This window comes from Silene latifolia, chromosome 1 (genome assembly GCF_048544455.1).
Source record: "Silene latifolia isolate original U9 population chromosome 1, ASM4854445v1, whole genome shotgun sequence".
In the NCBI taxonomy this organism is placed as follows: Eukaryota; Viridiplantae; Streptophyta; class Magnoliopsida; order Caryophyllales; family Caryophyllaceae; genus Silene; species Silene latifolia.
In genome coordinates, this window is record NC_133526.1 from 27,554,117 (window position 1) to 27,624,972 (window position 70,856).

The following is a 70,856-nucleotide window of genomic DNA, read 5'->3' on the forward strand; positions in this document are numbered from 1 at the left end:
GGAGGAGTATGCATACTTGATGCCAAGCTCTTCTAACCGTTCATTATCGTGTCACTCCAAAATTCTCGGCCGTGGTCGAATACCATGACTTGGGGCAATCCGAAACGGGTTATAACATTTTCCCAGATTACCTTTCTGACGGCCGCTGTGGTTTTCGCCGGTACTGCTACAGCTTCAACCCATTTGGTGAAGTAATCAACGGCGACGATCAAGAACTTCCTTCCTCCGGAGGCCGTTGGAAATGGTCCTAGCATGTCCATCCCCCACCGTGCGAAAGGGAGGGGGAGAGCACCGGTTGCGAGTCTCGGGAAGGAGCGTGTATCACCGGGGCATGCATCTGGCAGTTCGTGCACTTCTTGGTCTTTGTTCTGGAGTCCTGAAGCATGGTGGGCCAGAAGTAGCCGGCTCGTAGAGCTTTGTGGGCTAGTGTTCTTGCCCCCATGTGGTGTCCGCATATGCCCTCGTGAATCTCTGTCAGTATTAGTTCTGCGTCGGTTGGACCGACACATTTCAAGAGTGGTCTTATTACGGACCTTCTGTACAGTTCTCCTTCGAACACCAAGTACCTGGCGGCGATCCTTTTTATCTTGGCCGAGAGATTGCGGTCCTCCGGCAATTCACTTGTAACTTTGTATTTCATTATCGGAGTCATCCACGTTGTCTCGGTCTCTACGTTGCCCACCATGCCGACGCCCTCGGTGATACTCTTCGTATTCCTGATATCTACCAAAGACACGGTTCGGTGATGTTCTTGATGGTTGGTGGCAAGTTTGGAGAGAGCGTCGGCCCGGTTGTTCTCGGATCCGGGATGCACTGAATTTTGAAGAACTTTAATTTTGCTGTGTCGGCTTTTACCCTTTCCAGGTATCTTACCATCCCATCGTCTCGCGCCTCGAACTCTCCTCTGATTTGGTTAGTAACCAACAGTGAATCTGTCTTCAACACAATGTGTTCGGCTCCGCGGCCCGGCTAGTTCGACCCCAGTTATCACCGCTTCGTACTCGGATTCGTTGTTTGAGGCCGGGAAGGTGTATTTCAAAGCGTACTCAAACTCGTCCCCGTTTGGGTTGATGATAAGGATGTCGGCGCCTGCGCTGTTTGTTGTGGAGGACCCGTCGGTGAATACCTCCCATACACCGGGGTGTATCTCCTCTTGATATGTGCACTCGGCCAGGAAATTCTGCAATTGCTTGCCCCTTTATCGAGGGCCTTGGTTTGTATTCAATGCCGAAGCCGGATAGCTCTACCGCCCACTTGATGAGTCTGCCGGATTGCTCGAATTTTTCCAGTGCTTTCTCCAATGGCTGGTCGGTTAGGACCTTCACGGGATGGGCATCGAAGTAGGGTTTTAACTTCCTTGCGGCGATGACGACAGCAAAGGCTGCCTTTTCAATAAGCGGGTAGTTTCTTTCTCGGCGGGCAACAATGTGTGGTGACAAAGTAGATTGGGTGTTCTTTGCTTGTCTTCTTCCCGATGATTACGGACCGACCGTGGCCGAGGTAACTGCTATGTACAAGTATAGCGTCTCCCCCAATATCGGCCTGGACGAGTTGGGAGGGTCGAAGATGAGCTTTTAGTTGCTTGAAGGCCGTGCTCGCTCCTCCCCCCCGAAGTCTTTATTTCCTTTCAACAATTTGAAGAAAGGGGTGCTCTTTGTCGGTTGACCGAGAGATGAAACGGGCGAGAGCCGCCATTCTCCCGGTCAAAGATCATAACCTCTTTTCGATTCCTTGCTCCGGCAGTCTAGGATTGCCCGACTTTGGTGGATTGGCATCAATGCCTCCGCACCGACGAGTACACCGAGGAATTTACTCGCCTTGGACACCGGTTGCACTTCATTGGATTGAGCTTCATCTTGTATTTCCTTAGTGAACAAAATGTCTCGTGTAAGTCGGCCAGTGCTCATTGTCGACTTGCTTTTCACAATAGCATCGTCGACGTAAGCCTCAATGTTTCGCCCTTTTTGGCTCTGGAACACTTTGTCTACCAGTCTTGTATATGTTGCTCCGGCGTTCTTCAAACCAAACGGCATCATTTTGTACATGTATGTGCCGTTCGCGGTGATGAACGCGCATTTAGGCATGTCCTCCTCAGCCATGAATACCTGATGATACCCTGAGAAGGCGTCCAGCAGGCTCAGCATGGTGTAGCCCGCCGTGGCGTCGATTAAGCTGTCTATCCGAGGCAAAGGGTAACAATCTTTGGGGCATGCTTTGTTAAGGTTGGTAAAATCTACGCACATTCTCCATGCCCCCGACGATTTCTTCACCATCACAACATTGGCTAACCACTCAGGATAAGTACAAGGCATAATAAAGCCCGCCGCAAGTAATTTATCTACCTCGGCCTTGATGGCCTCATCTTTCTCGGCTGAGGAGTTTCTCATTCGTTGCTTGACAGGGCGAGCGGTGGGGAGTACGCTTAGCTTGTGAATAATTACCTCTCGGCTCACGCCTGGCATCTCGGCCGCTGAGTAGGCGAAGACGTCTTTGTTCTTCCTTAGCAGGTCTAGGAGAGCGGCCCTGAATTTTGGTTCCAGGTTGACACCGATAGTTACGGTGCGGCCTGGGTCAATCTCTACCTCCTCGGTCTCCGCTCCTTCAACCATACCGACGGTGGTATCCATGCGCTCGCCCTTCTGTTGCAAGGATGGGCTCTTCCCCTTCTCTGATTTCTTCGCCACTTCGAAGGATTGCGCGTTGCACCCTCTGGCGGATACTTGAATGTCGACTACCTCATCATTCTCGTCCTTCGAGACGAGCTTATGCGCCTCCCCCCGGTCTGAGATATACATCAACGTCAGAGCTCGAATGGACATTACTGCGTCGGCCTTGCTCAGAGTGACTCGTCCTATGAGGACGTTGTAGGCGGATGTACCGTCAATGACCACGAACTCCGACATGACGTTCCTGGCAGCACCCCGCTCCCCAAACACTACTGGCAGCCTGATTGACCCCAGGGGTACCAGGCCGGCCCCCGAAAAGCTGTACAACGGGCCGGCGCAGGGGGTCAAGTCTTCAACCTTCAGACCGAGACTGAGAAAGCATTCTCCGTACATAATGTTCGTGTAGGCCCCTGTGTCAATTAGGCACCTCTTCACCAAGTGGTTGGCTATGTCTAGGTGGACTGTGAGTGGATCGCTGTGAGGAGCGACGACTCCCTCGTAGTCCTTCTTCCCGATGGTCATGTCGGGGATGTTGGAAGCGGGGGTTGCTGTGTTGGGCACGAAGTTGATGGCCTGATATAGCTCATTCAGGTGCCGTTTGTACCCGCGAGTGGATTCACCGCTCTCATTGCCCCCGATGACAACATTGATTACTCCTTTCCGTTCTAAGACGGATTTCTTATTTGATCCACCGGCGTCCGTTTTTTGGCTTCCGGCAATGTATTTGCCTAGGCTCCCCTTCCGGATTAGTTCCTCAATGGCATTCTTTAGATGTCGGCAATCGTTCGTTAAGTGGCCGGTGTAGCCGTGGTACTCGCAATACTGGCTTGTGTCACCGTCGCCCCTCGGCTTAGGGGGCCTTTCCCACTTCTGACCTTCGCTTCTGCTCAGGGAGAAAACCTCTGCGGCGGATACGACCAGGGGGGTGTGATCATTGTACTGCTTTCGGTAGTATGGTGCCGAACTCCCCCCGGCACCCGTCGAGTTCTGTTTCCTGGCGGGCTTGTCGGACCGTGACCTATTGTTGTCACGGTGTCCTTCATCCGGGCTGTCCTCCCGGTGGCTCCTCTTCTCTCGAGTGCCCGCCTCGCCGTGTGGTCTACCCAGGTTTTGTGGTAGTCTTCTACCTTGATGGCCTGATCGGCCATCCTCCTAGCGGCATCTAGGCCCAAACCCCCGTGCTTGATGAGTTCGTCCTTTAAGTTTCCCTTTGGGAGGCCCTTCATCAGTGCGAAAGCCGCCAGTTCGGGGTTGATCACCCGAATCTGCTGAACCTTGCCGTCGAACCTCTTCGCATAGCTTCGTAGAGACTCGCCCTCCTCCTGTTTGATAGTTAGGAGGTCCGATGTCTCCACGGCCTTCCTTTTGTTGCAAGAGTACTGGGCTAAGAAGGCGTCCTTTAGGTCGGCGAAACAGTATATCGAACCCTCGGGAGCCCCTTATACCACCCCGAGCCATCCTATGCGAGTTGTCGGAAGACTCGGCACTGCCTCGTCGGGCTGCTCCCATACCGACATGTAAGACTCGAAGGCCTCGGCGTGGTCGGTTGGGTCGCTATCTCCTTTGTACGTGAACGCCGCAACTTCACTTAGTTGGTACGGCGGTGTCAAGGACATAATCACTGAGTGGCTGCTTGACCACGTGTCGAATGACACGCGGCGACCGACTCCTCGCATTCCTAGTCCGGCTTCGCTCCTCATAGCGGGAAGGACTCCTTCTCCGACTTGGGCTTCTTCTCCGACTCTCCCGAGTCGGGCTTCTCTGTTCCTCCGGGTGTGCCGCGTCGGTGTCGGTCTTTGGCGACGCTGTCCTCTCCCGAGTGCGAGAAGGACTTATGTTTACCACGACCACCTTGGGCTCCTCCGGCGTCTTGATAGGGTCGGCTTCTCCCAGCGCTCCGTTCAAGTTTCTCGGAGTCACGTTTTGGGCCCCGGTCTCCTGGGACGGTTTCCGCCGCTCTTGTCGGCGTGACAAGGTGAGCCGGCGCACTCCCACCAGGGTCCAGGAGCGTCTTCGCTTTTTGCTACGTCAACCACCGGTCCCATGATGGTGACCTGGTTGGCGGGCGACGGCGTGTCCGGTATTGTCGGCATTCCGAATTCCGGTTGGATTACTCCGCCGGTGGAGGGCTGCACGACTCCAGAATGGTGAAATGTATCATCTTGGTGTGGCTCGGTTTCGTCATTAACGAACACCTCTTGTTGTTTTGACATCTTCTTAGCTTTTTGGGTGGGTTTTTTTTTGTGTTTTTGTTTTTGTTGTTTGGGAATGAATGTGACTAGCTTCTGGTGTCTTTCCCCACAGACGGCGCCAATTGTTCCGGGTGTAATTCCAGAGCAGATATTTGTTACCACTCGTAGCTCGCAGAATGATGTCCTTGCTTGAATTCTCCTTACGGTCTCCTGAAATGATGAACAAACTGAGGGCTCGGCTTTGGCCGAGCGTGCTCACTCCGACGCTCAAGTCAGTAAACTTAGAGAGAAGTTGTTATAACTTGGCTAAGAGTATAATGTAGAGAGATAAGGAAGATATTACCAGATGAATAGTGGTTATTAGGTCAATTTGTGGATCCTTTCCTCAATGAAGGTTGAGGAGTATTTATAGGCTTTCACCTTTTGTCACGTAGTGGCCAAGTGGCCAAGTGGTAGCAAGTGGAAAGACCGTTCTACCCTCGGCCGATGGACCTATGGCGTCGCCGAGGGTCTTGGATATGAGTACGCGGATATGTGCCCCGGGCCGGCCGGTTGCCATGCCGAGACCCAGTGTGACAGTCGATGAGATGCATCGGCTAGGCCGTCTAAGTCGTTGACTTTCTTTGTGGATACCTTTAACCTTGCTCAATATGTTGACTTGATTGTCAATGGTGCGAATATGCCCCATCAATAATAATAATAATAATAATAATAATAATAATAATAATAATAATAATAATAATAATAATAATAATAATAATAATAATAATAATAATAATAATAATAATAATAATAATAATAATAATAATAATAATAATAATAATAATAATAATAATAATAATAATAATAATAATAATAATAATAATAATAATAATAATAATAATAATAATAATAATAATAATAATAATAATAATAATAATAATAATAATAATAATAATAATAATAATAATAATAATAATAATAATAATAATAATAATAATAATAATAATAATAATAATAATAATAATAATAATAATAATAATAATAATAATAATAATAGCTCGGTTGGTTAGAGCATGTGGCTGTTAACCACAAGGTCGGAGGTTCAAGCCCTCCTTCTAGCGTTTTCAGATATTTATTTCACGACGGTTGCTCTTTTGCCTCGTAGTCTGTTTTTTCTTTGACACCTCGCCGGATCGCTCTATGGCGGTCTCGGCGGGTTCTCACTCCTCCGATTGGTTGCGTGCGGTTCCTATCTCGGGGTTGGGGCGGACTATGAACGGGAGGACTTACCGTAGTGTCTTTGGGGTATCGTCTGGGTGTTCCGTTTTCTCGGTATCTAGGCCCCGTCCCGCTTGCTCTCGGGTTTGTCTTTGGGATGTTTTTGGGGACCACGCTGTTTCTTGTCTTTTGTACTTGTGGGCGTTAAACATCGGCATAACCTTGTCCGGACACTCTCTTCGACATCCGCTACGTATCCGGTATTTACGGGGAAGGAGGTTGATATCGGTTTGGTTGATGGGCATGGTGGCTCTCTTCGTCCTGCGGATTTATTGCTTTATTCTTGGGACGGGGGCGTGATGTGTGCGTCGACCGACGGGTTCTTCACCTTTGACTCGACCGGTTGGCGGATTTTGTGCCGGGCCGGGTTGTCGCCGATCTTGCTCGGCGAAAAGTGTGCTAAGTATGGGGATTTGTGCGCGGTAGCAGGTTATGGTTTCCTACCTTTCTCTTTCTCTTCACTTGGGGAGTTGAGTTCGGATCTTTGTTGCCTTGCTCAAGCGGATCCGAAATTCTCGGTATCTCGGGATCTTTGGGGCTCGGGTAGCCGCTTACATTTTTACTAGACTTAGCTTTACTATTGCTAAGGGTGTGGGAGTCCAGATTGTCTCTCGGCTCCCCACCAATTTCATGTAAACCTTTTATTTTTATTATAATGAAAGTCTGCGCATTTATAATAATAATAATAATAATAATAATAATAATAATAATAATAATAATAATAATAATAATAATAATAATAATAATAATAATAATAATAATAATAATAATAATAATAATAATAATAATAATAATAATAATAATAATAATAATAATAATAATAATAATAATAATAATAATAATAATAATAATAATAATAATAATAATAATAATAATAATAATAATAATAATAATAATAATAATAATAATAATAATAATAATAATAATAATAATAATAATAATAATAATAATAATAATAATAATAATAATAATAATAATAATAATAATAATAATAATAATAATAATAATAATAATAATAATAATAATAATAATAATAATAATAATAATAATAATAATAATAATAATAATAATAATAATAATAATAATAATAATAATAATAATAATAATAATAATAATAATAATAATAATAATAATAATAATAATAATAATAATAATAATAATAATAATAATAATAATAATAATAATAATAATAATAATAATAATAATAATAATAATAATAATAATAATAATAATAATAATAATAATAATAATAATAATAATAATAATAATAATAATAATAATAATAATAATAATAATAATAATAATAATAATAATAATAATAATAATAATAATAATAATAATAATAATAATAATAATAATAATAATAATAATAATAATAATAATAATAATAATAATAATAATAATAATAATAATAATAATAATAATAATAATAATAATAATAATAATAATAATAATAATAATAATAATAATAATAATAATAATAATAATAATAATAGTAGTAGTATATGAAGTTAGAGATAAGGTGAGTGAGTAGGTGTAGTAGGGATCGGATTGGTCCGAATAAATTAGCCTCATATTTGAAAATGTGACGGTCTTATGCTACACGGATTAAGGTTTCGAGTCTATATTAACTTAAGACGGAAACTAATATTATTACTGTCACTATTATTATTGTCCGACCAAAAATACGTATACATTCATTCTTATATAAATTATCCCTCAAGAATATATTTTAATAATACGTATTTTTATAAAAATGAGCTTTTATGTAATACGTTCATGAAAATCGTGTTTGACATAAAATTAATTAAATTGAATAATTCAAAAATATAAAATAAAGTAATTAAATGGTTTAATAAATTTTAAATGTCAAAATGGGAAATTCGCGGGTGTTACAGCCATTGCTGACGGTAAGCTCAAGTACTTAACTGAGCCAATACCGGTAAACCTAGGCCCCAATGCGGGAGTTAACGAGTCACTTGCTCATAGTGATTTCGTCATGGAAGCGGGTGCGATAAAGAACGTACTCATCTTTGCAATGGAAACCAATTTGCAGAGACGCTTCATTGCCCAGGGTGCAAACAAGATTTTCACCACGCTCACTAACGAATTCTCAAAAGCACCGAGGATCGTTACTTATGAGCATACTTGTCGCTTCTTTGATGCGAAACTCCAAAAGGGCCAACCGGTTAGCCCACACATTCTCAACATGATTGAGAATGTCGAGAAATTGGAGGCACTTGATTGCAAAGTCAGTGAGAGCATTGTCATTGACCGAATGCTTCATTCTCTTCACGATGGTTTTGCCCTTTTCAGGGCGAACTACTACATGAATGACTTAAAGAAGAGTCCTCATGAGCTACACTCACTTCTCGTACAGACCGAGAAGGATATGAAATTGAGTGGGAGCATGAAGCAGGATGTTCTCACGATTTCCAACAAGGGTAAAGGTAAGGGCAAAGCTCCAGGCGACCTAACTGTAGGTAAGCCAAAATTCAAGAACCCAGGAAACGGTAAGAGTGGGCCTGGTGAGACTAGTGGCTCACAGGGCAAGGTAAAGAGCAAGGGCGGTGACATTGAGTGCCACCATTGTCACAAGACTGGACATTGGAGGAGGAACTGTCTCGTGTACCGTGAGGACATTAAAGCAGGCCGCGTCGTTCCTGTTGGTATGTCATCTTATATTCATATGATTGAGATTAACCATGCAAGTTTCGGAACTTGGGTACTTGATACTGGTTGTGGTTCTCATCTGTGTAATCATTTGCAGGGCCTAAGAAACATCACACCTCTCGGAAAGGGTGATGTGGACCTGCGAGTCGGGAATAGAGCTAGAGTTGATGCTGTCTCGAAGGGAACATATGTAATCCAACTCCCTAGTGGTTTTGAGTTATTTTTAAATAATTGTTACTATGTACCCAGTTTGTCTAAGAACATTATTTCAGTTTCCGTACTTGATAAAGACGGATTTTCATTTTTAATAAAGGATAATAGCTGTATTTTCTCTTTCAATTAAATGATTTATGGCAAAGCAGTTTCCATGAATGGAATTTACGTCTTAGATCAAACCACGGAAGTATTACACGTGAATAATAAGAAATTAAAGGTTGGTGACAAAGATCAAACCTATCTATGGCATTGTCGAATGGGACACATAAATGAGAAACGCGTAAAGAAACTCGTCGATAATGGGACTATTCCCGCATTCGAATTTTCTACATATGGCACGTGTGAATCATGTCTCATCGGAAAAATGACTCGAATTTCCTTCAAAGGTGTTGGAATGCGCGCTAATGACCTATTAGGACCCATGCATACTGATGTTTGTGGACCTATGTCAATTACCGCTAGAGATGGTTATAGATATTTTATCACTTTCACGGACGATTTGAGTAGATACGGATATGTCTAATTAATGAAGCATAAAAGTGAGTCTTTTGAGAAATTCAAGGAATACCAGAACAGGGTTGAGAACCAACTGGGTAGAAAGGTTAAAGCACTCCGTTCAAATCGGGGTGGCGAATATCTTTCAAATGAGTTTGATCAACACCTTAAAGACTGTGGAATCGTTTTGCAGTTAACTCCACCTGGAATACCTCAATTAAATGGTGTGTCCGAATGGAGAAATCGAACCTTACTTGATATGGTTCGATCCATGATGAGTCACACGGTAGTGCCTGATTCATTATGGGGTTTTGCTCTTTTGTCAGCTGCTCTTATACTTAACCGAAGTCCAACTAAAGCTGTCGACAAGACTCCATATGAAATGTGGAAGGGAACGGTCCCTAACTTGTCCTTTATTCGGGTTTGGGGTTGCGAGGCTTATGTCAAGTGGAGACACGAGGATAAGCTCGACCCGCGATCGGTCAAGACATACTTTATAGGTTATCCAAAAGGAACATTTGGTCATTACTTCTATTCGCCTACCGAACATCGAGTTTTTGTTGCGGCTAGTGCGACGTTCTTAGAGAAAGAATTTCTCGAGAACAAGACAAGTAATAGAACCTTCGAGCTGTCGGAGATTCCAAAACCAACAACCGAGGAACAAGATGGAGGAAGTTGTTCCTCCAACTGATGATACGGTTAATATTCCTGAGGAACCTAGGAGGTCGGGTAGAGTCTCTAATCCTCCGGACAGATACATTGGTATGGTCGAGGAGAATGACGTTTTGCTCCTAGAGAGTAATGAACCCACTACCTATAAAGGTGCTATGGCCTATTCCGACTCAAAGCTATGGCTCGAAGCCATGCAATCCGAGATGGACTCTATGTATGAGAATGACGTATGGGATCTTGTTGATTTACCTAATAAGGTAAAACCTCTACAGTGCAAATGGCTTTACAAAATAAAGCGTTCTGTAGACGCGCAACCAGATACCTATAAGGCACGACTAGTGGCAAAAGGTTTCACTCAAGTGCACGGATTGCATTATGATGAAATTTTTGCACCAGTAGTCATGCTACGTTCCATTCGGATAATCTTAGCGATTGCCGCATTTCATGACTATGAAATTTGGCAAATGGATGTGAAAACCGCCTTCTTAAACGGTTATTTGGAGGAAGAGTTGTACATGGTGCAACCCGAAGGTTTCATAGATCCTGAACATCCTAAGAAAGTATGCAAGCTTAAGCATTCCATTTATGGACTTAAGCAAGCTTCTCGGAGTTGGAATCATCGTTTCGACCAGGTGATAAAAGAGTATGGTTTCACTCGATCGGTCGAAGAACCATGCTTATATATCAAGTCGAGTGGGAGCAAGATTGTATTCTTGATATTGTATGTCGATGACATACTCTTGATTGGGAATGACATTCCTCTCTTATCTTCGGTTAAAGAATGGTTGAAAAACCATTTCCAGATGAAAGATCTGGGTGAGGCATAACGCATTTTGGGAATCCGTATCTACCGAGATAGATCACGACGGACGTTATCACTGAGTCAGGAGTCTTATTTGGATAATATTCTTGAGAAGTTCAGCATGACCAACTCCAAGAAGGGGAACCTTCCAATGACGTCTTGGATGCTTTGTTGAGCAAGTCTCGATCACCCACGACGCTGAAGGGATTGAGCGCATGAGTCGTGTTCCTTATGCATCCGCAATTGGATTAATCATGTATGCCATGATATGCACACGCCCGGCGTGGCATATGCATTGAGTATGACGAGTCGGTACCAAAAGAATCCAGGTGAAACACACTGGATAGTCATAAAAATATCCTCAAGTACCTACGGAGGACTAAGGATAGGGTATTGACTTATGGAGGCGATACTAAGCTATGCGCAATCGGTTTCGCAGATGCTAGCTTCCAAACGGATCGAGATGATTCAAAATCTCAGTCCGGGTTCGTCTTCACTCTTAATGGTGCTTTGCGGTCACCGGAAGAGTTCCAAACAAAGTGTTGTAGCAGATTCTACCACCAATCCGAGTACTATGCCGCTCGAAGCAAACTAAGGAAGCGATATGGATGCGTCAATTCTTACAAGGACTTACGATAGTTCCTAGTTCGAATGACCCGATCACCATCTATTGTGACAATAGAGGTGCCATCTTCCAGGCTAAGGAGCCAAAGTCTAGCAACAAATCTAGACATGTACATCGGAAAGCTCGCCTGATCCGTGATTACGTGGAGCAAGAAGAGATAGTGATTGACAAGATAGCTTCGGATGATAACATCGCAGACCCTCTCACTAAACCGTTGAATTTTGATAAGCATGAAGGACACGTTATTTCCATGGGAATTAAACGTGTTCCTGAGTTGTATTAGTTGATTATGGATTTGATACATTATCTTTTTCATATACTATTTATAACTTCATCGTTTTTATAATTTTTTGTTTTTCATGTGGATTGTACTGACAACTTTGAACGCCACAAAGTGAACTGAATTACATTATATTTTGTTTGGTTCGTAATCGCCTTAATGAGCTGATAACTCTGGCTATTATATTGTGCAGTCGATTGATGGTGGGTTCAACGAGCCATAAGTAAAACGGTTGACTGATCGATCACAGATGCGAGATTATACGATACCTCGTAGGACAAATTTTTGTGACAATGTAATGGAGTCCTAAATGTTTAAAAACATTCGGTGCCAGGTCGTGGATAGAACATCCATTGTGTTCCTAGAGTCGATTCTTTTGACTATCGACTGTCTCTTGAGATTAAGGCAGTTTTTGGGTGACTTTGGTTTCTTTCTCACGGTCTGCCGTAACTGGAGACTAAGTAGATTTTTTCTGGGTCATTTCATACTGTGCTTACATCTGCAGGATTCGAGTTGAGGAAAATATCCAACCTTTAATAGGTATAGTTATTTCTCAGGGCCACTCGAGGAGTTGTAACTGAAATGCATGGCCATGCTCGAATGATGATTCGTTTATCAGTTAAGTTACTCTCTAGTCGGGGAAACCACTCTTGATACAGATCACTTGTAAAATACGACCTTTGTGAATACAGATTTTGCAAATTGTTTTACATTGAGTGGGAGAAATTTTAGGATATGAGAATCGGTTATCGCACATACACTTGTGAGGACAAGTGAGAGTTTGTTGGAGCTTGTGTCCTCCACAAATTAGTGTGATAACATTTGTAAATCTCTTAAAGGTTCACAAGGGTATACTTCGTATTTTATCAGTTGATTAACGATTACCTAATAACGGTTGGCTTGCTAGAAAGTTTGACGTTATTATCATACTAATGGCGGTGATCAACTGGTCCCTAAAGGTCACACCTAAAGGATGTGTTTGAGAGATGTGGTTATGGAAATGTAATCACATTGATGTCTTATATGACTAAACAGTTAGTCAATGTGTTGATTAGACGATTATTTAATGCCGATTAAATAATATTAGCTGAGATGAATTAACTGTCAATTCGTAAATTGAATATAATAAGTTATATTTAATTAATGTATATAATGTTAGCTTGGACGAATTAATATGTTAATTCGTAATTAAATGTAATCAGTTATATTTAATCAGCAAGTTAAAGTATATATTATACGATATTATCACAGACCGGCATTAATAAATCCACTGCAAGTTATTGTGTGTAGACTTATTAATACGGAATGATATTAATGACAATTTATAAATAATACATTTTATACATGGTCGATCGACCGGGTGTGTCAGTCGATCGACTGATATGCCTGTTTCGTATGTATGGGCCGAGATTTTGGAAAGAAAAAAATAAATCACCCTAATTCACCCTAATACACGGTTATAAGGGAGAGGGGAGATTATTTTTCCTAACTTAATTCTAACCTATTCTTGCCTCTCATCTAAAAACACAAAAACCGAAAACCCTAAGCAATTTTACAGAAAATTTAGGGATCGATTCTAGCAAGAAGTAAGGGCATATCTCATATCGTCTTGGGCGCAACTGATAGGTGAATATCATTGTGATATTGTTCTTAGGCCGATTTTGCTAGGACCGAAGGTTATTTCTTATTCATCTATGATTTTTTTTTATGCAATTTATTTTATGACTAGTTATCATAACAATATATTCGTTATAATCCTTTAAGTTAAAGGGATGCATACAGATAAATCCTACACAAAATCTTATTCTGCATTCTCTTAGCCTTAATAGCACTGTGGAAAAACTTTGTGTTGCCATCCCCATCAGATACCCAATGGACTTTAGCTTTTTGAGCTAAGAAACTCCTCTTAGCCTCAACCCTTTCTTTATAAATCAGAGCAGCATCTTTGGCCTCCCTCTGGAGAATTACGTTCTTAGGATCCAAGTGCAACTTAATCTGAGCATCATGAAGCATCACTTGAGCAAGTTTTGTAGTGGTCTCAATCTGAGCATAAGCAGAGCCATTCAAATCTTTCAATGGTTTTTTCAGCAACTTAAGTTTCTTGACAAACTGAAAAATTTTATGACCAGAAATATGAGCATCCCAAACATCCTTAACTATCTTGATAAAGTCAGAGTCCTTGCCCCACATATTAAAGTATTTAAAACTCCCTCTTTTCCTTTCCCTATCAGGATTCATATTCATAGTGCAAGGGCAGTGGTCAAAAATGCCTTCAGGGTGGAACATAGTACTAGTGTCAGGGTATTTAAGAAGCCAATCATCATTAACCATGGCTCTATCTATCCTACTAAACACCATATCACCAACCTCATGCTTGTTATTCCAGGTAAAGAAGGATCCATGTGCAGGGATATCCCTAATACCACAAACATCCACACAAATCCGAAATCTCTCATCTCAAAGATCGAAATTTAAACCTATCCTCTCATCCATAGCAAGCACACTATTAAAATCCCCCATAACCACCCATGGACCAAAGAACCACCGATGCATCATTTGAAGAGACTGCCATAGTGGTAATCTTTCAGAGACCCTGTTAAAGCCATAGACTACAGACATCCACCAAATATTTCCAGTAGGTATAAAAGTGACACTAGTATTAATCAATTGAGCCTCAGAACTAAGTACCTCCACTTTATAGTTAGCATCATCCCAAATAATCCATATTCTTCCACCATCATGACTCCCAATATTATTAACCATAGCCCATTCACTCCCAATGCCCTGGTGAACTTTATTGATAGCATGTAATCTAACTCTAGTTTCTAACAAACCAAAAAGACCTACATTATTATTATGCAAAAACCACCTAATGTCTTTTTGCTTATTCACACTATTCATACCACGAACATTCCAGAATCCAATGCTACCCATTTTCCAGCAAATTATGTTCCCCAGTCATGTCCTCCTAAAGCACCCTCTTATAGTGGACAGAATGCTCAAGGACCTCCATAAATGTTCTCCTACCAGCACCAATTTGAGTCCCCTGCCTAGTCAGTCTTGTACGAATTCTAGCAGGAGATAGAGGAGTAAAAGAACGTGGTATTGGAGTAACCATCCCCCTAGCATAACCCCCTCCAACTGGCTGTGATTGGACCACAGAAAAGTTTGGCTCAGGAATCACAAGAGGTACTGGCTCAGCAGGAGGTTGTTGAGGCTGCTTCTTAGGAACCCAGACTTGCCTCACCATTTGTTGTCTAGGCTCCTGCTTCTTCCTACAGTCCTGCTGTATATGACCAAGCCCATTACAACCAGCACAGAGAACAGGTTTCCACTCATAATGGACTATCTGCCTGTGCATAACATCCATTTCATCAGCAAATTCTATGACATCGTAATACCCCCCCCCCCCATCTTAACCTCAACTATCACTCTAGCATGCCCAATGAATGTTTTTAGGTGGGCATTACTATCAGTTCTCACTGGCTTCCCTACTAGGCTAGCAATTTTCATTAACGCATTTCCCCAAAATTTCAGCGATAAACCATAGAATCTGATCCATATGGGCACCATATCCACAGTTTCCCTGACCAATTTCGAGACAGAGGTCCATTCCTTAACTACCACAGATTTGTTATCAAAAAACACAGGACCAGATTGCAACACACGCAATTTCATGGCTTCAGTTTATTTGGTCTTTATTGCTTTGACTTTTCACCTATGTCGGGGTTATATTTCGAGTTTATGTCAGGTTATCTTTCGGATTAGGTCAACTTTCGGGTTAACTGTTGGGTCAATTTTGAATCGGGTTAGTCGTTGGGTCAAAGCATGTATCGACTCAATTGGGGCCACGAGTCATCTCGAGTCCCGTCAGGTTCGGGTTCTTTGGTCGGCCTCAATCAAGTTTTGCCGAGTTACGGGTCATCATTGATTCGGACCGGTTTCTATTTGCAACATTTTCGGGTCCTATCGAATTGATTTTGCTTCGGTTCGAATATTTCAAACTTGTCAGCGCTAATTTTATCCTTGTATTTAATCCCAAATTAGTGTTTACTTTTCATAAAATTAAGTGAACCAAATCTTCATAATTATTTGTTTGACTTGTTTGAGTGCGATAAAATATCAGTTATTATAATCACTTATAATGTGTAATTAAAATAGTAATGTTATAATATGTGCATTGGTAGATACAAAAGAAATAGATAGATTATTTCGATTTGAATGAGAAGAGTATCTTAATTATATTGAAGCATTGATTTATGTGCAAAAAGTAAATAAATAGACTAATTGCACTATGCATTGTGCATTTGCTTTGTATTTTGTTCGATTTAATGTTGATAGAAGTCTGATTTAAATTTTGTGCTGTATTTCGTAATCCATGGATTCTGTTTATTTTATTCATAAAGACGATAAAACTTATCAATCACATAAACACTGATGTTTATGGTACATGTTTCTATTAAACTTTAATTAATGTATAAACAAAAATAGACCAGACTAATTTGCGCGGATTTAACAGTAATACATGTAAATAACAGGTACTCCATCTTCCGGACATTCAAAGGGAAAAAGAAGTGGGTTTGTAGTCGATAATGAGGACCTTTTCCAAGTAACCTTGGAAGCGATTTACGAACATGACATGCTTTTCGTGTACAACATACTCTGCAACGGCTTCGGTGCTCTCAAATGTTGACTCGAAGATGTGAGTAAAACCCTGATGACGGTTCCCAATGCTCACATCTTTACCCCTACAATATTCATAGAGTAGAGATCGGTGAAAACTCCAATTAAGAGTAGGTTATAACATTTTTAACAATTAAAATCCGAAAATGTGAACATTTTTAAACACTGGCAATATTTGAGCGTAATTTTTCAAAGGGATGAGTAAGTTTGAAAAAGTATACTCCCTCCATTAAACCCCAAACACACCATGACATCATGGCACATATGCCAATGCAGATTTTGCAACATAAATATCTATAATTATGCATTGCGTAAAATTATAAAAATGCTATTTTCTTATCATATTTATAAAGATGATTCAAACCAGATCCCATATGACTGTATTTTCTCTTATAGATTGTCGAGAATATTGAAGATTCTCATGAGTAATGAATAGTGTCAAAAACACAAATTATAGTTTTCGGTTGTCACATGACCTCAGATCGGGTTGAGTCGGTTTCAGTTCATCCAATTTGAGGATATTATCGAATCGGGTTTGATTCAGCAGCTAGTCTTGCTATAGACGGATATATCCGTCTATAGCTAAAGACGGGTCAAATAGCTTGAAAGTAGTGACATTTTTTGCCCCCACCACCCCACATGTTGCTTGTCCTATTAGGAATGTGATATTGTATTTGGCCCGTCTTTAGTTATAGACGGATATGTGCCGTCTATAATAAGATTACAGATAGAATTCCTGAGATTGGGTCCCCTTTTGTCAATTTACTCAATCCCATACTATAATTGCTAAGTACAACCCAAAAACAATAGGGGAGAATAATAAAGAAGGAAAAGAGAGAAAAAGAACCAAACAAAGGACTTCATGAGAGGAATGTGATTGATAAGGTCAGCATAGCTATTAATGTACTCTTCAATTTTGTCAGGTGAGAGATCGTCTTTCAACTTAGCTAACAATACATGCTTCACTACTCCTTTTCCATTTGACATCTTTCCGTCTTTGATTATGCACATAAGATGTTCGATGATGAAATGCTTTTATAACTCAAAATGTCAAAATGTGAGATCACGTGCTTCAAAGGATGGACGTGCAGTCAACATGGGAGAAAGTGGATTGGTTAGGTACGACTGATTTGCACTCGTTAATGTCTGCGGAATAAGAAAAATGGCGGTCACTGCTGACGGCATTAAACAAAGTTAAGGAGAGTATAGAAATTGGAATTTCCCAAGAATTTTCTGTTTGACGAGAGTTTTATGAACACGTTTCATTAACGACCAAACCGAATTATAGAAACTAGCATAACGGCAGATATATGATTGTAAACGTTACAAGTAGATATAAAATAAAGAGAAAATGGAGAGAGGAGAGAACTTATCTGGATAAGAGGGGAGGTTGTGGCGTGACGATGTTAATGTTCTAAAGTCGAATGAATTTGCCGTGTACTTTACACACGACCTCGATGACAATCGATTCCTAGGATTATACAACTGTTGTACCTCCGATGTACACCATTGTGTCAATAAACGGAATATCTATTAGATATCTTGTATATTGAGAAATGTGTTGGAAAAATGAGCACAAAACAAGCGGAAGCAAGAAACCAATTTTCCTTCCCTTGTGTGTTATTATATGGCCAATTGGCTATTATGTATAATTTACAACCAAGTAACACTTGAACCAACCAAATACTCGAGCAAACAACAAAACCAAAACGATCCCCACACACAAATATATCAACAAGACAAGAAGACACAAAGATAAACGTATTGATCACAATTACAACAATCACGCACAAACTTCCTCTCTCTCTCTCTAAAAACTATCCCGCCTCTCTCTAAAAACTCCCAAAATAATAAACCTTGACACCACCACCCTCCCCCTTCCTCTCACTGACCCTTGATTACTCTTGCTTGATCACCGGAGATTGAGCCGTCTTGGGGCCTTTCTCTGGTGACCACTCTCTCATATCTCAATTTGACCAATTTTACCTAGTTTTGTGGTATTTATTTTTCTAAGTTTGGAGATTTGCGACTCTTTCCTTTATTTTAATGATTTTTTTCTAGTTTGTGGTTTAAGTGAGGTGTGAGCCTGCCTTCTTTTCACTCACCATTGTTCCCGTCTTCGTGAATTGTCATCCACCGTGCATGCATCTTGGGACGGATCATCTTTCTGAATCTCTTTTCTCCATGCAACTAGGGAGGTGATCCCCCCCCCCCCACTTCTCCCACCTTCCTAGACCTCGCGGTCGGACCGTGCTGATGTCCGTTGTTGGTTTTTATGGGTCTGATCATCCGATATGGCATTCCCCTCTCCCTCGCCCCTTCCCCTGCCTATTGGATTGTTGTCTCTTTGTTCTATGTGGTCCTGATGTTGGTCCGTCTCCAGTTTTGGAGCATGCATGTGTGTGTTCCTAATCGTTTTTGGTCTGTCGTGGATCGTCTGGAGGTATCCTTTTGGCGGCTCTTATAATGTCTTTCATGTTGTCTGGTAAAACCTCTAAGCGACCCATATAAAAAATAAGGTAACTTAGGTAAGTTCATATTTCAGTTCTATAATTTGAACTTTGATGTTTAAGTTCCCTTTTCTGTGTGGTTGCATGCATATTTTCAATAATGACAAGAATTTTTTTGTTTATTGGATCAAGGGGTTTTGGTCGGATTTTTCCTGTTCGGTCTTTTGTCATTGCTTTACTATCTAGGTATATTGTGCTTTGGGATCTGAGAATTTATGAGCAGTTCTATGATGGGCTTTTCGGTGTAGATAGTTGGATTGGAGGTGGTGGTCTCTTTCCTTAACATTATGTCGTCTCATTTTCTTTTACTAGCTAGCTTGTTTTTCCTAATAATCTCCTTTTATAGGAGTCTATGTTGTCTTTGTCGAATAAATGGTTTTGATGGGGTAGCGATGCAGTGCTGCTCTTGGGTTCCTGTTGGTTACAACCGATATTGGTTGCAAGTGAGATTGGGTGAGAGGATGTCCTATTCCTCTTCCGTTAATGTCTGTAGCTGGGTGAATTTGGCCTTGGGATTGGTTGCGGAGCTTCCCTTATCCCGACTTGTTAGCCTGCTCTTTGTCTTTGGTTGTTGGTTCGTTGACTATAGTGATCGTTCTACATAGTGTAGGAGAGCCATCTTTACCGGATATAGGCCTTCGTGGCTTACTTTCCTCTTTAAATTTTTGCGCTCTTGTGGTGCAAGTGCGCCTCGTTTTTGCCTCGCGACATCTCAATTGATCCAAATTCTCGGGAGAAATGTTAGTTGGGCTGAAGATTTGGGTGAAGATGCTCATGACCTGACCATTGTTCTCTATCATCAAGTTTCGGATACCCTATGGAAATCGCTCCCTAGTTGTTGTTCTTTCCTAGGAAACTATTACTCTATGTTGTTTCTTATTCGATTTTACATTGTAATACTTGAGTATGGCTTTGAGAGCCATATTACTGCAATGTAAGATTTTTTCGCACTGTAAAAAAAAAAGATATAGTATTAAACCCCACCACAGGGAAAATTCCAAGGGACCGAAAGTCATACCAAACTTCCATTAATTTTGGGCTTTTCCCACTATGCAAGTTTTTGCTCTCTTCTCACTTCTTTCTATTTTCTAATTTCTTAGCCATCTTTTCTCCCTCGCCAAACCCCTTATATTGTGTCAAAATGCCAAAAACTTACAAAAGAAGATACAAAACATAAGTTAATTAGGATAAAATTGTCATCGTATTACCACTTAATAAACATGAAAGAGAGTTAGTACACATAACCCAATAGTACAGTGAAGAAACCCAATTTGATTAAGATAGTGTTGATGATGCCTTAAGACAAATTAATCTCATTTGTTATTTAATTGTGTGCCTCTTAAGTTTAACCATGTAGCATGAAGCTCCAATTGTCAATTCAAGGTTATCAAGAATGTCATCATGAAGATCAAAGATGAAGATAGTCATTAGTGCTAATGTCATGTGTTGTAAGGTGATCGTTTAACACGAATTTACGTTTAGGTGCAAAAACAACAGTTGAGTCAACAGTTAATTAAGGCTCGTCTTTGAAAGAAATATTTCGAAAATATTTGAATATTTGTTAAAGTGCTTTCAATGTTCACAAATGTTTTCTGGAAATATTTTGAAGTCTTTTAAAGAATATAGAGCTTTCAATGACTTGCTAAGAAGTTTGCTTGCACAATGAGACACTTACTATAAATGGGTTGTTTGCTTTTACATTTATGGAAATGTTTATGGTTCCCATAAACACAACCATTTATGCTTGTTTCTTGTTGAAAAACCTAGCCTATTTTTGTATGTGTGCACAATCTGATTTCTTGCAATCTTAGGCACCGATTTCTTGAGGAAGAATACTCGGTTGCTTGTAGAGGAATTCGGATGGCTTGTGCATGTTGCCCAAGCAAACTACTTACATTATTTTAATCACTTGTGCTTATGAGTGTAAGTTATTTTAATGTAAAGTATACTAGTTGGACATTATAAATAGCTTGCTTAATTCATTTTTACAAGTGTGCAACAAACGAGTTTTAAACTGAAAAAGACTTAAGCTTTCAATCGAATAAATTAACTTTGCAAAACCGTTTATCATTTCAAAATCTTTGAATCTTTTGCAAGTTTGTTTATTTATCTTTTGAGTCTTTTACTTGAGTTTGTTGTTGCACCTAGTCGTTTTAGTCATGTTCAAGGATCCCGTGTTTTGTACTTAAACTTTATCTCCTCCGTTCAATTGAGTGAACAACATTGAGATAAGTAGTCTTGTAACAAACGGGTAGAACAAAAAAGTCTTAGGATAGAGTTATCCTTAAGCATGAAGTTTTCGAAGCGGAGTAGCTTTTGAGCATGAAGTCTTTCGGCGGAGTAGCCCAAAGCAAAAGTCTTATTGCGGAGTAGCTTTAAGCAAGGAGTCTTTCGGCGGAGTAGCCCAAAGCAAAAGTCTTGGAAGCGGAGTAGCTTTTAAGCATTAGCAACCGGAGTAGGTTGGGGAGTTGTTTTATTATTCGGGGTGGTCTTAGTTTGTATGAGTTTACTTCTGAGACGTTTAATAAAATAGCGTTGGACGTAGGTCGCGGAGTAGTGACCGAACCAGTTTTTAAAAACATCGTTAGTCGTGTCTATTTCGTTTTATTTCCGCTGCACGCTCTACTCACGTTTTTATCTACAGAATCAACTGTTGAGTACACTGTAACTTCTGCTTGCTGAATCGTTGTTGAATACTTCTAACTCTCTAGTTTTAAGTATCGACTCCTCCTTTTATCTAAGCATTGTTTAAAGTGTTTAAGAGTTTTAAAAGAAGCTTCCATTAAGCTTAAATTTTTAAATAGACACCTAATTCACCCCCTCCCCCTCTTAGGTGCCCTCGTCCGTGACTCTTCATACAGTAATCTCAATATCCCAATGAATTAGACTCTTCTTTAATACCTCGATAAAATGTAGTTTGTCCTCATCCTAACGGCTTGACCCGCTATCAGTCGGATTTTGACCTGCTGATTTTGACCATTTTGAATTCAAGCTTTTTTTTAAGGTTTGGATAAAAAAAGCGGGTTATTTCAAACTATACCGAGCCGTTTTTTTTTTTGGGTTATTCTCATTGGTACCCTTGAGTTATCAACTTTTCTCACCGGTATCCCCGCCTTTTCATAATCTCCAATTATACCCCTTAACTTTCTTCTTTACTCTCAACTGTTACCGTAATTATTTTCTATCAAATACTTCCGTTAGATTTATGACACCGTGTACTAGTGTATATCTCCCACCCAAAATCCACGATTATAATTCATATACTCCTACTACCCACCTCTGCTTGTTTGCCCTATTTAACTTCCTTTGCCGTACTCAACTTCATCTGCTTGTTTTTTTTATTCTTCGTCAAATTTATCAACACACACCATAATTTCAACCTAACATTTTTGTTCATTTAGTTGATAATCCTCCATTTTATTAACTGTCAAATTTGCTAGATTTCCTCCTTCAATTCCAAGTAGCTTCTGACTTTTTTTACATCGCTAAATTTCTTTTAAGACGGCATTATACGTCTTAAGCTTAAGACATGTCAAATAGCATATGATTTGTCTTACCTATGCAAATGATAGATTATTTCACCCATTTTAATCTTAAGACGGATCCGTCTTAAAAAGGACTTAATGTACATCACATCTATTATTCTCCACAAAGAATCAGAAATAATAGACTACTGATTTGTGATTTGTGATTTGTGATTTGTGATTAAACTCAACAAAGAAAACCCATAGAAATTGAAACTTTAAACATGAAAAAACTATAACGGGACAAGTGATTAAAAAGTTAGAAGATGTAAAACAAACCCGAATAAGAGAAATTGAGTTATTGTTGCGAGAATCAAATGAAAAATTTAGTGAATAAAATAAAGTGTTGAGCACTAATCTAGTACTCCATAGCCAGTGTTGCGAGAATCAAATGGAGTACTAAATGCAGTATATTAGTTGTATATAGAAAGTCAAACTGAAATGTTATCGCCATAGCCAAATTGCCAAAGAAAAATGTAATGTAAATTGTGCAGTGAGTTTTAGAGTGGATTTCGGGGGAGAGAGGAAGAGAGTGTACACTCAGCAGCTGAGTCATAGATCTAACAGAAGTATTTGACGGAAAATAATTATTGTAACACAGTTGGGAGTAAAGAAGAAAGTTAAGGGGTATAATTGGAGATTATAAAAAGGCAGGGGTATCAGTGAGAAAAGTCGATAACTCGAGGGTACCAATGAGAATAACCCTTTTTTTTTTAAGTCGGATCAATTTTGACGGGTGTAGCTACAGCCGACGGCAATCCAATTTCAAGTAGTAATTGCCAAATAGGCACACAAAACAAGCAGTGAATCCCATCCTCTCATGTCCTCTCCCAACTCCACTCCCTAACGCAACTCTCTTCTCCCATTAATATCTCACAATTCAAACAACACCCATTAATTACACAACCTAAAAATGGTAGAAGGAGATATACAATCATCATCATCATCGTCAAATTCACCATCATCATCTAAAAATGGAGGAGGTGGAGGAGGAGAAGGATGGAATACAGCAAAAGGGTTTTTCATTAAAACTTTAGTTGTTATTGGTGGGGCCCTCTTCATTCGTCGTCTTACTAAATCCACCACTCGCCGCGACCACGCTCGTCTCGTTACCAACTCTCTTTCCGGCCAAAAAGTATTCCCTTATTTTCTGTCTCAATCATTTGTTTACCTTTAATTAAAATACCGCAAAGGAAACTTAATTTTATTGGTTTATAATTTGATTTTTGTTTTGGGTGTAGAATTCACGGGAACAAGCTGCACGGGACCCTGATCATTACTTCAATTTGAGGTAGTATTTTTTTTTTCCTGATTTTTCCATTTGTAATTGTATTACAGCAGTGGCGGAACTAAGGTGGCTAGCAGGGGTGGTCGATATTTTCTCTAATTAACCTTTTTGGGCCCTACAAGGGCTGGAACTGCAAATCCTTGCTCCGCCGCTTTAGTCTAGGTTGTGGGAATGCGATTTTTGGGGGGTTTGTGGTGGGTGAAGGGATAAGAGTGGGTATTGTAGGAATTTTAAGTTATACTCCCTCCGTCCCCATCATTTGTTTACGTTTGATTAAAATTCATACCTATTGCCTATTGGAAAGAATTTTACAGTTAAACAAATGATCGGGAGGGAGGGAGTTTGGGTTGTTGAATTGTTACAACATTATCCTAATGTTGTGATTGAACATGTGGGATGTTATTGCAAGTAATGAACAAGTGAAATGATCTCCACCTTCCAATTTCGTTGCAATAGCTTCCTCAAATTAGTATTGTGTAATGTGTATGTATAGATATCATTCCACCAATTAGAATAGTGGTGCAACGGTGTGCAAATGGGACAACAACCACATTGCGTTGTGGGATAGGACTCATAGGAGGTTTGGATGTGTGTGCAACTCTTATCATTGTGCTTCATATATAGACAGTTTGTTCTTGGATGATCAATTTGTGAAAATGCGTGAAGAATTGAATTATGTAAAAGCAGAAAAGGGTAGGATAAATGAGTAGGGTTGATCAATGCTAGGCAAGCGGGATCACTGATAGGCGACAGAAATTCCTTATATGAAAATGTTCAAAGTTTTCTAGTTTCGTCACTACTCACTGGGGACTGTACTTGTAAGACTGTTAAAGGATTCTATTGCCAGATTGAGCGATTTGAAAGTTTATTTTTGCAGAATGATCGCTTGCCCTGCTGCAGATATGGTGGATGGCACAAGTGTTCTATATGTCGAACAGGTCAGTTATAATTACGTGTTTGTGATAGTATTTTACCCATCAGTTACAACCCTTCGTTTAAAAGGTATCCTGCTCTGTGCCCAGGCATTCTGGAGAACTCCTCAGAAACCCTTTCGGCAGGTGCACTTCATATTTCTTATTAATTTGTTTACTTGCAAGACATTGTGATGCTCTCATTTACTTACAGTAGTTATTATGTTCCTAGTTTATTGTAAAGTCAACTTTGTTTCTTGCTGTTTGAAATGCTTGAAGTTTCTTATCTGAGTCGTCTAATTTTATACTTCCTCCGTTCTCATATGATCTACCCATTTGTTGAATATATGAGTGTAGTATTTTAATAAAATGGGTAGATCATATGAGAATGGAGGAAGTATAAATTACTGTACAAAGTATATTTCATATCGATAATACGATTCCCATTGCATTGCAGAGATTTTATATGGTGAAACCTTGCCCAAAGGAGATGAAATGTGATGTTGAGGTGGGCCTGATTTATTCATGTCTGTTTCTTCCAGTTTAGACGCAAACTGCAGTAGACCTTTATTTCTGCCCTTGCCAACATACAGACTAGTTTTGTTAAGTTAAGAGGGATCATGTTCCATTTAAACCCAACCCAGGGATGTGCTTTTTTACCCTCTTGAAAGCTCTCGATTCTCAAGAACGCAATATTTTTTTTAATAACAGTTGAGTACATATGCCATTAGAGACATGGAGGAATACAAAAACTTCTGTGATCGGCCAAAGGATCAGCGTCCACTTCCTGAAGAAGTTATTGGGGTGAGTTGATTATTTTATGTTGCATCACTTTTGATGTCCTTTATCCATTAGTAACTTGATTTATAGGTATTTGAGGGTTTGATCCTGTAATGAACGCCACAACTTTTAGGTTGACAGTGCGTTGAAAGTCTGATAGCAAACTTTTTTGTGATCTCGAATTTTCGATATTGCGTTTTTAACCTTTATGTTCTCAAAAACTTGCTAAGTGGGTAATGCTGTTGAAACTTGAAAGTAGTATCACCATAAGTTATGTTCTCATTATGTTTCTGTGTGATTGTAGTCCATAGTTTTTGTTCAGAGATGTGAAAATAGCCTAAAAAAAGAGAAATGAGATTCAAATTCAACTATGGTTTAGCAGTAGGTCAATCAATCCTAAATATGTTAATGGAACAAATGTAGGTGTAAGAGTTATGTATAGTTAACCTCCCTCGTGAGTTTACATTAATGATGATGTATTAATGCAAGCACATCTCTGGGATCCTTTTCCATATTTCATTTACACTGACGGGGTTGGGCCTGAAACTTCCATTCATCAATTATGAATATATGATACTCTTTATGAATCAGTGAACATAGTACATAGTTTATACGGAGTATATAATCTAAAGAATAAATGAGCTTAGAAACAACACAGGGAATGCGTTTTCTACTTATAAGAGAGCACCACAGAAAGAATAGATTGGTCTTGGTTGGCTTTCACAAAGCTTCAGCGGATCTTGTACACTGCAAACTGTGGACTTTTGTCACCTTGGTCAGAGAGAGAGAGTTTGCTTTCACAAAGCTTCAGCGGAGCTTGTACACTGCAAACTGTGGACTTTTGTCACCTTGGAGAGAGAGAGAGAGAGGGTTTTGGACACCTTGCTCGATGAGTCTATGTCCTGTTGCAATTGAGCCATACATGTCTGATGACATGTTTGAGTTATATTTTTTCATATGGATTTTAAACTCAAACTCGAATTTACTTTGGTTAAGATACAAAGTAATTGGTTTTTGAATGATATGGTTGATTTGTCATCCATTTCCTAAGTGGTAATTTAGGTACTGTCTAGTCAAGTCTTTCACTTATGTTCGTCCACAAAGCCTTGTATGGAACGATTTTGCACTTGAGACCAAACCATTATCCGTAGAATAAAATGGAAAATATATAATAATGTGGATTTGTCTCGTATTGGTGACCGTCTTATATAAGACTCGCTCATTTGTTGTGTGCCTCCTCAAATGATTGGATCTGAGGCCATTATTAAGGTGCATACGATTAAGGCACTACCCAGTTGTCCAGTCGCTTTGGCGCAGTCAAGGTCCTACTCCTGCACGGTTGTCTTAATTTATATTCACTTTGTAGGATATTGCAGAACATTTGACGACAGTTCCTCTGAAACGCTGTGAACGTGGTAAAAAATGCCTATATGAGGGGACAACACCACCTGAGGGCTTTCCCAATACTTGGGTAAGTGTTTGATTGTTTCAGCTGCTTGATTCTACTACTGCATACTTTGTCATTCGTCTAATTGTCTGTTACTCTGATTATCCATTATAATGAGCTTTCACCAGGCTTATTCACAGAGCTTATGCTCAGTTACACTCCGACCCTTGATGAAGACATCTGTTTGCTCTCGAGCAGACTTCTTTCTTGTTCTTTTTATTAAGTGGTCCTTTTGCCTGTGATAGAGTGGAGCAGCGTACTGTACATCAGAATTGGCAATATTGAAGAACAACGAGGTACACGTTTGGGATCGAGGATATGATGAGAATGGAAATCAGGTATTGTTACCACTAATTAGGAGATCGACATGTCTGGTTGTTTCTCGACATTGCAGAACGTAGAGTTATTAATAATGTTCTGGTGTAATTTGTATACCACAGGTTTGGGGAGTCAAGGAAGGCCCTTATGAATTCAAGCCCGCCTCTACTTCTAGTTTTAAAGACTTGTATTCTCCTCTTAATTTACTTACTCCCTTAGCCTTGGACAAAAGGATAGAGGGCTCTTTTGTTTTACAAGACTGATTATCAGGCTATAAATACCTGCTACCTGGAAATCAGGCTCGAGTCGAGCCTAAACAAAAAAGCCCATTTCTGTTTTGTTCTCTACTCGCGTGATCCCATCCATATCCCCGACTTGGGACAGAAGAAGATAGAAGTTTCACGTATCCATCACACATTTAATCTCCTAATACATTAATATGGCGTGTACCCCACACCTCCGAGCTCATTATAACAACCTGAGATTACTCTGATATTGGGGTGTGATTATGACGGTGCTGCCAGCCGGCACTGATACTGAAGCTCTCAAAATAACCACTGCATAAGGATATCTGCTTATATCGAATTTCAGACAGTGATGTAGAGAATTTCAGAAGTCAGCCGAGTGATTTGATGCAAACTGAAGCCAGAGGAGGCTCACTGGAGTCCACCAGATTCTTACACGTGATGATCGTATATTCGCACGTGTGACCAATCCAACCATTAACTATATATACATGTACTATATAGCTTGGTCGTGAGACTGTCTTATGCAGACTTTGTTATTCAAGTTATCGATAGGATTGCTGGTCTTGCCTTTATATTGCCAGCACAACTAGCCTCTGTAATCCGAGGGGTGTGGTATACCGCCACACAATGAAAAGATAACTTTGTAGAAATCATAATGTATATGCGAGAGGGTGGTGCTGAAACTTGACGTTATATGATTTCCCTATTCTTTTATGAGCTTGTTCTTCAAATGTACAAGTATATTTTACTACTAGTACAAAAGAATGAAGAGTTTCATCTACTGCAACAAAAAATGAGGTTGCACAAAATGCAGGAAGTCTTAACAGGAAAGAGGTTAGCACCTCAGCATAGGCTCCCGGCTAATAGAATTGAACACACAGACTTTGTAGCCATTCCAAATGCAATCATAGGGTTTGTATAGGTTAAGACTTGATTGAGCATTTGATCACTCTAGTATATCACATACCGGCAAAAAAAGTTGCTGCACTACGGTTACATTCTGATAACACATTTTCATTTACAGCAGTAAACATGGGAACTAAGTACATGGGAAAATTCAGCTCCTTGACAAATTTATAACCAGAATAAAGTTTCTACCAAGGTTTTAGGTCAGCGACCGGGCCTGCTGTCCAGTTAAGGATCTTCTCTCCTGATTTTAAGAAAATACTTGGATCGTGTGGCAGTTTACGAGCAAGACCGTTTAAGATCTGATGAAACGCGTCACCTGGTTGCACAGGTTGAGGAAACAACATTGCTTGTTTAACTGAGGGGTTGGCCAACAACCTTTGCTTTCTTAAGATGACTTCTGGAGGGATTGAAGTCAAAATGGTATCTAAATTGGGGACGTCCTTCTCGTCAACAAACAACCCGATGTCTTCCCAAGGGATGGCGTCAGCAAAAGGAAGAACAATGTCATCTGCTATAATGACGGGAATGCACCCAAATATGACGGCTTCAACTAATCTGGGGCTCCATGGGGCCCAGCCAAGTGGGCACAAGCAAAATACAGCTCTTTGCATGTCCTCATAGTATGTTGTTGGATGTTCTGTTGAGATGTCGAAGAGTGGATTGTTCTTGAAGTTCTCCCAAACAGCTGCTCTGGCTCCTCTGAATGTAGGAGAAAATAAAGTTTCAAAATCAATCGGTAAACTACTTTAATGAAGTTATTTACAACAACGTAAGAATTGTGAGACTCTTGAGAGAGGGTCTTATAATGACTTGTTGCGCTTGAAACTGTAATCATTTAATGTGGTGAGACGATTACTAATGATATAAAATGGTCCACTGAGGAGAACGATCGCATTATAAAATAGTCCTAAAAAATATGAAAAAGGTTTACTAAGAATACTAACTAAAAGGTCACCATCGGTTACTTCCGCCCTTGAGTCCCTTCGAATCTCTTCAAATGCAAATACCCCATAAATTCTAATCTCTCTCCCCAAAAAATGTGGGACAGGCCCAGGAGCGTTTAGATTTGAAGGGAGGAAATAATATATATGAGGATATGAGGTCACTTAAATTTCTAGGAAATGCGGTTTCATGCTAATCAAATCATGACACTCTCTCACGTTAGAGAATTTGATATGAATATCTAATTGCATCCATCAAGATTTTTTATGGAGGTGCATATAACTTGGGTTTCACAATAGGATCATACCCAAGGACTTACAAAATAGCAGGTTCAACCAAGCAAAAGAAGCTCTTTGATTACGCAAAATATCGCTTGTCATAAGATAGGATGGAGAGAGCATACCTTGCATAATAGCCTCCTTCAGGGTCATTCCCCACATCATAAAAGAGTCCGCGGAAGTAAACAAAGATGGACCGAGGGGTGTCTGGAGGGATCAAATGAGCTTGCATCTTCTGTGGAGGAGCATAAGGAGGAATTGTAATAGAGTTATCTTTCAAGCAAACATGATTTCGTTGCCCGAAAGTTTGAACCAAGGTAGCGCGCTGGAGCAAGGGCAGAATCCCTCTCTCGATGGCTTTCTCTTCCTGCAAAAACGCAGATAACAAGACTACCATAAGAAATACGAAGTATGATTTTACTTTCATGCCTCCTTGCTCAACATTCTCTAAAGGATGATCAGAGGTTCACTCCTACCAGTTAAATTTAGCCCTTGTTGGTTGACGCTCTGTAAATACTGTCACTCAGTCACTCCCAACAAGGTCTACCCTTCTGACTAGACTTTTTTCCAACAAAAAAAAAATCAACTACGAATAAGTTCCTCCATCTTGCGTTCACTTATAAAGGGAGTCTAATCATTTTCTTACCAGGTAATGAAAGCATGCTCCAAAATCATGAGGGACCACAAAAAAGTGATCTGCACCTTCCGTCCTATTCCAATAAGGCCAGTTTGAAGATATAAGCTGTATAGCACTTCTCATCATGCGTGGAGATTTAAAAGGCAATGGAAGGCCATTTGGAGTTAAATCACAGGTAGTATACACAGGAGTGTAGAACCAATCAGCTTCTTCGGGATTTAAGGTTCGAACAGCGCTAGACAGTAGAAATCGGTGCATGAATATCTCGGCCGCAAACATGTGGGTAAGACATCTTTGATCCTTCTGCAAGATCTTTTTGTTGTATTTGCTTGGAAGCTCGTAAACGAAAACCTTTAGTCTTCCAACAGGGTCATCTTCCAACACATCACCAGCACTACCTGAAGAAGAATCAAGAAAACTCATAACAAAGTTTTTCTTTGTCACTCAGCTGGGATTTCAACATACAGGTAGATTGCAACAGTCTCCACAAGATATAAAAACTTTTAGGACCATTGGGTGGTACATTAGGAGCGTGTTTGAAGATTTATGTGACCAATTATCTCTGCATATTATCAAGACTTTTGAAAAGGAAACAGACCATATAAAATCAAGTTTTAGATCTCTATCTCCATCTACATCTCTCTTCTCGGTTACCCCCTGGAGTCAGGTGTAGAACCAAGCACTAGCTATTAGTTAGATTGGGTCCACTTTAACATCATCCCTTCTGTTCCCTCCGGACCTGCTAGTCTTCCTTAAATCTATCTACGAAAAATATTCCATGCTACACATACACTTGGTTGTAGCAGAAAACCGACGCTTATTGAAATTTGAATCTACCAAATACCCTAATGCCCTGGTATGGATTGGAGCTGGCAGCCTGGTAGGGTCCATGGCTCCCGCTGCAATTCTACAGACTAAAAGCAATTTATTTATTTATTTTGGACTCAGAAAACAATGTTGATCATGAGTTGGGGTCTAGTGGTACTCCTTGATTCCTACTGAGATACTTCCTCCCATCCAGACCAAAGGTTACAGTTGCTTTATCACACTTGTCGATGCACGTTTTGTAACGTGCATATCTTTAGTTACACATTATTAAAAATTATAAAAATTTGATATTCTTATAGCATTCATGACGATAAATCAAACAAGATCTCACATGACTATATTTTGTCTTATAGATTAAGAATAATATCAAAGATTCCCTACGACCATGAATAGTGCCAAAAAGCAACTGTAACCTTTGGTCTGGATGGGAGGAAGTATGGAGCAATCAGTTGATAATTGTCATGCGTTCGAGACTCCAAGACGACATTTTTGTCTATTTGACACCTCTGAAACCAGCAATGGACAAATAGATTGTGATTCTTGTTCTCCCTACGTTTTTCTCATCCCTCCCCCAGGAAGAAGATTTGTGCTCATGTAACCCACTTGTTGGCCCAATATTATCCTCAACTCGTCATTTAGCAATGCATTACTAGTTTGCAGTTCTTGTTTACCTCTTATAGTTTCCCTCTGATCCCTCCCCTCTAATATTCTCCTAAGATGTTAAAAAGGGATGATATTAGCAAACGAGTTTCTTGAAAATACAGAAGGATATTGATATTGTACTATGCATATGGATCACCAGATGACAGAGAGACGTGGAAGACCTTCGGAATCCAACATTCATTACTTGTAGGCTTAGCCCTTTTCACTGTCATTCTCTGGGCTACTTATATAGATTCACATACTTTTCATGATTTCATAGGAGGAGCCACATTGACTAACTAATCAAATGGAACTGCGCTTATGATTACCATTTAGTGTTTTAGCAAAGTTGAGACACAAGAAGCGGCAAGCGGCATTTATAACATGACAAGCTCATGAATATGTCACTTCATAATGGAGGTGATTCAAACAACAGAACCACGGAAATTGCTGAGAAGTATACTAGGGATTATTTACAAACCAGAAGATTGCACCTTGCAGGATATTTACTTCCAGAACAACATTTTCTTGCTTTCCAACTTGTAATGCAAGAACATTGTCGTATCTTAAAGTAAAAACTTTAGTAGATCTCGTGTTATTGATACCTCAAAAAACTTCAGTAAATAACAAAAACATCTACGGCACAAGAATATGGTTCATTTCTCCAAAATTTGAGTAGATCACAACTACTGAGAGATTATATTCATGGCAAGCACTTGGAGCATGTTCAATAGCGAGAACATTAGTTTTGGTCTCCACTTAGACACTCTCCTTATAGAGCAAAAACCAATTTTACGCTCATAATAGCACAATTCTCTTACATGCTCTTCATTATACTTTTTGTTCTCGCTTCTTTTTTATTTAAATCTCTAAAGAAAAATTGGAAAACTAATACATTCTCACATTTCTATATGATATTGCCCACTTTTAAAGAAGATAAAGCTCTTTGAGCGCTCTCGGGGAAGAGCATAATAAGTGCTACTCTCCATTATTTCCTATAGAGAGCACAAGAGAGCTCCCAGTAATGTGCAAGAAACACTATTTTTCGCTCTCCAACAATGGGGACTACCTCAAAGAGCACTTAAAGAGCTCCAATTGTACATGCTCTCGAAGTGCTCTCCAAGATGGTCCCCATTATTGGAGCGTAAAATGTATAGTTTTTTTTTACCGACAATAGCTTTACTTTTTTATGCTCTTTATGTGCCTTTCATGAGAGAAAATGGAGTAGCTCTCCATGAGCTCTCTTCTAAGAGCAATAGAGAGCTTGTTCTCCATTCAAAAAGAGAGCTCATAGCAAGTAGAAATTTGAGAGAATATACGTTTTTTTTTTTCTTTACATATAAATTTTGTGGACCAACGTATAAAATGAAGAGCATATGAGAGAGTTTTTGTTTATTGTAGGTATAAATTTGCTTTTTGCTCTCCAAAGAAAGATTGTTAATGGAGAGCACAAGTGGTCATCAATTCTTGCTATTGTACATGTTAGCACTCTAAATCGACATTATTGTTTCAATCTAATGTCGTGAAGTAACAAATGGTTTTGGCAGGTATTTGATTGCTCTTACTAACATACAGACTATCGCACTGCTTTCCCTTGCAGAATCACTATAACTAAACCTCTCCCTTATCGCAGGGCAATAGATAGCCGTTCATTCAACTCCCCTAACCTCGCTGGGTGAGGGACAAACATCTCAATTCCAACACAGTATATTCATCTAGGATTAAACCAATGCACAAAACCAAGCAACAATATCTCCTACATCCAGCATTGTTAAAAAAGCTCCAAACCCACTACTAAGCAACAAATAACCCAACAATAAGTCTCTCTTAAGACCGTCTTAACACTCTCAAATGTGAAACGGATCCAAAAACGTATCTGTAGCACTAACTAATCCGCATGCATTACTAACCAAACCGTATATTAGTTACTTTAGATCCGTTTCAGGCTTACAACCGAATTAATAAAACCCTAAACAACAACAAACCAATCAACAAAACACACTTTTTTAACAAAATCAAAACTAAATTAAACAACATAAACTGAAAAACAAAACACTAAAAATTCTAACCTGAAATGCGCTCAGTTGGATGAGACCTAGAAGACTTCTTAGCATCAATTGAAATCAACCCAAATGAAGAAATCACAAGAACAACAAAAACCCACCTCAAAATCTCCATCATTTCACAAATAATCAACACCCAACTGAATCAAATCAAAGAAGAATAAAACAAAATTTATTTATAAAGCAAACTAAGTAGTGATTTATTTAGTTAAGCATAAAATGAGATTACTTTAGTAGTAATTAACAACTAAATCTAACCAAAAAAGTTGGTGGGAATTTGTTGTTAAAGATTGTTAGATAAAGAGTCAATTTCATATACCAGAAGCAGATTAGTGATTGCTGCAAATTTAAGGGAAAATTTTAAGCATAAAATGGAAGAAGCTTGAGTTGGGTGTATGAATTGTTTACAGAGATTTTAATTTTGTTATGCGAAAAATGTGGGATCGTTCTTTGTCTGCTCAAAAGTCGGTTCAATTATTTGAGTATAATATTCGTATTAGTTGTCAAAGAGTCAACTACATGTAATAGGGATGTCCGGATGTAGTAAATGTTTTCATTTTCGTTTTAGATCAATTTTTATTTAAGACCGACGATATTTATATTTAATTTAAGGATTTTTTTGTGAAACACAACCTTTAAAAAGAACTTTTTTGTGAAACACTGCCTTTAAAAACAAAAATTGTAAAACATAACCTTTAAAAACCAAAAAGTTGTGAAACACTACTTTTTGGTCGGATTCCGTCAGCTATATTCATTTCCGGTGTCATAATAGCTCGCACGTGTCATGTTTATTTGACTTTTTATGTTTTTTTTATTCTCCCCCAATTAATCCCCCTCTTTCTTAATTCCCCCGGTAAAAGCTTCATCCCTCTTTATCTCACTGTCATCTACTTCACCACTTCTCTGCCTCAATTTTTCTAAATAGCCCCCTCTTTCTTTTCACAATGTTCAGGTGATCGCTCGTAATCTTCGTCAACACCGCTTCTCAAATGTCGTTATAGCATCCCTGCCGCCTTAAAACTTTCATGATGGAAAAAAAATCAAGGAAGAAGGTTTCTAACATGTAAAAATTTGGGATTGTTTAAGGTGATTTCAGATCTAAATTTAAGTGAAATAAAATTGAAGGAAGACTTTGGACATCACACATTCACACGTGATAGAGTAATTGATTTTTTTGGTGCACTTATAGCGTATTTAATGGCGAGTTATCACCGGATTTTTATTAATTTGGTCAAACTCCGGCCTAAAGTAGTGTTTTGCAACTTTTTTGTTTTTAAAGGTTGTGTTTTACAATTTTTGGTTTTAAAGGTAGTGTTTCGCAAAGAGTTTTTTTTAAAGGTTGTGTTTCACAAAAAATTCTTGATTTAAATAGAGGTGAAGTTAAAGAAGGTTGTTAAGCAAGATTAGCCCTTGGTTTTAAGTACTCCCTTCGATTTATCTTCCCTTTTTTCTTATTAGGTTTCAACTTAATAAGATTGACCTGGATCAAATGATCCAGCCATAATTATCTAATCTGTACCTAACCTGACACTCGAATTGATGGGCAACGCCAATGGCCAAACTGACTAGATCAAAATTACCCCAATTGTTCCACACAATTTATTATCCCTAATAATTTGATTTTGATATTAACTAACGCGAAAATGGCACTGACTCAACCCGACGCAATGTAAACCCGAACTTACCTGATCAGTACTCGACCTAGTTCACCCGTTTGCCAGATCCAATTAGGCTTAGTCAGTTTTTCATCCCTATTCTGTAAGCATGAATGGTCGAATCTACCACCATATAAGCTGAAAATTTTGCCACGCCTCACTCTTAACTCATAACGTCACATTTGTTGTAACCCACCCGCCATCACCACTGAAACATACCCGCCCTTCACCAAACCTTTAATAACCCGTTAATCGCACCACGACCACCGCATACAGCCACCTAAGGGCTTACACCCTTCGTCTCTATTCACATTACTTTTCGTTGTCAACCAAAAACGAGATCCTTGTCCGTGGTTATAATGCTCTCTCAAATACTACATCCTTGTCGCTAGATTTTAGGTAGTCTTGTATAAGACGATTTTACACAAAGATAATGTAAAATAAACACTAATCCAACGAGTCTTGCTTGTGCCTCTCACAACCGCCTTTCCTTTTTAACATTATTTAAATCGGGCGTGAGACGTCACACGAGAATTTGTGATACTAATCAGACCATATTATTGGGTAAAGGCAGTTATTAAAATATCTCGTTCCACAATAAACTCGTGTAATAATCAGAATTAATAATCCAGAGTTTTAAAACATCTCGTTCCAAGACAATGCACACAATTTCACAACGCAGGTGTTGAATTTTAGTGTAATACTCCCTCCATTTTTTAATATATAACGTTTTGCTTTTTCGAGACGAGCCTTTGACTTTAATATTTACAAAAATATATTTGGTAAAAAATTATACCATTAAATTCCTTATGAAAAACTCTTTCATATGAGTATACATTTCACTATATTTAAACATATAATTTGAGAGATATTGAAGAGAGAAGTGTGTGTCTCGAAATGTGAGAAAGTCATATATAGAAAAATAGAGGGAGTACTCCGTAAGCGGGGGGACAGTCCACTACATCCCAAATACACCCCCGTCAAAGTTTAGGAGCAGCTTCTTTCCCATAAGCTTCGTCTCAAGGCTATTCCAGTGGCGTGCCATTTTTCCAGGATAATGCTTCTGTTGCCTCTAGCATTCAGAATTAGAGAAATCATCTACAGGACTACAGTAAGCCAACTAACCTGAATGGGTGATAGTATAAGGCCACACGCAGCACTGATACCCGTGAACTTCAAGTCTGCACCTGCTTAACTAAAACAGTTTTGCTGTGTACCCTAACATCAGTAGCAGAAAGCACAGTCCACAATGATAAAACAGAGTACATGAGATTATGAGAACCATGATGACAAGAAATTTTAGCAACTTTTGGTAATAATTTTGGCAGAGTTCATCAAATTAGATAAACTTTGTTCATCTTCTATATACAATGTTGCTCCAATAGCCCGTTTCCTTGGAGACTCCTGCCTATGGCGGGCAAGGGGGTTGGTTGTAAAGAGCCTTGCCCATGTTTTAACCGGAAAAAGATCACCGCTTTTGCATTGCCTACTTCATCACCAACAATCGTGTTCCTGTTTGTCAAATCACTTTATATCTAAAGTGAACAGGATAATGGGCCCTTATGCACCGCTCTACAATTAAAATGAAATACAAGCAGGTGAATTGTATAAACGATAAAAAATACACAAGCAACAAGAAAGAATACAGGTCTTAACTTTGGCAAAACCAGCAATTAGGGACTTTTAACAAGGTTGCCAATGTTGCCAATGTTTTACCTACGCCTTTTCCTAAAAATGTACAATTAGCACGTCATCAATGTTCTCCTATTTGTTGAAGGCATAGCCACCACAAAAATAACTGTCTATATCAGCCAGATCAAACCAATGGATGAAATATTATGCAGTCAACATGAACAGATCTCTTGACATGGGTTGATATTAACATTTGTGGCAAAAATATCAACACTTTGTTAGCGGTTAGAAGAACGGACAAGCAGAACATCCACTGACCTCAACACCCAACTGAAGTCAAAAGGGAGCAGAAGGAATTGAAAGCAAAGCTTATTATCAGCAATTATATACTGTACTTCGTAACTGCCAAGTCTCAGGCCATGGGATAGATCATCTTTCTCCTTTTTGAAAATAAAGATACAAAGGACTGCGGGATTAGGTCTTAGGGCTAAGCATAATGAGACTGCAGCAAATTAAATATAAATGATCTTACCGAAGAGATCTTTAAGAATGTGGTGGAAGAGAAAATACCAATTGATAGCTACTCATCAGTCATAAAATCTTAATTCAGTCAAAAATTCTTTCTCCGGTGGAAAAAAGAATGAACACAATTGAACTCAAAATACAAAGGAAACCAGGAATAATAAACACTGGTCTCCAACTTTCTGCACTAGAGATGTCATAGTCAGCAACTTTTGCAGCCTCCAGAAGCTGACCTGTTAACTCAACACCAACGATACCAGCTAGTGTGCCAGCTGTATTGGAAACTCCCATAACAATGCCAGCATATCTGGGAGCTATATCCATGTGATTCACGGCAAACCCTGCTCTTCCAAGTGCCAAGAAGCCTAGCGCCACAGAAGAACAAAAGACGGCCCCAGCCGAAGTTCTAAACATGGGCAGTGCTATCAGTGCTATTGACGCCACGAGAAATCCTAAGGTATTTAAGAACTTCCTCGTCCAAGTTACAGACATAACCTTCCTAGTGATGAGATAATCAGCAACCCACCCACCTATATTTGAAAATACAAACATGTTGAAGTAAGGCATCATTTTAGAAGAACCCATCTCTTGAAGACTAAGTTGTAGGCCTTGTTCAAAGTACGTCGGCAACCAATTCATAAGTACATACAAGGCATAATGGAACGTGAAATTATTAACCACAATAGCCCAGACAGGTAAGTTGACAAGAATCCTCTTCCAAGGAATTTTAGCAGTTTTTGAAGAGCTGCCTCCATTCTCGACTTTTAACTTTTGGTTTCCTTTAATAGGCAATAAGTTTTCTCCAAAACCAGCAGCAGCAGCTTTGGGGTGCTCAGAACGAGGAGGATCTGATGCATATTTAAACCAAAGTGCTGACCACATGGCTCCTAAAGCTGCTTCGGCTAAAAAGACTGACTGTGGGCCTCTAAACTTCACCAAGCTTGGAAGCAGAAGCATCCCAGCAGCTGCACCCATGTACATGCCAGATGTAGTGAGTGAAACAGATCTAGATCTTTCATGAGGAGGGACCCACTGAGCCAAAACTGTGTGAATGGACGGGAAAATAAATCCTTGAGCAACTCCAACAAGAAGGCGTGCAAGGACCAATGTCAGGACCCGACTGGGGTCTAGTGGCACTAGGGCACAGGTTAAAGACCATAAAACAAACGAGAGTAGGAGGACACGCCTCCCACCTATTTTCTGAGCTGCCCATCCTCCGGGTACTTGTGAGCATGCATAGCCATAGTAGAAAGTGGAAAGTATGGTGCCTTTACTTGATTGACTTACTCCAGCAGCATCAGCTGCAATTGTATAAGCAATTGAGAAGCCCACCCGTTCAATGTAACAGACGGCTGTGCAAATGAACGTTAAAATTACAATTGTGTATCGCTTTGGAAATCTAACTTCTGGCATACTTTAGACAGATAACTTAATGGAGATATGATCCTTGTACAGTCTTGTCACTTTCTCCCATAAAACAGTCACTTAATTGATCATAATACACATACGCAGAGACTTCCTTTTACTTTGTACAAAGTTGGTTTGCAGCATAACAACCATGTAAACAGTCCTTCACCTATCCTGAGAACTTGCACCTGAGCATAAAAACCAATGATCAATATCCTAATAATAACTTTTTCACGTCATTTTTGTTCACAATAAGCTAGGTTTATCCTCTAGAACGCTACCAACGTATCTTATAGCAAATCACACACCACCATTTAAGTGAATCAGCCACCCAGCAGCAAGCACATAACAAGAAAACCAACAGTCCGTATCAATCCCCATATGCACCTCAACAAAAACACAACTTAAGGTATCAAAGGAGCTCGCCATCCGACAACAAGTAAATAACAAGAAAACAAAGCATTATCCAACTACATCAACCCACAAATACAAGCTACATGAACGAGAGGATCAATCAAACATCTGATTTATACAAGCAGCAACAACATTAGTCCACTGCCTCAAAGGCTCCCGTAAATTGTGAGGTAGGGGTCGGATGTAACTAAAATCACTATCGAATACGATGCCTCAACCTCAGTTAAAACTCTAATCTCTACAGTCCAATGAAGTTGATGTCATACACTATTGACATCACAGCTTACAAGATAGCAACATTTCCAACACACAAATTTACAAGTTTACAACTTTATCAATCAATCAACTTTCTACATTGCAATCATTCATCAAAATAAGATAAGAACAACCAAATTAGGGAAAATTTCAGCAAAATTGTGACAACCCAGAAACTAAATTAACCCCAAATTGAAAATCACAATCAAATAGGATAAATTACATCAATAACAAGATAACCCAGTACAAAATTTCGTTGAGGCAATTCAGCAATTCAACAAACACAATGCAAGCATTACTAAGATAAGAAAAACCCAGAAATAGAACAAACAAATAATCAAATAAAAAAGAGAACTTTTGTGATTACCTAAATTGGAAATCAGATTAATTTGGTGCAATTGAATCTAGTGTATAGAGGATACTAGATTTGAGTGGAAAAACCCCAAATCTATGAATTATTTTAATGTAGGGAACAGTGTATGATTGGATTAAGAGAGAGATAAAAAGTAATTCAGGAGAAACGAGATTGAGTCAACAAATTTGACAACGTCGTGACTAGTTAAGAAACAAACTAATGAATGTGGAAATGAGAATGTGTGAGACGGAATTTTGGTTGTGCTCGTTTACGTGAACACAATTTCTCATTATACTATCCGTCTTAAGGTTAAAACAGACTAAGTATTATACTATTTGTGTATAAATTTGGAAAACAGGTCAGCTGGATCGAGTATGGGTCACGTCAATTTTGGGTCGGATTATTCAGGCATGTAGACTTCCGGTCAACCCGTATCATTTCGGGTCAACTATTATCAAGTTATTTGTGGATAATAATCAGTTTGCTACAATAAAAAATCAGGTCGGGTTATACTCGGTTGAGTTAATTCGGGTTCGGGTCAAGTTCCATTTTGAGTTGGGGGTAGAATCGGATCATTTGGGTCGGTTCACTTTTGCCAAATCTACTTCAGACTACTTGTGTATATAAGACAAATATTGTTTTTCCAATACATATTCTTATATACACAAGTGACAAGTGGTATGTATTTTACTCGTCTTAAGCTTAAGACATGTAGTCCCGTCATAAGTTTATGAGCGTAGTCTTAAGAGAGACTTACGGGGACGTTATAACCTCGATCTCAAATATCGACTTTTCACGCAGTATACGTGGTCCATGATAAAAATAAAAATTAAGAAAAAAATTATTTTTTGTAAGATTATGAGCCTAATTACTGTATTTGTAACTTAGGGGGTTTAATCTCACAAGTGATCAAGGTTAAGGGAGTTAATTGCCATTTTCGCGCTTTTCAACATTGTCTATCGTGAGAAAAACTAATATGCGGATTGGCTAACAAATCAAGGAGTGGTTCAGCATCAACAATTAACTATGTTCAAGATGTCAAATATGCTATACCATCTTTTCCGTCTGATTTAGCAAGATGTAGGAGGCGTTATTTGGCCTCGTGTTGTCTCGTTTTATGCTTTCTAGATTAGGGTTAGTCAGTATTCTTTTCGACAAAACAAAATTCCAAATTGTCTTTCAACATATCTCTAATTTCATTCTTTTGCACTTTTAAATGATCATTTCATTCCTCAGGTAATCTTACCTATAAAATGTGAATATTAACAGTTAATATAGTAAAATTAAGAATAGAAACAGAATTAACAATAACAACTTTCACTCACATGAAACGAAAAAATACGACAAATTATTTTCTTGAACGTAAATAATCAACAAATGCGATAATAAACTACAATACAACGGTTTAATGGTTAAAAACGTTAAATTGAAAATCTATAAATACTATTAAAAGGCTAGCCTAAAAATGCCACATAGACAATGCCACATTGGATGAAAAAAAGCCACGTACACAATAACATGTGACTTGGCAAACTAATATGACGCGGATTATCCAATTTATTATTATATTGCATTAATTTAATTCACTTGTTTACTTTAAAAATCCATCCATATTCTATTAGATCTATAAATACTATTAAAAGGCTAGCCTAAAAATGCCACATAGACAATGCCACATTGGATGAAAAAAAGCCACGTACACAATAACATGTGACTTGGCAAACTAATATGACGCGGATTATCCAATTTATTATTATATTGCATTAATTTAATTCACTTGTTTACTTTAAAAATCCATCCATATTCCATTAGATTTAAATTTAATTAACTAAAAAAAACTACGATATAAAACTACGCATTAACTATAAGTTAATAATTTCAAGATATTTCATATGGAGTACTATTATATGTATTCGAAATAAAAAAAAAATTGAATACATAAGAAATTAAGAACGAATAAGAATAAATGAAGTTGAAAACAAAAAAAATTGTATTGTCACTAATTCACTATTTTTTTTTTTGAAAGGCATTAATTCACTATTATTGTTACTATAACTTTGTTGTATATAGAAGATGTTTTACAGAACTAATTAATCGACAAATAAGTATTAAAGATCATATAAAATATTTTCTTAGGAAAATGTAAAATATATGAAAAAAAAATATTTATTTAATTTAAGTAATTTACAAACAAATTTTGTAAATACTTAAGTGAAATTAAACACTAATAATAGAATTGTTTAGTTCATGAAATTATTTCACGTAAAGGATAAGGTTTTGGAATATATAAAATATATGGAAAAGAAAATATTTATTTAATTTAAGTAATTTACAAACAAATTCTGTAAATACTTAAGTAAATCTATACAATATAGTTAAAAGGCTAGATTAAAGCATTTAATTTAATTTCACATGGCATTAGCATTTAATATTTTATACCCCATTAATTTCCATTAATTTTTATTGGCTGTTTAATTATTATTTATTAATTATTATTAGATTATTGGTTATTTGATATGATTCTTAAAAAAAAATGAATGATTACTAAAAGTCCTTACAAAACTGTCATTACATATTGTGTAACATACAAATAAAGAAAATCAAAAGACATCATTAATATTCTTAAACTAAATGTATATATTAAAGATTTGATGAGCTAAAAAAACCAAAAAAAGATGTAATTTACCAAAATTAACATAAAAGTTTCATAATTTACAATTATATTTCACATTTTAATTGAAATTTTTGGAAGAGAACATAGATGTTAGTGAATCGGTTAAATTTTTTCGTATTAACACAACTCATAAAATTAAAGTATATATTTATTTATTTCTTTAAAATCTATATAATAAATAGTATAAAAAGGCTAACATTGAGTACACTTTTAAATGACATTTGATATAACCACATGATTTCAAGAAGCCATATTACAAGTCTCATCATATCATCATTATTTTCTTTTATGTCCCCTAATATTTATTCTTACAATTACAATATTAAAAAAAATTAAAGAAGACAATAAACTTTTTATCTTCTTCCACTTCAATACTTTATTCAATTCACCACAAGCATTTAACCATACTTTTCATATTCTTTCTCCATAACTCATTTCTCAAGTTTCTTTATAATGATTCATATTTTTAGTTTACCTTAAATCTTTTGATGATATTATGACTTCTTAATTACTACTTTTTTTTTCTTGAGATGATAATGTTTATTCCATGAGCACAACAATAGACATGCATTTTTATTATAATTTTTTATCACCTCTGACTCATTCATTTTTCTCATGTTCTCTTTTCCATTATAAGATTTTACTATATTGGTCAAACTTATTTGATAATATTTTAAATATACTCGGTAGATCTTATGCAATTTTGTATTTCATGTACAATTGATTTTGGCATAATACTAATTTGTACAATTGATTGAATTTTCAGGAGCATGACATACTTGGAGATCAATACGTGCAAATGACAATCGACAAGTATGTGGATTTGTTAAGAGGTAGCATAGTATTTCTCATTTTTTTCTTGGAATTTCTTTTTTTTGGAGATTTTTCTATTTTAATTATTAATACAAAACTCATTTGATAATATTTTACATATACTCGGTATATCTTATGCAATTTTGTATTTTGTGTATAAATGATTTTGGCATAATACTAATTTGTACAATTGATTGAATTTTCAGGAGCATGACATACTTGGAGATCAATAAGTGCAAATGACAATCGACAAGTATGTGGATTTTTTAAGAGGTAGCATGATGTTTCTCATTTTTTTCTTGGAATTTTTTTTGTTTTGGGAGATTTTCCTATTTTAATTATTAATACATGACAATCGGTGAGTACAGAACACAATTTAAGAATTATCAATTTTTTTTTATTTCAGATATTAGTTCAATATCAGTTAACACGATATTTGATGTTGGAGGATGTGTTCATATGGATGATCAAATCTGAAGCTCTTGAATGGAGTAATCACCATATTGAGGATGTATTTTTATGTCGTTGACATTTTAATTGATATTAGCCTGTCTATTTTTGTTCCAATAATTATGCTAAGGTTTTTAGCCTATTAGTTATTCTTGGCCTTTTAGTTGTAGTGATAGTATCGACACAACATCGACGAATAATCTTACAAGAGAAAAAAAAAACCATCAAATGATAATTAAATTTGAAATGGAGAGACACGTATTCAATTTATTCAATTACTATATTAGTCTTACTTCATTCACTTTGTTATGCTATTTTTCTTTTACCTATTGAAGGAGAAAAACTTGACCGCCTTTGGTAAATTGGCGGTTAAGAAAATCTTCAATCTCCGGAGCACCAATATCTTGAAGTTACATAATACATAACCCATGTATAAGTATTAATCATTGATTTCTATATAAACAACGTATGTCTATATACATGTAATTAGACTATTTAATTTGAGTATGATGAATTGAGAATGCAAATCATTACTGAATTTACGAGTTATCATAAATCATGAATCATCAGAGCAATGAGCAACGTCATTCGTTCAACATATACATTCAAAAAAACTCTCTATTAAATGCCTAAATCCCATTAATTTACTAGGTTGTTAATAGAGGAGAAGAAGAGTTACTCATGATTAGATTTTTTTTGTATCTTTTACAAAGACCCACATTTTAACGCTAAATACAATGCCTCTATTCCCCACTAATATCATATTATTATTGTTTATATTACCGTGTTATTTATGTTCAATCTCATAATTTCCATCCTATTTTATCGTCTGCAATGTTTCCAAATCAAAATCTGTTTTATACAAGTAGTATTAATAAAAAAATAAAATTTGTATAGGACCCGTGATTTTTCACGGGTTTCAAAACTAGTTAAGATTAAAAAATTTGAACGACCATAGCTTTAAAATTAGATACCCAATTCGGAACAAAAAAAAATAAAAAAAATCAAACTTCTTATATAGGCGAGCAATGTCCTTGCCTAAGACCAACATAGATTTTTCACGCGCCAACGAATGCTTGAACGTCCATGCTTAGGTTGAGACATTATAAAAACCACCGGACATGTACACAATTTACAACAATAAAAAGTGGTTGCCATGTTATCGTAAATGTTTTTTTTTTTCCATATGTTATCTTAAATGTTATTCCGCATGTTTAAGCCAATTTCATAGTTTGTTCAAGAAATGTGAAATATATTTTGCACGGATGAAATCGGTATTTAAGATAGAATAAACAATATATGTTAATTATAGGGCTTATAGACTACATTAGACCGGGTCGGGCCTGTCTGAGGCGGGCTAGGTTGGCTCAACCTTGGTCCTAAATCGGCCCAAGTGGTATTTTTGTTTTGGCCAGCCGAACTCGACCCGCTATTGGGATGGGTTGTGTCGGGATTCTAGGTGGGTTGGGTACTGGGTAGGCCTCTTAAGTGTTGGCTCAACACAACGGACGGGGTGGGCGGCTCTTAGCCACCTCTAAGCTACATTATAGTTTCAATTTTAACCAAATACATACGACTTCCGAGTGAAGGTAAGAAGTACGTACATACATCTATACAACCATACAGGTGAAGCCGTGAAGGTAGGGAGTAGTTAGCTCTACTCGAGCTACTAACCCTAGTCAAACATCAGGGCCGACCCCTGGGGTCAATTCTTACCCGGGCCAGCTGACCCGTTAATGGCCCGACCCAGCTCGTTGAAATCCAACCCGGCCCGTCCAGACACACTCTTAGACCCGACCGGGCCAGTTTCGAGTCCAGCCCCATCAGATCTGGCCCAATCCATGTCGACTCGTCCCCTAGCTCGGGCCAATTCTGGGGCGCCCTAGCCAAGTACGGCCTGACCCGACCTGGCCCGTATGTTTTACAAAATCTTTGGGAATCCTACATGGCGGCAAACCAACCTTTACTTATCAATTATCCCTTAAAAATCAGGAGGAAAATCCACCACAAAGATGATAACCAATAAGAATAAGCTGAAATGTATAATGCTCATCCACAACATCACCCATAAACTACACTTATAAGCACACCCTTCTATCTTCAAAAAAAATAAGCACAAACAAATACAGTAAACAGTCATAATACAGCAGCAGAAGAAGAAGAAACTCATAAAAGAAAGGAAGGCATGGCCACCTCCACCATCCAACAATCTGGATTTGCTGGGCAGACCATCTTGAAGCCTCAGAACGAACTCGTTCGTAAGGTCGGTGGTAATGGTGGCCGCGTTTCCATGCGCCGTACTATCAAGAGTGCTCCTGAAAGCATCTGGTTTGTTTCTCAATTTTTCCTATTCATATTTCATAGCCAAATTGTAGAAAGTATTACTCAGCTAGCTTAGTTGGTTGATAAAGTCATGAGAGGTGGTGTTCATGACCTGGGTTCAAATCCCGTCAACAACAAAATGCCCTTGTGGGTGGCTCCCTTTACACCCAAAAAAAAAACATTTCACAGCTGAACTTCAGCAGGAACTGCTATTCTGAAAGGCTTCATTCTTATCATACTAAACCACAGAGTCTTGTCTAATGGAGTACTATAGTTTACATATTACATTAGCTTGCTTTTTGAACTAAATTTTACGTCTTCTCTGATTTAAACGATAAACAATCATAATAAAGTTAACTCGGTGCCTTAAACATTTCACTAATGAATGCTACAGGGGTCAGATGTACACAACCTTACAGTCTTACACATGCGTAAACAACACACAGAAGCATTTTGAATGACCCATAATGAAAAAGCGCAACCAATTTAGTATGTCATTTTGCTTTACTCCATTCTATGTAACCAAAACGTAAAAACAGTGAATTTTTGGAATATAATTGGAAATGAAAACTTTTTTCAAAGCATATATGTAGTTTGACTCAAAAATAAACTTCTGAAATAAAACTGCAGGTACGGTCCAGACCGTCCCAAGTACTTGGGCCCATTCTCAGAGCAAACCCCATCATACCTTACTGGTGAATTCCCAGGTGATTACGGCTGGGACACTGCTGGACTCTCAGCTGACCCAGAGACATTCGCCAAGAACCGTGAGCTTGAAGTGATCCACTGCAGGTGGGCCATGCTTGGGGCCCTCGGGTGTGTTTTCCCCGAGCTCCTGGCTAAGAACGGGGTCAAATTCGGGGAAGCGGTCTGGTTCAAGGCAGGTTCTCAAATATTCCAAGAGGGCGGTCTCGACTACCTTGGCAATCCAAACCTGGTTCATGCTCAGAGCATTCTAGCCATCTGGGCCTGCCAGGTTGTTCTCATGGGAGCGGTTGAAGGATACCGTGTTGGTGGAGGCCCATTGGGTGAAGGACTTGACCAGCTTTACCCAGGAGGAGCATTCGACCCACTTGGGCTCGCAGAGGATCCAGAGGCCTTCGCAGAGTTGAAGGTAAAGGAAATCAAGAACGGAAGGTTGGCTATGTTCTCCATGTTCGGATTCTTTGTTCAGGCCATTGTTACTGGCAAGGGACCCGTCGAGAACCTATACGACCATCTTGCTGACCCTGTCGCTAACAATGCTTGGGCGTACGCCACCAACTTTGTCCCTGGCAAGTGAGAACAATTTACAATGTAAAATCACTTAGGCTACTTTATTGTGAGTCACCAACTATGTATGTGAGTTGATGGACAATGTGCTTCTAGTAAGTATATGCAAATTTATGGTTGTTCTCTTGGCTGCCTCAGTTTATCTGACTTCCAATGTATCATAACTTCCTATCAATATTTTCTCTAACTTGGCTCTGATGATAAAGTGAGGTCAATCTGATCCAATGCAAAATATGCTCTCAAAATGAAAAATATGCTGAGAAATGCATCGAATGACTGGTAAAACATATGTACTGTATTGCTTCTACAAGGAGAATCCTTGTGTAAAAAAATCACATGCAAAACCAAGTGAAATTCTTGTATATAATTCACACTTAGCTATAGATTATGAAGTGTAAGTTTCGATGATGATCTATACCAAATTCCGTAATTATTTGTAATAAACGCTATAAACATATATCCAGTAACTTCGGTTAGATTTTGTCAAAATCAAAATTTCAGATGATTAAACTTTAATACTAGTACAATTGAGATGTATGTTAAGATATATAAGAACATACATTAACCTCAAGATTTGGCATTATTTTCACTGCTACATGGGAATGTCGTGCATGGCAGCTGCAGCCTGCAAGTAGCTTGTTGCTTTAGCCACCCACCAGGGCTGGAATATTTAACGCCTTCTTCCCGCCTATCCTTAACATATGTTCCGGACAAGCTCAGTCAACTTTGCCATGCTGACAGGAGCTTTCCATTTCTGATATGGCACTTGATCATGTTCCTTTCAAATTAATCCTGTAAAACTTATTACTCATCATATAAGTCATTCCCATGACAGAATTATTCTCATAAGACGGTCTCATAAGAGAATTTATGGAAATATAAATAAAGGATTTCTCATGGAAAAACCTGCTCATGACAGAAGCAGATGAACAGCGATTTTGAAACAGATTAGACGCCACCAAGCCGACATTCAGAGACGAAACCAGCAGATAACAGAACAATGCCTGAGTTTATTAGGCTACTGTTCATCTTCTTCTAAAGAATGTTCAGGCTAAAGAAAACAAAAAAAACTTTTGCTAAAGAAAGCTTTTTTCAGATATCATACCACATCAAGAATCAACCAATATAAGTAGCTTGCTCAATCAAGAAAGAAATTCTGAGGTACAATCGTGTTCATAGTATATATAAGATTGAGAAACTGAAAATACACATGCAATGTGTATACTGTATACAATGTACAAAATTATTTAACCATGCGTTTTGCGTTTTAGATTGATACGGAGTACCATTTGTCTGACTAAATGATTGTATTTCTCAGGAAGGAATAACACTGGCAGAAAAACTGTACGATCCATGAATGACTGTATCTCCACTGCAAATCCTCCCATGTGCTCAGACCGTCAGTCACCTCTTTTATAACGGATACAACCTTGCCAATGCTAACGCGTATCTGTTGCTTACTGTCCCTTTCCCTTACTGTGACTGATGATGTCGAGTCAACTGTGATAGCGAAAGGTACACCGAGTTCATCAGTTCTAGCATACCGCTTGCCAATCGATGTGCCTGCATAAGTTAAGACGGATTAGCTATTTACAGATAACAGCAAAGATATGGCGGGCAGTATCTCATACATGCAACAATTATGTGTGAATTATCCACCTAAAACGTGCCTAAAAAGGAAACGTAAACAAATGGCTGAGACAGACTAATGTAGAAATGTACACTGTGTGAATGAAGAGGGAATAGCTATTAACTTCTGATAAAATTAACAGACTATATAATAAATATTGATGGCAGAGCTTATAAAATGTTTATCAGCTAGGCAAAGTGGGAAATTACGAACATAATCAGGAAGACAAGTCATGAATCAAATATACGCTTATTTTCAAACTACAGAAGCTTTATCTCATGTAGATGAGAAAAAACTTCATACAAAACCTCTGTGCTCACCTGTACTATCACGTTTACAGGAGATACCAGCAGCAATCAATGATTTTGTGATCCCTTCTGCAACTTGCTCATACTGCTTATTCTGAACCAGAGGAAAGACGGTACATTTGATGGGCGCCACCAAAGGAGGAAAACGAAAGACGTTCAACTGCTCATCACCAGCTTTGCTTGGCCTTGTGTAGAAAGAATGCTCATATAGACAGTAAATGATCCGACCAATACCAAAAGATGGCTCAATAACTGATGGCGTAAATGTCCTCTGATGTTCTTTCTTGATCACCTTCGCTATGCTTACCATCTTGTCGGTTATTGTCACATTTCTTTCAAGAGTACAGATTTTGAATTCTACTTCACCCTTCGACTCCAAATTGGCCTTCATTTCCATGGCTTCTTTCTCATCCATTGCCTGCATACAAACAGATATTGTAACTTTTAAAAAAAAGAGCTCGATCACACAGAGTCGTCAACGCAGCATTGTGTAGGACTATAGGACTCATTGCTAACCCTAACAAACTTGTCAGAAGTCATTAACAGTGTGGCAAAATAGCAAACACGAGATATTCTGAAAGGCTGTGTGACGTGAAGTGGCAACAAATGAACATAAATTTAGTATCCTACAGAAAAATGTTTTAAGTTACCTCTAACGCTTCAGCTATCATCTTTTGATGACCCTTGAATGCAAGACCAAGCTCCTTTTTCACAGGAGTTACCATAACTTTCTGGAAGAACAGAACAAACATACATGCACACCGTTACAGTTAACATTAAACATGAGAGCTCTAGAAACAAAGAAATAGAGAGAGGTGGGACATTTAGGTAATAATTACCTCCACTTCTCTTGGTTCCGCGTATCTTTCATGAGCTACAAGCTCTGCGCCGCTTTTATCCTACATAGCACAGAAACAAAACCACAAGTGAATATTCAAATCATCATAAAGAACAAGATGATGTAACTTGCAACAATAAAATGCATAATGAGCAACAGCGGAGACTGCGACTAATATCAAGATTTAATAATATGGACTAAATAGTGGACAACTGCAACCAAAATATTACCGTGTGGGCACGTAAATCATATGCAGATCTATCAGCAATGCCAACACATTCAATCCACCCATAAGTGCATTCAATTTCAGCATCCCAACAGTCTGCTGCATAATGAGCCATCTCATTTGCAAGATGTTGGCGAAACCGCAACCGTTCTCTGTCAATACCCAGGCTTGTGAGGAAAAGGTACACTCTCCCAATGAAATAACCCAAAGTCTCATTGTTAACAGTACCCTGAATATAGATGAATGCAGCAAGTTAGAATGAATGAAATAAGGAGGTTAAATTTGTGTGTCTATAACTGGTGTCACTGAACTAAGAACCATTTACAGATTGTTAATAACATTTTAAAAAACATTTAAAAAAATTGATGGGATTTTTTTATCTTGTAACCTTCTATTTTATAGTTTCTATCATATTTCATATGCCTATGTTCCCTAAAACTCACAGAATAATTCCTTTAACCTAAGTACCATAATACGGAGTAGATTAATTTGATTAGATTTTGTAAGTAAATAAGGTTATTCTGAGTCAAAGATGATTCTTTGATGCCTTCGTGGACTGTGGATAAGCAATCAATTACAATTTACAAGTGTCTAAACATAATATTCAAAAGAAGCGAATTTGACTATTTAGGTTGAAAAAAGTTTCATGGAGTTTGGGGCGTAGTAACTGAGCATTAAAAACCACGGGTACATGTAAGAATTCGGAAAAACACCAGGATACACCGTTGAAAAATCCAAAAAGTAAATTAAGTAAACCAACCTTTGAGACGGCCTCGCCGAGGTTCATCTTCTTTGCAGATTGGGCAGATACCTGACGCTCCCTTGGAAACATCAGAAACTCTAAATGTGCAACTTCTGGAAATTTAGGATGAGACTTGTCATTGGGATCTACAAAATGTTCTATTTCTGCCAAAGTAAACTCACGGACTCTGAGAAGACCTTGGCGTGGAGATATCTGAAAAATAGCAAAAACAAATGTGAGATCAGAAAGGCAATATATGTGAACTAAAAATGTAAAAACTGTAATGCACTGATGATTTCTCTACTCTGGAATCAACTAGATTTAAATGCTTAAACATCCAGCTTGGATTTGAAAAGCATGAAGCGCACAAAGGAGACAATGGTCCATGGTGCCATGATGCAAGTTGTGAGATGAAAGGGCGCACTTCACACAGGAGGCTATCTTTGGAAACAAATTTGTATTTCAAAGGAGATTTTTTAGCAATAATACCCTTTCTTGAGGGGCTTTACAGAGCTTAGCATGTAAGGAAACAAGCGTGTAATGGGAAGAAGACAGGGCTTCATTAAAGATCGACATGACCCTCGTGAAAACCATTATTAGCAACATCATACACATAATATATGCAGAATGAAAAGATGTTCTAGAGAGGAAGAGCCTAGGATGTAAAATACTGAGAAATTACGAACCTCATTTCTAAATGCTTGACCAACTTGTGCGGCAGCAAAAGGAAGCTTTTGGCCATTGTAGTAGTACAAATCCTTGAAGTTGACAAAAATACCTTGTGCTGTCTCTGGCCTCATATAACTATAATCAACATCATCGAAAGAACATGTAGTCAGCAAAAGATTATGTTAATAATTCAAAAAAAAAAAAAGATGGGCTAGATATCTGAACAGCTTAAGGCCAAAAGCCTGGGACATAAAGAGAGTGGCAAACATACCCCGGAATCAAACCAGAAGGACCGATTGAGGTCTGGAACATCAAATTGAAGGGATAAGGATCAGACAAAGGGTTTTTGGTGTCAGGTGCAGTTATGCCATATTCCTTTATCTTTATCCCCAACTCCTCAGCCGAAAACTCATCCAGTACAGCCATCACATGTTTAAGTTCAGCTGCTTTTTCTGAAGACAGACTTAAGTCCTTCTCAAGTTTCTCACTGCAGAAATCCTTGAGTAAGTGGTCTGCACGATAACATGTACCCGTCTTCTCATCCTTAACCATAAGGTCGGTAAACTTGTCCACATGTCCTGATGCCTTTAGCACAACTTCTGGTGTCACACAGGGGCAATCCACTTCCAACATGTTTTCTTCGAGAACAAAATGCTGATACACTCAATGAACAAATTATCAGACATGACTAACGACCCTCGGCTCATAACTCGAACATACTTTAAATCTCTATGTTTCCTTCAAACATCTCAAATCAAATCACAACTTTACATCATACAAAATAGACGCATAAAAAAGACCTCAAAAGTAAAAACAAAGCTCTCACAAAGCCAAGACAGGACTTATAGCAGTTCCACTTTGCAATACTAAACATCTTAGATGTATACATTAAAAATCCATTTACTCTACAGTCTGTTCTAACCAAGAAATCACTAAAAGAAACTAGCTTATGTAAAGAACGTGTTAGCCTACGACAAATAGTTTCTCCCTAGATTAAATTACATCAATATTAATACATTACCTAATTTAGGAATGTATTAACTTTTAGTACGTATTTCACATCTCTAGATAGCGGAATTTGGAAGAAAAAATTCCGAAATATGTTTCACCTCTCTTCTCTCAATGCCTTCCTTTTTTACACAATATTACACGCTCGGAGTCTCAAAAATTCTTCTCAGTTGCACACAGTTAATGATTATCATACTTACAAGAAAGATTGTTGAGAACTACACAAGTAACACAACTACTGAGTAGCCACATGCTATAACAGGATTAAAAACTGAGTACATAAGATAAATCATATAATAACAAAGGGTGTATATGTAATCTTCCTGAGATAATGTACTTTATTCTTCCTGAAAAGTCAGAGTAACTTTTAAATCATCCATCATCCATTATTAACAAAGTTATTACATACTCTTGTTTATTTACGAGTTGTCGCTAAAAAGTTAGTCTTTTATAAGCAATGCGCCCATACATGGCCCAAGTGGTATACTAGTTAAAAACTTAATTCCGTTATAATATTCCACTAACGAAGCACCAATGAACACATACACAAATGCGAGTAGTAAACAAATGAGTTACGATCTAGTACGACGCAAATCAGACATATCCATTATGGTTTAATCAAGTTCATATATCTAGCCAAACGAAACTGTAACCCCAACTCAAAATACAAGAATGCACACTTGGATACTGGATTCTCTCAATTCACACTTCGACAATGTAGTTCCAAGATATAATTACCTATGCAATTTAAACCTGGGTTACCGGATTCGCTCAGGTATCCTACAAACGTCAATCATTAAGAGTGAATTTTATCATGTCGAATTGAAAATACCTATGACACGCATTAGGGCGTATTCATAGCAAATCTGGTACCATGAAAACTAAGTTTTCAACTCCACAAACAATTCAACAACGTGTTTCAGAATACAATCGCGCCAATTTTATAAAGTTCTCAACTCCGTAAACAATTCAACAATTAAAAAAAACGTGGTAGGGAATACACTCACACCAAGTTCTCAACTCGGTAAATGTTAAGAATAAAGCTCCAGCGTATATGAATTATGAGTTACACATGTAAGGATCTCACATTGGAGAATTAGAGAAGAGAAGAGTATTCCACTATATAAGGCGAGGGCGGGCTACTTCCTCTATTGTCAATTGGTTTTAGAGTGGAACCTCCTCGACCTTATGAAGCAGACTCTCTCTCCTCCATTGGAGTGCGGCCCAGGCCCGTTATATGATTTAACAGTAAACAATACTTCTTCAAAATTCAACACGAAAAAAGCAACAGTATCCGAATTCATAATCCGGAAAATACAAGCATTAATTCACAACAATTCAGCAATGAATACAACTACATGCACAAAAAATAACATTCACAACCAAAATTAACTAAACTAGGGTTTCTCTAACATGTGTCCTAAGGGCACACATTAAGAAGTCATATAAGGAAAGATTCTCAGGATAATTTCATTACAAATGGCAATAATGAGTTCATCTCTAAGTTTATCATGAAATTATCCTGAGAATCTTTCCTTTTATGTCTTCTTAATGTGTGCCCTTAGAGCAGACGTTAGAAAAACCCCTAAAGGAATAGGCGAAACTCCAACTTTTCCCGTCTAAAACATATTTCCTAAAATAGTTTTTGATATTTTTAACATATACTATAGATGTGGACATGATAAGTTATAAATGTATATAATATTTTATATTTAAATATTTATAACATTTAATATTTCACATTCTAAACAAATTTATCTCCTATCTTTTTAGGATAAGGAAATTATTTTTTAAAGAACTCATTGATAAAAATTTATTGATTTTTATGATAAGAAGTTAGAGGCTAAAAAATATGGTATTAGTAAATATTTGTTCAAATTCATTCTTTTTATGATAAAATTTACAGCTAAAAAATATCTTATTAGTAAATACTTGTAAATTAACATCATTAATTTTTCGGGTAAAAAAACAAAAACAAAAACAAAAAAATCAAAAAAAATACTCCCTCCTATTTAGGTTTTTCTTCCCTATTTCCTTATTCGGTTATTCGGGTTTTCTTTCCTATTTCCTTTTTTGGGTTGATTTGTGTGGTCCAAATTCAATGGCATATGGGTAGTGTCTTTTGTGTAGTCCAAAATCACTTTTTTATTTCTTGTGAAAAAAGAAAATAAAAAGAATATAGTGAATAAGAGGGAGTACTCATTTTATTGCTTCTTACGATTTAAATTTTTATTTATTCTCTAATCAAAATATATAAAGGAGAAACATGAAAAAAAGTGAATTATCAATTTAAATTCTATAAATAATACAAGTAAAACCCTATAAATAATGTGCATATATTACAGGAGTCTATATTCTATATTAGTAACTCTATAAATACAGCGTATTTATTGCGCGGAATCTAAAGTAGTAACTAAACTAAACTAAAAGGATAGTATAAGACTAGGGATGGCAGTGGGTCGGGGACCCGACCCAAACCCTGAGGGTCGGACCCTAATGGGTCGGGTATGGGTCTCATTTTTTCAGACCCAATGGGTATGGGTCGGGTATGGGTCTTAAGAAAATATTTCGGGTCCGGGTCCGGGTCTAAGTTATGAGACCCATACTCGACCCTTAGACCCTTTATTAAAGAAAAAAAAAAAAATTACAACTTTTCCGAATTCATACCTTTGCAGACTATAAAACCCAATCAAGCCTCTTTCTCTTCCTCATCCCATAAAGTGATAAACTCAACCAAACTCTTCCGACAATACCACCACTCCACCACCGACACAAGAAAACCATCACCACAAAGACTCGATACGCGACCCAAGAACCACCTCTCTAATAAATGCATGACCGACAACCACCATTAACGACAGATTAATAAACTCATAATGTTAAAGTAGTATGATTTTTTTTTAATATCATAGACCCTATAGTTGTTAATTTTGTTCTAAAGTCTAAACTCGGACCATGGGTGAGACTGCACCTCTACCCTTACCCATGGGTCCCGGGTATGGGTCCTCAAATTTTAGACCCTTGCGGGTCTGGGTCGGGTACGGGTCCAAAGGGAAAATCTCGGGTCGGGTCCGGGTCTAGGCGGACCCTATCCAGGCCCTACCCATTGCCATCCCTATATAAGACTGTCTTGGTAATAAATGAGTGTTTAACCAATAAAATAACCGTCTCGGCATTATTCAACTCCGTACCTGGTGCCAGAACCGGAGAACATTTGATTTACCCGGAAGGCGGTAATAAAGGAGGGCCATAATCGTAGAAACCCGCAACACCGCCATAAATCTTAAACGCCTGAGTATAAAACAGCTTCGTCTCAAGCACTTTGGTAAGGCAATGCCGAAATTCCGCCTTATTTACCCGGAAGGCGGCTGTGGGGTCCATTTGGGTTGGTGGTAATGGGAACTGGGAAGTAGTAGAAGGAGGCGAAATGGCGAATTGAATGGAGGGAAAAGACTTGTAGTAGAGATTTTTGCGAAGATTGGGGTCCAAGGAAAGGTTTAATTAAATAGAGCATTTTGAAAATTAAATGAAATTGTGTGTTTGACTTTTGAATAGTTGGCCGCTTGGACCATGAGACTATATTTTAGAGGAAATTAGATTAGATATTGCTCTCTTATGAAATACGTTTTGCTAAAATTACTCTCTTTTAAAACAAAATGCTAAAATTACTCTCTTAACTTCAAGTCAGGCAAGAATTTGCTCCCAAATACCAACTCAGGTGAAAAAAACAAATTATTGGACAATATTACCCCACATTTAACATATGCCCAAAGTAAAATGCTTTCATAATCTCGGTCATTCATTTTGTTCTCTCACTCATACAAACACCCAAAACCTAAAATTCAATTTCCTAAATCAAAACCCTAAACCCGTAAAATTCGCCCCCAATTCAATCAATTTTTTTGCAACGATTATAATCAAATGCTCTGGAAGTAGGCGACAAACCATAATCTGTAATCTGCGCATTTTCATCCAAATTAAGGTGAGTTTTTGATATTTATTGTTATCTTATTTCGATTTCGATTTTTCTTTAAATTGAATTGCATTAAGTTATTTTGATGCGTTAATTTTAGTTGTTCCGTTTACATCTAATTGTGAATGTTCTGTGTTCATTTAACCCTAAATTAGTGTAACCCTAATTTAAACCATATAGTGATGTTGGTTGTTTTTACCTATATTGTAGGTTATGGGTTCGTTTGTTAAGCCATTTAGTGTTAATTTGAGGGTATTTTATAAGCGAACGTTTGAAACAAAGGAAGGCTTGACTGCTTATAAGGGGGGTTGTATACACAATCTGAATGGTGTAATGAATGATAGGTTGAATGTGGATTTTTTTAAGGATTTGGGGAACATTTATTTAAGTCAACAGACTTTGATATGTGGTATAGAAGGTATGGAGTGGATCTTACTAATGGAAGGACTTTGCTATTGAAAGAGGTTGATGTGGTCTAGTTGTTGAGGACAATGTATAAGTTGGGGACCATAACTCTGTACATCACTCAACCTAAAACAGGGGTCACTCCTAGAATCACCAGAAGTAGGGGAAAGAGAGACAATGAGGGGGAGATGCAAGTGAAAAGTGATATGGAGACATGGACGAATCCAATTGGTAGCAAAGGGTAGCCGCTGCTACCCCATAGAAAAAAAAAAAGTTCAGTTAAGACGACGCTTGTAACACCCGGGAATTTCTCATTTTGACATTTATAAATTATTTAACCGTTCAATTACTTTATTTTATATTTTAAACTATTTAATTTAATTAATGTCATTTTAAACGTGATTTTAACAAAAACTATATTTTTATAAGCTTGTCTATATAAAAATATATATATATACATATATATATATATACAGTCAGATAGTAAAAATAGCGGTAATAATAATAATAACTTCCCGTCTTAAATTATAGTAGATTATAGACTTTTTCCGTCTAACAAAAATCGTCACATTTAACTTTTGAATCCAAGGTAATCCCAACCAATCACAAATCGACAACTCGTACCTACCTTTTTCAACCCATTTATACAATTATTATTATTATTATTATTATTATTATTATTGTTGTTGTTGTTTTACACGGGCACCCCACCTCCATTCCTTTCTTCTTCCCTTCTTTCAAAAGCTGCAACAACAACAAATAATCAGAGAGCTTCCGTACGCCATTTTTACCGAGCTTCAATCCAAGATCCTTCCTCCATTTCTCAACCAATTTTCATAAAACTTACTCCATTAGCTTCCCCTCCTCATTCTCCTTCTTCCTATATAAAAAAGAGTCAAGCTTTCATCCGGTTTCATTTCGGCCGTCTTTCAAGGATGCGGTTTTTGGAGCTAATCTCTTCCATTTTGGGTTTAGAATCACCCTTGGACGGTTCCTTGGACGTTTAAGGGGTCATAACAGGTAACGGTGATAGGTTACTCGACAATGAGTCGATATTCCATCCCATTCAACTCGGTTTTATACTCATTCTTCTTAAAGTTTTAACCTTTATGTGTTTCCCATAGATGGAGTTTATTTTGTAGTGTTTGTGCTCATTTTACATGGTTGTTTGGACACCTCTTTTGGTCCGTTTTCTTGCTGAATTCGGGTCAGGGGAAGGAGTCGAGTTCACTGTTTTGGGGGTTTAAGCTGCTGAATTCTGTTTCTTTTTCGTCCCTACATGAACCCTTGAACGAGATGAGTGTTGATTTATGGTACTTTAACCATGTTCCGTTTCCGTCTTATCTTTGCCTTTAAATTCCGTCTTGTGTTTGGACTAAAAAGGCTGCTGAAATTCCGTTTCGGTACCGTGACTGGTACTGTTGTGCTCCTTGTTTTGGAACGGGTAAATCAGTCCCTCGAGTCATTTTCTTGCTTGTATCTTCACGCTAAAGCCGTCACTTGTTTACTCGATTTTTGCCGCTTGGAAATCTCGACTTTGGATTGTTGGTGCCCTGTTATAAAGTGTGTTTGAGACTGGTTTCCCCCCCCCCCGCTTTGAAGGTCGTTTTGTGCAGAGGCATGGTGGCGTGACAGTGGTGTTTGGCCGCGGATACGGGCTGACCATGGGTGACTGTGGCCACGACATGGCTGTGGGTTAAATGGCCTCAACCATGGTTCGGCATTGTCGAGTGTGGTCACGGTGGGAAGTGCCTTCCTGCCTTAGCCTCTTTTGTTTTTGTGTGCCTTGGTGATTATTTTAGGAGTATTGTGTCTTGGACCCAAATTCACATATTATTTGGACTTAAATTCTTATATCTTTTGGACTCAAATCCTTTTATGATTTGGACTCACTATCATGATTTGTTGGGCTCACCACAATAATTGGTTGGGCTCACCTTGTCACACATGTTAGACTTGTTTGTATTTCGTGAATTTTCACATACCATGAATTATTCATTACTACTTGTTATATTTTATTTATTTTATTTTATTTAACCGGCATGATAAATTATAAAATGAAATATTTATCTGCATGAGACAAGTATGAGATATTTATTGTTAAATAATTACTTGTGAAGGATCATATCCTTGATAATGTCTTGTATTGTTCGGTTGTGAGAGTCTTGGTCCTACCGGACACTAGGGGTGAGCCATAGGCCCTCTAGTTGCGGTATGATCGTCGGGACTGATGTTCCCATCCGTACTTATGGTGAGATGCAAGCCATAAGTATGAGTGTGAAATTAATAATCCCGTCTCATGTACTTGTTGTTGTACTTGTTTATTCTATTTAATCGGCATGTATAATTATGAAATGAAATGTTTATTTATATGTTACAAGCATGAAAAGGTTATTATAAGTAATTACTTGTAAGAGTCGTATTCTTGTAGAAATGCCATATTACCATCGTACGTGCTTGACATACATTTTTGCCCCTGCTTGTCTTTGTTACGGCAAGCACGGGTTTGACCTACTTGTCTTTGTTACGGCAAGTACGGTTTTGGCCTACTTGTCTTTGTTCGGCAAGTATGGCTTTTGGGCCACTTGTCTTTGTCTTGACAAGTGAGTCCTATCTTAGTCTTTCCGCCACTTTCGTGCTTTGTTACGCGATTGGGGTACTCGGTCTACATGAGTAGTCGAGTCTTGGGTGCGTGCTGTGCTGGCGCACGTCGAATCGGGATGTACACCCGAGAATCTGCAGATTTAGACTAGGACCGTATTATTATCGTAGTCCTACCCGGGGAAATTATAGTCTAAGAGTAATAAATGTCTTGCATTATTTGGATGGTTACTTTGGTCATATCTCCTTGAAATACGTGCTCGTGGCTAAGTGGCCGTGTCGGTTTCCTTGTCCTTCTTTTCCATTTATTTATTGTTGCTTATGCCTTACTTGTTTATTCCATCATTTCTTTTACTCTTGTTGGTTTAAATACGTATGATCTCATGTTTAGTTATGATTCGATTCACTCATGTCTTATCTAATATGATTGTTCGTTTATGTTCTTTGTTATGTTCGTTTCGACATATTGTGGCTGGGAGAACCTTGAGTTACTCCCCACTGACTGTGGCGTTCATGTTTACATGAATGACAGGTAGTGAAGATGCTTACGTGGGGAAGACGTGTGGGCTAGCGAGAACCAAACCCTTGGACCTTAGTTTGCTAGTTAGAAACCCTTTATTTGTTTATTCGTGGGATATCTTTTCCCCGCTTTCTAGACTTGGGTTGTAATAACCTAATTTTGTCTATTATTGTATTTGTTTCATTTCATTTTGGCACCCGCGTGTTAATCTTTAACTAATAACCAAAAAGATTTTAAAATATCACAAATTTCCGCTTTAATTTATTAGTTATATTTTCCGCTTTGTCGCGGGGTGTCACAGTTGGTATCAGAGCCTATGTTGCTCCCGACGCACACACGTGTACCCCAACTTTAAACTTGAACTTGACCTTGAATAACGAATGAGAGATGGGTAGACTTAAGGACCTATGGTGGTAGTCTGTGGTGTGTTTGCTCTTTGTTAGGTTCTAACATGTTTGTTGATTGTCATTTAATAATTATTGTGCCCTTGGATCAATGACCGTGAGCTTACCTACGTGAAGATCAAGATTTGGTGCCTATGGCCAGGGATTGAAGATTTGTTCAACCTTTGAAGAATGCTTCTACTTCCTCGAAGACGTTTCTCATTCTTGGTGTATCTTGCCTTATTCTTTACCTCTTGGTGCTTATTCTCCTTCTAAACTCTCTTCTGTTTTACTTTGAAAGTTACTCTTAGACTCATAACTTGTCCTTTGTTCCTTGCTTATCCTTCCTTAACGCCTTTTTATAGTACTCCCTCTTTTGTGGAGTGTTAACCCTGGTTGGATAATTTGACTTCTGTGGAGTTTGTTTGTGTTTGACCCTTAACCCTGATTTTGAGAGAATTTGATGTTGGAAAGACTTAGGTAGTGTGATGAGACATACTTGATTTCTTATACCTAGTTCCTTGATAAAGTGAGTATAATTGATTGGTGGATTCTGTGTGTTAAGAGTGAGTTGCCTATGTTACTAGAGTTATAGAACTTGGCTTTGTTGTTTATATTTGAGATTTGAAGACTTAGTAGGTTGAGCGTTGTTACCTTAGGAGTAAACATGGAGTAAGGTTTATGATTTGTGTTTGGAAAGGGATACCTTTAGGATGTTGATAACCATACATAGGTTGGTGGTACCTTTTGACGTTGTTGGATATGAGTGTAGCCTTGTTTGTAGTTTTGATCTTGTTTTGGGGAAGTCGTTGTGGATGTTTAATGATTGGGAATTGTGAATCACAAGCGTAGTGAAGTACTTTGTTTCATGGAATAGCTTAGATGTAGAGTGACGTAAGTTATCTTGAGGAATCCTTGGAGGTAATATGGTTGTGAGATTTATTTTATTAGGAAGTTTGAGAAACCGTTTAAGATTGTTGTGTTATTTGAGAGTTGACTATCTGGCGTTTCCTTGTCGTCTCATCTCCCTCCTTCTTTGACCATAAGCGTTACCGTTCATACCTTCTTTCCTCGCTTCATCTTGCTCCTCCTTTAAATTTGATGTTGGTAACCTATGAAACCCTATCTTTTACATCCTTGTTGTTTTGACTTCAATTCTTACCCTATGAATTTCACCATAGCTCTTTTGTTGGTTAAGTTTGAATCATTTTAGCATACTTGTATCTATGGTGTCTAAGTTACTTTTCTCTTGTTCAATTCCTAAATTTTTCAAGCTACCAGTTTTGATTCGTTGTTAAAAGTGGATGTTACTTTAGAAAAACCTTACCTATTTTAAGGATTTGAAAATGAAAATTTGATCTAATTCCATAATTGTCCCTTGAGTATATAGACATCTCTATCGTGATTTTAAATTGCTAAACTCGAGATTTCTTTAAATTTTTACCCAATTTCTGTTAACTTTGATCTATTTATGACTTCTTTGTCAAAGTACCATGTTATGTTTTCAGGAATTTGACTCCCTTTTGAGTTTAAAACTGAAACCTTTATTTCTATTTTGGCTTTTGCAAAAGCAAATTTGAGTGGATTACCTTTTCTATTGATTTTAACGTTGATCGGATGTTAGAACTCGTTATTGGAGACGTTTGATAACTTGTTCTACGCTTGTCGGCGAATTGATTTTGTTTTAAATCTGTCTTTGACTTGGAAAGTCAGCCTTCTTGTGTGCACGACAAGAGCAATTTCATTCCATGAATGAGACTTATACTTTTGAAAACTCTTAATTAATGTTTTTGAAAGTATTTTGATTTTTGATTTATGTAAATGATTTGCTTTTTGACCTTATCCTTGATTTGGAATGTGATGTTCTTGAATGCGCAACGAGAGCACTCCGTTCCTTTGATGAGAATCTGGTTCTGTCGGAAAATTTTATTTGAAACTTCTGAAAGAATTTTGATTCTTACGATAAGTAACCTTTTAATGTTTTGGTTACCGATTCCAAAATTTCAGTTTTAATTTATATAACCTTTCATTTCTACTTTCAAGTTTCGAGGACGAAACTTTTTAAAACATGGGGTGATTGTAACACCCGGGAATTTCTCATTTTGACATTTATAAATTATTTAACCGTTCAATTACTTTATTTTATATTTTAAACTATTTAATTTAATTAATGTCATTTTAAACGTGATTTTAACAAAAACTATATTTTTATAAGTTTGTCTATATAAAAATATATATATACATATATATATATATACAGTCAGATAGTAAAAATAGCGGTAATAATAATAATAACTTCCCGTCTTAAATTATAGTAGATTATAGACTTTTTCCGTCTAACAAAAATCGTCACATTTAACTTTTGAATCCAAGGTAATCCCAACCAATCACAAATCGACAACTCGTACCTACCTTTTTCAACCCATTTATACAATTATTATTATTATTATTATTATTATTGTTGTTGTTGTTGTTTTACACGGGCACCCCACCTCCATTCCTTTCTTCTTCCCTTCTTTCAAAAGCTGCAACAACAACAAATAATCAGAGAGCTTCCGTACGCCATTTTTACCGAGCTTCAATCCAAGATCCTTCCTCCATTTCTCAACCAATTTTCATAAAACTTACTCCATTAGCTTCCCCTCCTCATTCTCCTTCTTCCTATATAAAAAAGAGTCAAGCTTTCATCCGGTTTCATTTTGGCCGTCTTTCAAGGATGCGGTTTTTGGAGCTAATCTCTTCCATTTTGGGTTTAGAATCACCCTTGGACGGTTCCTTGGACGTTTAAGGGGTCATAACAGGTAACGGTGATAGGTTACTCGACAATGAGTCGATATTCCATCCCCTTCAACTCGGTTTTATACTCATTCTTCTTAAAGTTTTAACCTTTATGTGTTTCCCATAGATGGAGTTTATTTTGTAGTGTTTGTGCTCATTTTACATGGTTGTTTGGACACCTCTTTTGGTCCGTTTTCTTGCTGAATTCGGGTCAGGGGAAGGAGTCGAGTTCACTGTTTTGGGGGTTTAAGCTACTGAATTCTGTTTCTTTTTCGTCCCTACATGAACCCTTGAACGAGATGAGTGTTGATTTATGGTACTTTAAGCATGTTGCGTTTCCGTCTCATCTTTGCCTTTAAATTCCATCTTATGTTTGGACTAAAAAGGCTGCTGAAATTCCGTTTCGGTACCGTGACTGGTACTGTTGTGCTCCTTGTTTTGGAACGGGTAAATCAGTCCCTCGAGTCATTTTCTTGTTGTATCTTCACGCTAAAGCCGTCACTTGTTTACTCGATTTTTGCCGCTTGGAAATCTCGACTTTGGATTGTTGGTGCCCTGTTATAAAGTGTGTTTGAGACTGGTTTTTACCCCCCCCCCCCCTCCCCCCCGCTTTGAAGGTCGTTTTGTGCAGAGGCATGGTGGCGTGACAGTGGTGTTTGGCCGCGGATACGGGCTGACCATGGGTGACTGTGGCCACGACATGGCTGTGGGTTAAATGGCCTCAACCATGGTTCGGCATTGTCGAGTGTGGTCACGGTGGGAAGTGCCTTCCTGCCTTAGCCTCTTTTGTTTTTGTGTGCCTTGGTGATTATTTTAGGAGTATTGTGTCTTGGACCCAAATTCACATATTATTTGGACTTAAATTCTTATATCTTTTGGACTCAAATCCTTTTATGATTTGGACTCACTATCATGATTTGTTGGGCTCACCACAATAATTGGTTGGGCTCACCTTGTCACACATGTTAGACTTGTTTGTATTTCGTGAATTTTCACATACCATGAATTATTCATTACTACTTCTTATATTTTATTTATTTTATTTTATTTAACCGGCATGATAAATTATAAAATGAAATATTTATCTGCATGAGACAAGTATGAGATATTTATTGTTAAATAATTACTTGTGAAGGATCATATCCTTGATAATGTCTTGTATTGTTCGGTTGTGAGAGTCTTGGTCCTACCGGACACTAGGGGTGAGCCATAGGCCCTCTAGTTGCGGTATGATCGTCGGGACTGATGTTCCCATCCGTACTTATGGTGAGATGCAAGCCATAAGTATGAGTGTGACATTAATAATCCCGTCTCATGTACTTGTTGTTGTACTTGTTTATTCTATTTAATCGGCATGTATAATTATGAAATGAAATGTTTATTTATATGTTACAAGCATGAGAAGGTTATTATAAGTAATTACTTGTAAGAGTCGTATTCTTGTAGAAATGCCATATTACCATCGTACGTGCTTGACATACATTTTTGCCCTGCTTGTCTTTGTTACGCAAGCACGGGTTTGACCTACTTGTCTTTGTTACGCAAGTACGGTTTTGGCCTACTTGTCTTTGTTACGCAAGTATGGCTTTTGGGCCACTTGTGCTGTGCTGACAAGTGAGTCCTATCTTAGTCTTTCCGCCACTTTCGTGCTGTTCTGGCGATTAGGGTACTCGGTCTACATGAGTAGTCGAGTCTTGGGTGCGTGCTGTGCTGGCGCACGTCGAATCGGGATGTACACCCGAGAATCTGCAGATTTAGACTAGGACCGTATTATTATCGTAGTCCTACCCGGGGAAATTATAGTCTAAGAGTAATAAATGTCTTGCATTATTTGGATGGTTACTTTGGTCATATCTCTTTGAAATACGTGCTCGTGGCTAAGTGGCCGTGTCGGTTTCCTTGTCCTTCTTTTCCATTTATTTATTGTTGCTTATGCCTTACTTGTTTATTCCATCATTTCTTTTACTCTTGTTGGTTTAAATACGTATGATCTCATGTTTAGTTATGATTCGATTCACTCATGTCTTATCTAATATGATTGTTCGTTTATGTTCTTTGTTATGTTCGTTTCGACATATTGTGGCTGGGAGAACCTTGAGTTACTCCCCACTGACTGTGGCGTTCATGTTTACATGAATGACAGGTAGTGAAGATGCTTACGTGGGGAAGACGTGTGGGCTAGCGAGAACCAAACCCTTGGACCTTAGTTTGCTAGTTAGAAACCCTTTATTTGTTTATTCGTGGGATATCTTTTCCCCGCTTTCTAGACTTGGGTCGTAATAACCTAATTTTGTCTATTATTATATTTGTTTCATTTCATTTTGGCACCCGCGTGTTAATCTTTAACTAATAACCAAAAAGATTTTAAAATATCACAAATTTCCGCTTTAATTTATTAGTTATATTTTCCGCTTTGTCGCGGGGTGTCACAACGCTGTTTTGCTACTCCAAATCTGAGCAGTTGTAAAGGAATAAGTAAGAGAAAGGGCATTATACAATAACTAAAACCTGGTTTAGTGGTAAGTAATGGCTATTAGAGCATCCGCAAAGGTGAGGCTCCCCATATCTTCTCTTTCCTTTTCTTATTCGTCCACCTCATTTTCCACTAACTTTTCTATTTACTCTCCCCGTTTCATAATTACATTTATGCAACAATGGGGTTCCCCAATTCACACACAAAAATTTGGGAACCTCCCCAAAAGTAACACAAATTGCCTTACATTTTTTTGGGGAGCTCCTCTAAAAACAGTGGAACCTCAAATGTTGGGGAGCTTTGTGCAACAATGAGGAGCCCCATACGAGGAGAGAGAGGACATATGAGGAGGCACCTCCCCACCTTTGCGGATGCTCTTATCAGCCTATAGAGTGGAGTTCGAATCGTGGCACAATCATATGCTAGTTATTTTTTTGGTTTCCTTGTATCTCGTAGCTTTTCTTCCTTTGTTACTTCGTATTTATCGTAACTTTTCAAATTGTTAATGTCCACCATATTTGCACACAATGGATTTTCTTTTTTCCTATTTTACCTAATAATATCTTCTTTTTTTTTGAAAAATTTTAAATTTTTTTATGACAAAGTGTCTAAATTGTATCGCAACTTTTCATGAAGATAATTGATCGAATAATGTGAAAATTTAAGTCGTGATGATTAAGCGTTTTTTATATCACAAAGCTATATAACCAAATTTATTGTCGAAATATAAAATAAAGATAAGTTGTTAAATTGTAAAATGATAATTTTAAGTTAGTCTGGAGCGTTCATTTGATTGTTGAGAAATTCTTTTGTATTTTTAATTTTTATATGTTATACAACAAATATTTTTTAATGATTTATTTCATCTTTTTGAATAATTATCCGCTCAATATTTTTTTGCTACCCCAGACTTGAAATCCTGGCTTCGCCCCTGTATGGAGAGTACTTTAATAAACATAAAGCCCATATTAAAAGCACATCCCAAAGTTAATGCCCAGCCCAACAAAAATGCACAAATCAAAATTGGTCTAACCACATTCAAAGCCCCCAGGAAAAAGCAAGCAAACATCATAAATGAGGTTCCACTACCTCTGAGATCAAGTCCCAGGGGTGAGAAAAAAACACACAAAACTGAATCTTTAAAACCTTTGAGAAGAAATCCTAGGCAAAACAAAACAAACATTTCCACTATAGTAAAACAGCCCCCAGCTACAGAGCCAAACAACTCATATCTAATACCTTTAATTGGATGTAATGTCATCTCAACTAGAGCTAAGTTGCATGTAAAGAGACCTTTACACTTTGTGGCCAACTTAGGAGCTGGGTATAGTGGTAAACAGATAGATAGATCTGGGACAGAATGTATTGCTGTTGTTGAAGTGCGGAAGAGTAAAGTTGTAGGGTTTGAGGCTGGTGTTGATAAGAACAAGGTTGAGAAGAAGAAAATGCTTAGTGTTCAGATTGTTGATGGCAAAGTCATAATACCCGATAAGGTGACAGAGAAAGGTAAAGGGAAACAAATTGTTAGGGGCAGGAAGAAGACAGTTGCTAGAAAATTTAAGGGGAAAAGGAAAGTTGTGATTGGAAAGGGAAAGGAAAAGAAAAGGGTAGAAGTTGGTGACCTTGGAGATGACTTTACTGATTCAGATATAAGTCAAACAAGTGATCCAGAGTTTGAGCAAGATGAATATGATGTTAGGATTGAAGTTGAAAAAGATCTATTTGCAAAAGTAGATGGTGGTGTGATACTTAAAACTGTTTAGGAGACTGTGGAAGGAAGAGGTAAAAGTTCAACAGATTTAGAAGAAAGAGGTAAAAGAAAGTTGATAGGAGTTGATGACCTTCAGGTCAACTTCATTGAAGAGGGGGGGTATAGAATCAGATGAGCTTAAAAGTCTGCATGGGTCTGATGATGAGGTTGATTCTAACTCTTGTTTTAATCTTGTGACCGACTTTTCAAAAAGTGTTGGTTTGAGTTTAGGGTTGAAGTTCCTCAGTGTTGAAGTGTTTAGGAAGGCATTAGTGCATCACAGTATGAGTAATGGGTATTATTTATACTATTTTCACAATGGGAAAGACAGAGTGACTGCCTATTGCAGGTATAGGTGCAAGTGTCTCTGGAATAGCAAGAAGTCTAAATCTGGGAAATTTACATGTGGTGAGGAGGTGAGAAAGTGTAAGTTCAGAGTTCATGCTACACAGATGGACAATGAGGATACATTTCAAATTAAAGGTTTGAATTTGAAACACAACTGTGTCAGGGCATGCTACAACAGGAACGTAAACTCTGATTTCTTGGCAGAGAAATACTTAGAGTTCTTTAGAGATAACATTGACTGGAAGTTGACAAATTTTCAAAGCTCTGTCTTGAAAGAATTAGGCGTTCATGTTAGCTATATGAAATGTTGGCAAGGGCCAAGTTAATCATTTATGGGAATGGGAGTGATCAATATGCACATGTGTGGGACTATGCTACTGCTATTTTAAAATACAATAGAGAAAGTTCAGCTTTTGTGGTATGTGATTCAATTGAAAAGCCCTCACCCATCTTTAAAAAGATGTATATATGTCTTGCAGCCTGCAAGGAAGGGTTCACTAAGGGTTATAGACCCCTTCTAGGTGTAGATGGGTGTCGTTTGAAGGGAGTGTACTGATATATGATTTATTTGCACCAAATTTCTCTTCTTCTTTTGCGCATTCCGACTCACGTCGAGTCGGTTTTTGTGTGCTTTTCCTTGTAGTTTGTGCCCAATTTCCGTATCTGTGATTAGGTGTAGCCTATTGCAGAAATCAAGGCGATTATGGAAGAATTGGGGCAAGGAAGGCATTTCAATGCCTTGGCATGAAGAGAAGAGAGATGAGGAGCTGAGTGTAGTCATCTGCCGACAACCGGCCAACCGGCAGGGGGCATTGCTGTGAGGAGAAAAGGAGGAAAAGAAGCCAAGAGATGTTCTCTGCCGGCAGGCCGGCAGCCGGCCCACCGGCAGGGAACACAAGCCCATAATTAGAATTTTTTAAAGAAGTCTTTTTGAGCTAAAAAATGAGAGACTCGCTACCGGCATAGCTAGCCGGCATGGAGCAGCAAGAATGTAGAAGTGAAGAAAAAAAAGTCGAAGTAGAGGTATCCTCTGCCGGCAGGCCAACAGCCGGCCCACCGGCAGAGAATAACAACAGGTCTATTCTACATTGCAAATCCAAGATGTCGCTGCCGGTTGGGGTAGCCGGCAGCCGGCCCACTGGCACAGGATGACGCTACACGCAAATTGGGCCTTTTCTCATTTCCTCCTTTAATCCAATGAAACACTATATATACCCCTTCCCTAATCAATTGTAAACATAACCCTAGATCTGAAAACTTTCCCTAATTATTGTAATCTTTCCTTAATCAAAACATTAATCTTTCCATAATTATTATTAATCACTTAGTAAAATTAGTTAGTATTAGTAATTATCAATTGTTTACATTTGTTTTTTGGGATTGTATTGGGAGATTTTGGAGGATTTCCTTCATTTATTCAATCAAAGCAATCATCTTTACTCTTGTTGGTACATCTCTTCTCTTATTTACTTGGCTAATCAATTGTTTACATTTTAACTTGTCTTTTATAATTGTTGGAATCTTTACTATGTCATCTCTTTTTGTTATTTGTTCTTTTCCATTTATTTGCTTGAACAATTTGAACATGAGTGAGTAGTAACCCTTCTAAGGTTTAGGGGGAGTCTAAATGGGATTATTGGACATGATAGTTTGATTATTTTGAGTCTTTGGTGAAGTGTTTGTCTTTCTTAGTAATGCACACAAGGTGTTTGATGAATTGTGTGAGTGAGAACTTGTGCTTTTTGTCATAGTTGCTTAATTCCTCCATTGAATGAGAGTTTGTGGTGGTCTTGTTGCATGGCTTAGAATGGTGTGTTGCTTAATGAGAGTTAATAATCACCTTTAGGATAATCAAGAGATTGATTTCCATCCTAGGATAAACCCTCATCATAGACTCCTTGAATCGACTTGTTTGCCCATAAACCATTTAGATAAACCCGAAAGCCCTAGCCTTTAATCAATCGAATACATCTTTCCTCAATCGTTTGTTTAGTTGCATCTAGTAGTTTAAATCAACTCTTTTTCTTTCATTTTTGACTAGACTAGACTCCTATTTAGACTAAGTAGAAACCCCTCCATCCTTGTGGTTCGACCCCGATTTACGCACTAAATTGGGTTATATATTGTTGGTGAAAAGAGACTTGACTCTACCTTTAAATCTTACTCATCATGTACCCTGAGATTTGTCTTGTTGTTGTAGGCTTGGATGGAAACAACAACATATATCCTGTTGCTTGGGCAGTGGTGGAAGTGGAAAATAGAGACTCTTGGACATGGTTTTTGGAGTTGTTAGCATCTGACTTGGGTAAGGTGGAGGGAGAAGGGCTAACCTTCATGTCTGACAAGCAGAAGGGTTTGCTAGATGTACTGAATATGGTTATACCAAAGGCAGATGTGAGGTTTTGTGCAAGACATATTTGGGCTAACTTCAAGTTAAATTTCAATGGCCAAGTGTTTAAGAAATCATTTTGGGCAGCTGCAAGAGCCACAACAAAGGTATGTAAATAGTTCATAATTTACTTTAGGTTGAATGTTGATTGTTTT

At 38.0% G+C, this 70,856-nt stretch overlaps 8 protein-coding genes across 9 annotated transcripts in view; 3 read left to right on the forward strand and 5 right to left on the reverse strand.

The window, feature by feature from the left end:
- Positions 1–13,395: 13,395 nt before the first annotated feature.
- Positions 13,396–14,212, reverse strand: LOC141642729 (uncharacterized). The gene is made up of 2 exons (XM_074451627.1): positions 13,662–14,212; positions 13,396–13,399 (listed from the first exon to the last, which is right to left on the reverse strand). The coding sequence occupies exons 1-2, from the start codon at positions 14,210–14,212 to the stop codon at positions 13,396–13,398; spliced, it is 555 nt and encodes a 184-aa protein (XP_074307728.1).
- A 2,227-nt stretch (positions 14,213–16,439) lies between these two features.
- LOC141601813 (stress-response A/B barrel domain-containing protein HS1-like) lies at positions 16,440–17,900 on the reverse strand. The gene is made up of 2 exons (XM_074422122.1): positions 17,412–17,900; positions 16,440–16,629 (listed from the first exon to the last, which is right to left on the reverse strand). The coding sequence occupies exons 1-2, from the start codon at positions 17,573–17,575 to the stop codon at positions 16,440–16,442; spliced, it is 354 nt and encodes a 117-aa protein (XP_074278223.1). The 5' UTR covers positions 17,576–17,900.
- A 5,444-nt stretch (positions 17,901–23,344) lies between these two features.
- LOC141601839 (chromophore lyase CRL, chloroplastic) lies at positions 23,345–28,280 on the forward strand. The gene is made up of 9 exons (XM_074422146.1): positions 23,345–23,733; positions 23,840–23,889; positions 24,764–24,824; positions 24,909–24,944; positions 25,255–25,305; positions 25,509–25,601; positions 26,944–27,048; positions 27,270–27,362; positions 27,465–28,280. The coding sequence occupies exons 1-9, from the start codon at positions 23,512–23,514 to the stop codon at positions 27,603–27,605; spliced, it is 852 nt and encodes a 283-aa protein (XP_074278247.1). The 5' UTR covers positions 23,345–23,511; the 3' UTR covers positions 27,606–28,280.
- A 193-nt stretch (positions 28,281–28,473) lies between these two features.
- Positions 28,474–34,378, reverse strand: LOC141601830 (putative beta-1,4-xylosyltransferase IRX10L). Of its 2 annotated transcripts, XM_074422136.1 has the most exons (5): positions 34,209–34,297; positions 33,896–34,029; positions 30,366–30,754; positions 29,845–30,086; positions 28,474–29,198 (listed from the first exon to the last, which is right to left on the reverse strand). In XM_074422136.1, exons 2-5 carry the CDS (start codon positions 34,005–34,007, stop codon positions 28,685–28,687), a joined length of 1,257 nt encoding a protein of 418 aa, XP_074278237.1. In that variant the 5' UTR covers positions 34,008–34,029; positions 34,209–34,297; the 3' UTR covers positions 28,474–28,684. The 2 variants fall into 2 exon arrangements, with proteins under 2 accessions (XP_074278237.1, XP_074278241.1); XM_074422140.1 differs by having other exon boundaries at positions 33,896–34,378.
- Positions 34,379–37,731: 3,353 nt separating this feature from the next.
- LOC141601843 (putative anion transporter 5) lies at positions 37,732–40,426 on the reverse strand. Its single transcript, XM_074422151.1, has 2 exons — positions 40,142–40,426; positions 37,732–39,293 (listed from the first exon to the last, which is right to left on the reverse strand). The coding sequence occupies exon 2, from the start codon at positions 39,109–39,111 to the stop codon at positions 37,783–37,785; it is 1,329 nt and encodes a 442-aa protein (XP_074278252.1). The 5' UTR covers positions 39,112–39,293; positions 40,142–40,426; the 3' UTR covers positions 37,732–37,782.
- A 5,593-nt stretch (positions 40,427–46,019) lies between these two features.
- Positions 46,020–47,847, forward strand: LOC141601854 (chlorophyll a-b binding protein 5, chloroplastic-like). The gene is made up of 2 exons (XM_074422161.1): positions 46,020–46,394; positions 47,019–47,847. Exons 1-2 carry the CDS (start codon positions 46,252–46,254, stop codon positions 47,668–47,670), a joined length of 795 nt encoding a protein of 264 aa, XP_074278262.1. The 5' UTR covers positions 46,020–46,251; the 3' UTR covers positions 47,671–47,847.
- Positions 47,848–48,774: 927 nt separating this feature from the next.
- On the reverse strand, positions 48,775–56,582 carry LOC141601850 (glycine--tRNA ligase, mitochondrial 1-like). The gene is given in 10 exon segments (XM_074422158.1): positions 48,775–49,223; positions 49,611–50,016; positions 50,249–50,329; positions 50,438–50,497; positions 50,667–50,891; positions 51,423–51,617; positions 52,091–52,208; positions 52,345–52,727; positions 56,273–56,314; positions 56,316–56,582. Coding segments are annotated over 10 exon segments (1,923 nt in total). The 5' UTR covers positions 56,463–56,582; the 3' UTR covers positions 48,775–48,957.
- An 11,468-nt stretch (positions 56,583–68,050) lies between these two features.
- LOC141642731 (uncharacterized) overlaps positions 68,051–70,856 on the forward strand; it is a 3,872-nt gene continuing 1,066 nt past the window's right edge. The window contains exons 1-2 of the mRNA XM_074451643.1: positions 68,051–68,618; positions 70,513–70,808. Of these exons, the coding sequence (XP_074307744.1) occupies positions 68,051–68,618; positions 70,513–70,808 (864 nt within the window). The remainder of the gene's footprint in view (positions 68,619–70,512; positions 70,809–70,856) is intronic.

What these genes read in the sequence shown, in the direction of transcription:
- LOC141601830 (XM_074422140.1), bottom strand. Translation starts at nt 34,007, where the DNA reads ATGATGGAGATTTTGAGGTGGGTTTTTGTTGTTCTTGTGATTTCTTCA. An exon ending in TCCAACTGAGCGCATTTCAG is followed by an intron (nt 30,755 to 33,895) that starts GTTAGAATTTTT and finishes ATTCTTCTTCAG; the next exon opens with GTAGTGCTGGTGATGTGTTG. An exon ending in GAAGGAGGCTATTATGCAAG is followed by an intron (nt 29,199 to 29,844) that starts GTATGCTCTCTC and finishes TCCTACATTCAG; the next exon opens with AGGAGCCAGAGCAGCTGTTT.
- LOC141642729 (XM_074451627.1), bottom strand. Translation starts at nt 14,212, where the DNA reads ATGGTTAATGATGATTGGCTTCTTAAATACCCTGACACTAGTACTATG.
- LOC141601839 (XM_074422146.1), top strand. Translation starts at nt 23,512, where the DNA reads ATGGTAGAAGGAGATATACAATCATCATCATCATCGTCAAATTCACCA. An exon ending in GATCATTACTTCAATTTGAG is followed by an intron (nt 23,890 to 24,763) that starts GTAGTATTTTTT and finishes TTATTTTTGCAG; the next exon opens with AATGATCGCTTGCCCTGCTG. An exon ending in GTGTTCTATATGTCGAACAG is followed by an intron (nt 24,825 to 24,908) that starts GTCAGTTATAAT and finishes CTCTGTGCCCAG; the next exon opens with GCATTCTGGAGAACTCCTCA.
- LOC141601843 (XM_074422151.1), bottom strand. Translation starts at nt 39,111, where the DNA reads ATGCCAGAAGTTAGATTTCCAAAGCGATACACAATTGTAATTTTAACG.
- LOC141601813 (XM_074422122.1), bottom strand. Translation starts at nt 17,575, where the DNA reads ATGTGCATAATCAAAGACGGAAAGATGTCAAATGGAAAAGGAGTAGTG. An exon ending in CTCATGAAGTCCTTTGTTTG is followed by an intron (nt 16,630 to 17,411) that starts GTTCTTTTTCTC and finishes TGAATATTGTAG; the next exon opens with GGGTAAAGATGTGAGCATTG.
- LOC141601854 (XM_074422161.1), top strand. Translation starts at nt 46,252, where the DNA reads ATGGCCACCTCCACCATCCAACAATCTGGATTTGCTGGGCAGACCATC. An exon ending in AGTGCTCCTGAAAGCATCTG is followed by an intron (nt 46,395 to 47,018) that starts GTTTGTTTCTCA and finishes ATAAAACTGCAG; the next exon opens with GTACGGTCCAGACCGTCCCA.